This window comes from Arvicanthis niloticus, chromosome 8, assembly GCF_011762505.2.
Source record: "Arvicanthis niloticus isolate mArvNil1 chromosome 8, mArvNil1.pat.X, whole genome shotgun sequence".
Taxonomy (NCBI): Eukaryota; Metazoa; Chordata; class Mammalia; order Rodentia; family Muridae; genus Arvicanthis; species Arvicanthis niloticus.
In genome coordinates this window covers 3,731,211-3,803,299 of record NC_047665.1, presented here as the reverse complement: position 1 = coordinate 3,803,299, position 72,089 = coordinate 3,731,211, and the positions used below count along the sequence as shown (strand labels likewise).

Here is a 72,089-nt window from a genome sequence, read left to right as displayed (position 1 = left end):
AGCAGTGCACAACTGCCTATAACTCAATTCCAGGGAATCTGATGCCCTCTTCTGGCCCCTTTGGGCACTGCACGTGTATGGTGCACATACATGCTGTGAAAACACCCATCCACAGAAAAATAAAAGTAAATAAATCTTTCTTAATTAAAAAAATGTTGCTAGTTTATGCATTAAGTTTTTGAGCATCTTCTTTAGATCATAATAGTATCAGGTGGAAAATAAAAACTGAAAATAAAACTGATAACCACCTAAAGGTAGTTCTACAAGTGGATGGTGGGATTGGCTCAGTAAGCATAGCAGGTGTACAAGCATTAGATGCTGAGTTCATATCTACAGCAGCCAACAAAAGCCTCTTACAGCTGTGCACAGTTCTAATCCCAGTACCCAGGAGACAGACAGAGACTCTCTGATGTCTTTGCCCAGCCAACCTAGCTGAGCTGGTGAAGTCAGGTTCTGTGAGACCTTGCTTCAAAGTACAATACAATACAGCAGACACCCAACATTGACCTCAGGCCTCCACTCGCACAGAGTGAGACACATGTGTAGGCATGCATACATCTAAGCAATACATGAATATACATACACATAAAAATAAACGAGTATTTCTGCACATGCATTAACACGAGTGTAAATGATACCTTTACCTGAGAGTAGAACTTGGGTGTGGGAAATCGATCATGGACTTAGTTGTCACTAACAGACGTAAATACCAAGGGAAATAAGTTGTGCTGTGAAGTCGATGGCCACAGAATAAGAGTTTGAGGAGAGCTTAAGGGATTCTGACTGCAGCACTTTCACAACTGACAGTGGAGCAAGTGTTGTAAAGCTTCTGGTTCCCTCACAAGAGCTGGAGTCTGTGCCTTTGCCTCTCAAAGAAAAAAATACCTTGGGGGGGGGGACATAATAAATTTTATTTGCTAATTAACATCTCTGGTCAGTGTTCTGACACTCTCTTGAAGAAGTTTCAGATGTGGGAAGGGTTGTTTTTAAAGACGTAGTTTATTACTTTAGCAGATCTTGAGAGCCCCAGTGTCCTGACTTTGGTTGAAGAAGTGGCTGTTTTATTTGTGCTGCATTTAGCTTATGTCTTATGGGTGTGGCATTTGCTCTGGTGGGAAGAGTCAGGAACCTCGAATGGACAGGTGAACTGTGGAACCCTGAACATCAGACATCCAAGACTGTCGTTGAGGACAATGTCTAGAGCTCTTAGCTTGGCTCAGAGGCACCTCTGCTCACTGTAGCACAACCACCTGGATATTGCTGTGTTACTGATTACTTGTTTAGAAAATAGTTAATAATCACCCTTTCTCTATTAATCAAAATGCTCGTAAACGTCTTTTCATCTGTTGCTATTCTTTTAGGTGTCCAATATTTGTTTTGCCTTAGGCTTTAAGAATTTTCTTTCTTCTCTGCCCAGAACTATTTACCCATTAGAGGTGTTCGGGACAGGAAGACATTAGGCCATAGATGCATGGTTAAATAAGTTCCAAGGAATCTGGTATGCAGTAGAATGGCTATGGTTAATTACGATACATTGTATTCTTTAAAATAGGTTCCAAGAAATCCAACCACAGCAAAATGGCTACAGTTAATAACAATACATTGTATTCCTTACACTGTAAAAAGAATAATGTCCTGTGGTCTCACCTCAAAACTCGGGATTTTATCAGATGATACACGTGTTAAGTAGTCAAATACAGCTGTACATCTTTAAACATCTTGTTGGACATGATTGACAGCAGTATCATATCCATTACAAAAAACATAAATGATAAAGGAAATGGATGTGAAGGGCTAGTAAAAGCCAAGTAAAGGCCATGTAAAAGCCAAGTGTGGGTGCACAACAGTAACTACATCACTGCAGGTGAAAGAGTCATTATGGGGCAGATATGGGTGAATCCTCAGTGTCGTAGAGCCAGCCAGCTAGACTAGCCAATCAGTGAGCTTCAAGCTCAGTGCTAGACCCAGTCTCATAAACTAAGGTAGAGAGTGACACCTGGCATTGAGCTCTGGCCTCCACATACACATGTGTGCACATGTGCCTGCACACACAAACAAGCAAAACAAGGGTTACCTCTTTGGGGTCACCTCAACAACTCCCGCCATAGTGGGATTCCTGCCCCATCCTCTTTAACATTCCTGTTTTAGTTCTTCTAAAAATGTGCCATCTTGTTTACTTATCTACTTAATCTCCTCTTTTTTCTTCAATTGAGCAAGCTTTCCATGAGAACAGAGACTGCATAGAATTTCCTAAAGCCTACCTGCACGGGACTAGACCCATTCCTGGACACAACAGGCACCGTAACTACAAGTTGTTTGTGAAGGAAAGAAAAATGAAATGACTTCTTTCTGAACTGAGGCCCTTATCCCCAGAACCAAAGAATTCTACTTGATCCGTGGCTCCTGATGAGAGCTCCTGATGCAGCTTCAGCACCAGCCAGGGCCATGTTAGAAATGCAGAGTCTCAGGCCCTTCCCAGACTGGGTGTGGGCCCCAGGACCTGCCATCTCCTCTGGAGTGAGTGAGTGGAGCTTCACTCTTGCCTGGACACACATTGCTGTGTGAAAACCACTGCACATAATACTGTCTTTCAACATTTTAATTAAGAAGCATTTCATCTGTGAAAGGGAGAATGTAAGACCATAGAGCAAACAGCATAATTGAGCTCAAAGGTCTGTTTAGAAAAGTCTTCATTTGGAACTTACTTGTCTGACTCCGCGCTCTTCCCACTTTCTCTAGAGAAGTCACTGTAATGGCTTTGCTGCTCACAGCTCAGCAGCACAGGACTTGTATAAATCTTTATCTCCTAACAAGACAAAAACCTATCCATCAGCCACTTCCAATATTACCTCATTTCCCAAAAGACACTTTAGGTTCCATCTTGATGGGCCCTGCATTATAAATCAAACAAAAATGGCTGCCCTTAAATTGCTCACAGGATGGGAAATTTTAGAGAGGATCCTAATGGGCCGTGGAGAAGACGAAGGCTTCTGGAAAGGTCACTGAGCTGAGCTATGCCAGAGTTCTATTCAGGGAACAGAGAGCATGAAGCACGCTGGGCTGGGCATGCGCAGGCAGGAGCATGGACCCTTCCTGCGCTTCAGCTGAACCAACACCGCACACTTCTCTTTACAAGTCCATCTTAGCCCCTTCTCCCACTCAGGTATTTTGTCCTTCTGCACCTCTCTGAGTCTACATATCATATTTAGGGGCTGTGAACCCCCAAACACGCATGCTTAGAGATTTTTTTCAGCCCTGACTTGAAGCATTCTGAGATGAGTCAATTGTTTTGTCCATAGTGATTTCAGTTCCTGGAAGGCTGAGGTCCAGACAGAACTGTGGTTGCGCTGAGCTCATGAGCAGAGCATTGCAACTTCTCCCACCCCTTTGACGCATGGTTTGGTGTTAGGAGCACCAGTGTGTACGGGAACCAGCACAGGCAGTTGACTATAACGGACACAGAGCCCAGCAGCTAGCTCCACTGTTCCATACTATCACAGCAGTGAAACGCTCGAGAGTCAGCAGCATCCTTCAGTAAGCCCACCCTGAACTTTGTGATCTATGTGTCGAGGCAGGAGGGATAAAATGTGGGGAGTACATGTATGACAGTATCCAATATGACACTTGGACACCCTTGAGATATTATTTTAAAACCATCTCTTTGAGGGCTGGAGAGATGGCTCAGTGGTTAAAGAGCATTTCTGCCATGGCAGGGACCCAGAGTCTGTTCTCAGCACCCATGTGCTGCTTGTGGCCACTTATAACTCCAGTTTCAGGGGATGCATGACCTTTTTTGCCCTACACAGGAATGACATGTGCATGGTGCACACACATGCATGCAGGCAAACACTTATACACATATGAATGAGTGATTGACTATAACAATTCCTTTGACAATTGTTTGATATTGTGTCTTGCTTTTCAGAACTTCAGAATACTTTGTAATTGTGCTAGCAAGTGGAAAAGCTGAAAACAAGAAGAGGAGAAAGGAAGAGGACTGTCTGACAGGGGAGGGGGAGGAAAGAAAGGAAAAACAGAAAGGGGAAAGAATGGAAAGAGAGGAGACTATTGATAATGATTGGAGGGGAGGGGAGGAGGGAGAGGAGGAAGAAGAGAGGGAGGAAAGAAGGAGAAGGAAGAAGAGAAGGAGGAGGGGGACAGGAGGTGATGGATGTTAATGATTGGAGGAGGAGGAAGGGGAGGAAGGAGAGGAGAAGGAGGGAGATGATTAGCAGGAGAGAGAGGAGGAAGAGGAGGGAGAAGATAAAGATGAGGGAGAGGAGGGGAAATAGTAGGAGGAGGAGAAGAAGAGAAGGAGGAGGGGTACAGAAATGAAATGAATCACAAATTTACTTTCCTTTGTCCCTGAACTCTCACAAAACATGGAGTATGAGGGGGTTATGGGCTCTGCAAGAATATTTTGGGTGTTCTCTATTCAAGAATTGCTCAAGTAGTTGGTTATCTATCTCCAAAGCAGTATCTGTACCATCCACTGACCACAGCACAGTCTAGAGCTAAGGGTGCTGGCTGATGCAGTCTGTCTTGATGGCATCAAGGGACACATGGCAGAGTGACTCTCCTCAGTTGTGTTAAGTCAGACAGCTAGCTACTTAGCTACTTTAGTTGTCCATTGTTAGAGAAGAGCTTTGGCTGTCACAAAAGCCAGTGTCCATGGGCGGGGACTGTTCTAGCCTTCTTTCTAACCAAATGACAATAATCTAGTCAGACTTAACAGGACTCTGCTTGGGCCAAATGGATAACATGAAAGAATGTACTCTGATTATTTCCTGGGTGGGCCAGTATCAAGCTGATGTGACCAATATTTACTTAAAAGTCCAATGAGAAGAAACAATAATAAAAATTAATCAAAGGATCAGTGGCCAGGTTTTAAGTGTTTTAAGCTGACTTCTGCCTTCAAAGACGATAAAGAGGAAACTTAGTCAACAGATTCATTTTATTGGCTCTATGTAGAGCCATTTAAATAAAATTTTAATTTGGAGAACATAAGAAAGTAAATGAAGGGTAAGTTTTGAAGAAAAACTGAGGAGTTCCGATGCCAAAGGACAGCAGTTAATGAGGATATTGGGTATTGTAGCCTACTTAATGATCATTTGTTACTTATTAGTAACAAAGTTACCTGAGTTTTTTTTCCTAGGAGCACTTACTGTTTTCTATCTTAAATATCTTGTTAACTGTAGGTATGGCCACATTTGGGTCATCTCTTCAACCAAGCCACAGTTTACACTGAGATGCTCTGTACCAAGTCACATCCCTTTGCTCTTTGTAGTTTTTCTTAATATCTTTCTTCTTATACCAGAAGTATATCTGACATTGTATCATGTAACATAAGCTGGTGTAATAATTAGTCAATAATTCCGTAAGGTCTAAGCATTGGTGAATATGAAATTATAAATATCCTTGAGGTCTCAGAGCTCAAAGACATTTGGACTGTAAAGGACATAGTCAAGAGATGTGCCCAGTGGTATAGCACTGTCGTGCAGTAACCAATCACTTTCTGGTGGCATTTGAGGCCTGGTCCTCAGGAGGAAATTTCATGCCTGATACTGTAAACCTGGTCAAGAGCACATGGCTGGAGAGGTCATGGGACTTAGGACAGAACCTATTGCTATTTTGTAACCTATTGTTATTAGATCTTATTTGTAACCTATTGGTAATAGGTTTATAACCTATTGTTATTCTGCTAAATGGTCATGTTGTCAAACTGTCTTCTAAATATCTATGTGTTAGGTACCACCCAACCGACTTTCCAAAGAACCCTCAAGTTTCTACTTCACCTAACCAGTAGCTATACTACCATACAAGGCTAAAAAAATAAAATGTGATTATGTTTTTGTGTCTCGATTACAGAGGACCTTGGAGGAGGAAGGTGGGCGGTTATGTAGCAAAGGGAATCTGACAGTGGAATCCAGGCTAAGGCCAGTTGGTGAGTGTGGAGCTGCCACATCTATTTAGGGGCTGGTGGAAGGGTCTGAAAAGTGGAGAAGAACAAGGAAATCAGACCCTGAAGAGGAAGTGGGCCCATCCCACCCTTCCTTTCAGGCTAGCAAAACTTCTGACCTGCAGAACTGTTAGATAACAAACGTGTTGTTTTAAACCAGAAAATCCAAGGTCCTTTGTTTTAGTGGGAACAGGAAATGAACCCAACATTCCTTGCAGATCCGAGGTCACTTCAGTATCGTCTGAAGCTTTTGTGGTTTTTTTCTATCTACCCTTTCCCTTCTGCCCACAGACTTCACGTCACAGGCTACGCTTGGTCTGCACAGACTCTGCCCTGCTGCTTAAGACTGGCTGGGTCTGTGTTTTGGTGGTACTTGTGGAAACATCCCACTTGCTGCTCGCCCAAACAGGACCTCATCTTTTGTGACCTCCCAGAGGCTGGCAGTAGGTGCAGTGCAGGGCCCCTGTGGTGTCCACTAGCCTTCTTCCTGCAGGAGCAGCAAAGTATTTCTGTCTGCACTCAGCACAATCATTTCACTAGCTAGATGCGTGGTCAGTGGTAGAAGTGTGTGTGGTGACACCAAGGTGCAAAATATTTAACCCCATTTTGTTGCAATTAACTGAAGTTTATTAATTTTGTTAAAGTTTCATTTTTATTTTATGTGTGAAAATGTTTTTGCCTGCATGTATTACTGCATCCTGTGCATGCAATGCCTGAAGAGGCCAGAAGAGAAAGGCAGATCCCTGGGACTGCAGTTTCAGGCAGAGCTGTCGTATGAGTGCTGGGAACTGAACCCTGGTCCTCTGCTCTTAACCACTGAGCCAACTCTCCAGGCCCTATAGTGAAATCTAAATATCCCATATGTGTCTATTAGTACGCTGAACAGCAAAGATAGGTTTTCACTAAAGTGTGTTGATAACAACCAGTTAAAGCAGCCAGCAGATGTCTATTACCTTAAGTAAAGTCAACTGAGTTTGCTTTAATGATTACCTTCAGATCCCATGTCATCTGTCTCTAAAAATCTAAAGAGACACATCCATAATCCCTCGAGCTATGAGACTCCCGATCACACTGCCTTTACCTTAGGAACTCCTAAAAGGAAGTGCCCTCAATTAAATGTGTGGCTTGTTGTGGCTCTGGGGACATTTTTATGTCTGGGGTATCAAAGAGCCAGGTTTATGTCCTTTGTTTAGTCATCTCCAGCACACCAAGTACTCTGCTTTAGAATGTAGAAATGGCAGGGCATTGCTGATGGCTGTGTCCCCATGCTTGTTCCTCTGATCCAATCTCCCACGGCCTCCTGTGATATAAAAGTCCGTGTAATAGGGGGTACATGGGAAAAGGGCGGGAATTTTATAAGCACCTGAAAGTCACTGGCTGAATTAACTAAGCAAGATGCAGCTGCGTCTTTGCTAGGTGAACACAACCTGAGCGTCGGACTAGACAGCAGGAAGCTGAGTGACAGCGTGTACAAGCTGATGTGTTCCCCATGACAAAAGCCAGATGGCTTATCAAAGATGGCTGTTCTCTGTGCCCACCTGGCTTCCTCAAGACCTTGTCTCTGGATTTGAACCAAAACCACAAAGGGAAAGTGGCATCAAAATGTTAAATCTGCAGAGTGTTCATCTGACACTTCTCCCATAAATAGCTACAGAAATGTATTTAAATGCATTATAATCCACAAGGCTATGCTGCTGGCGCAACCTAGAGTCAGGGTCTGATGATATAGATGGGCTACCTTCCATAGAACGGCCTCTTTCACCTGGACCTTTCTTAAAGATTGTGGGATACTTTGTGTTATGCCGGCTTTTGCTTATAAAATGAGTAATTTAAAAGTACAAGTAAATTTAATAGACATGAATCTATACAATGCCAAGTCCTGTTCAGGTTACCAAACACTTCTGATCATAAGATGAAATATATTCAAGCTCCTGGCTTTTCTACTTTGGAAATTGTCTTAGGGTTTTACTGCTGTGAACAGACACTGTGGCCAAGGAAACTCTTGTAAGGACAGCATTTAACTGGGGCTGGCTTACAGGTTCAGAGGTTCAGTCCATTATCATCAAGGCAGGAACATGGCAGCATCCAGGCAGGCATGGTGCAGGAGGAGCTGAGAGTTCTACATCTTCATCTGAAGGCTGTTAACAGAATTCTGACTTCCACCCAGCTAGGATGAGGGTCTCAAAGCCCACACCCACAGTGACACACCTACTCCAACAAGGCCACACCTTCTAATAGTGCCACTCCCTGGGCTGAACATATACAAACAAACCATCACAGAAATGTTTCTCAGAATTTCAGAATGGGTTCTTAACCTACCAGTCAATGGTCATCTGGCCGATATTGAGAACCATACAATATTCATAACAAGGCTATAATAACTGTTTGGGGGTGAATTCAGTCATTTTCCCCTCAAGGGCAGTAGCTAGGGGAACACTCTCTGACTCTTCTGCTTCAGGCAGCACCTTATCTCATGCTTAGTCTACCTCCCTCCGTGGTCTCAGTCTGGAGCTGCAGATGAAGCCCCAAAGCATTCCATGTTACTCTGACAGAGGCCTCTGCTGAGATTTCAGAAATTTGACTTCAATTAAGACCTCTAATTCAGAACCCTATTAAAAAAGCTGCATTTGAACGGGAAGGAGAGGCTCGCCTCAAGTGGGCAATAAACTTTTAATGGTTTGCATTTCCTGTGTCATTATTTACTTTATCAAACTTGAAACCAGTGCCAAGTAGATCTTGGTGCCTCTCCATGCCAGCTAAGACTCAAAACTTCTCAGTGCTGAGAGGAAGAGGAACTGGACCTAGATGAGGGAGATCAGAGGATGTGAACCCGAAAGGCCACAGATGTGTGAGCCTGCTGAGATCCGGAGGGAGTGGGGCTGCTCGTGGAAGACTCATTTCAGTAGAAGGCAGCAAACACGTGCTATTATGTTTCCAAGAGACATGTGAAGGCGATCCGGGCGAGCCTCTCGGATTCAGCACACATGGCTGTAAGATCTTAAATGCATTGTATGTGTGGGGCTGGGTGGGGGAGAGAAAGGAGAGAAGCATAATTGAGAAAGAGACTGTGAGTCTATTGCCAGGCAAGAGAAAAAACATTTTTTTTTTTTAGATCTTCGTGTTTTTTAAAATATGATTTCTTGTTCAAATTATGCTCCTGCTTTTTTAAAGAGAAGCCAGGAAAATGAAGTTATTGGTACATTCAAATTTTCCTCTCTGCTGTCATTTCAATTTAATTATTGCTCAGACATCTGTAATGGAAAGAATCAGGGGCTTAGAGAGCAGCTTCCAGCTGGGAGCCTTCTAAATTTGTCCCTGGGTGGATGATGAACTTCAACAAATGCTTCTGGTCCTCGGAGAGACGTATGTGTTTCTTCACATTAAAAAAACAGCGGGGGAGGGGACTAGTAACCTCTGTGTAACGGAACTCCTGAGACATAACTTGTGACGAGCATGACGTCAGTGTACAGCATGCTCCCAAATTTAGCTGTATGCTTATTGAACCCACAGTAAGACAATCTTTCTTAGCCCTGACATTTTGACTTATTTCGCCCTGGAATCCAGAATTTCATAGATATTGAACGTTGAGATTGCATATTGAGATTTGAAGAGCAAAGAAATATTATACAGTGTCACAGTGGAGAACTTCACCCTCAGTTAGTGCTCATCTCTCAGGACAGAAGGCGAATGTGACACAGGAGACGTTCATCCAAGTTCTGGTCAGCAGGACTTTGAGACTCTCCTAGAGACTAGAGGGTGGGGAAATGCCACCAACGACTTCCTCAGATGACGCACTCACGTGGTTCTGTGGGGATTTGAAGGGAGCTGAGCACCTACATTTGAGCAAGAGGTAGGAAGGGGGGCTCCAGCCTGATGGTGAGGTGTGTGGGGCACACCCAGCTGGTGGACTTCTCATCTGTCCTCTGGACTCTCACTGAGAATGAAATCAGGGGCTCCCAGGAATGGCCCAACACAGACACGAATCCTCAGCTCCTCCGAGGAAGCCAATTTAGATCTTTTAAAATACACTTTTAAAAACAAACGATCTTTTTTCCAGGAGGTGACAATAAAGCACATATGACCATAGGAACATTTTTCCTTTTCTGGATTTCATTCTACTATTTTCTAGTATTCCAGATTTGAGGAGTTGTCAATGTATACAAAATTATCAAACAACGTGGATGATCTGGTGAAATCAAGCAGGGAATGCTGTCTAAGTGTATGGCTTTGAGTCTCTCATGTGGGTGTCTCAGAGTTCTGTTTTGTGGGGCAAAAGACCTCCTTAACTGCAGGAAATGAAAAAATGTCCCACACACACCCTTTTAGTTGTGAAACTAAATGCTCTCAGCCAGAGCTATGCCAGGCTAGAATCCATATGCCAGTCAAACCCACTAAATGCTCTTCCTGGGGTGCTGGGTTGGCTTGCTGATCACACATTCAATACACTGAGTTTTGGCATTCACCTGTTCATATGGCCACCCCCAGGTTCGGGGTACATGAGAGATGACATGTCACTCTCAGGGAAGGGGAGGGGTGCTTCCAAGATAACATCTTGTGTTATTTGTAGTTGGGTTCCCCTCCTTGAGAAATCTCAGGAGGAAAAAAAAAATGCCCATTCTGTATTTGTGTAATAGCAAAGTCTACCCACAGGGTTCACAACCATAAAACCTGGTGTCTCAGCCTCAAGGCAGTCTACATGGATCCGGGTTCATGCCTCACCACCTCCCTAGTGAGCTCCCACCGAACCCTGGGTAGCTTGAACACCGTTCTTCAGCTGTGAACGGCTCCTCCATCACAGTATGTGGGTACAACCAACACTTGAGAGTTGTTGGCCGTGGCTCTGAGGCCTGCACAGACTTCCAGTTGCACTCTTTTACTTTGTTAGACATTGCCTCAGCCTGGAGGTGTGTCAGCTGTAAATCGGCATCCACACTGCTGTATCCCTCAGCCTATCTAGCCAAGGCCCATGCTGCGGTGGCCTGAGTCTTCTGCCTCGGAGCCACTGGTTGTTGAGTTTTATTCTACACCAGAGGACAACTGTGAGCTGGCTATGAAGTGTCATGCAGAAGAAGACTACTGGGACTAAGGGATCTGGTGGCAAAGGTCAAGTGTGTGCCATCTGTTCCGGAGATGACCCCAAGAAGCACAGAAGGGGAGGCTGTCAGGAGAGCATGAGTTAGCAGGTCTGTGAGTACTGTTGGCAACTGGAGCCTGCTTGATCTCTCAGAGAGCCTCGGAGCTGGGACCACTCTGCTGTACGCCGGACAAGGAGTGAGGGCATTTAACCTCAGTCTCTGCATGCTTGGGTGCTCTGCAGTGCAAGCCTGGCTGCCTGAGTTCTACCCTGGAATCTACTTAAAGGTGGCAGAAGAGAATTGACTCCATAAAATTGTCCTCTGAACTCCACACAAGCACCTCAGCACACATGCATCATAAGCACACAATAAAATAATGATTGTAGTAATAATTTAAGTCAGCTATCTATAGTAGCATGCAATTAGATGGCACTTATTAAATGTGTTCCCTTTGTGAATCTGAGTGAAAAGCCCACAGTTTGCATCTAATAGCGCCAACCCTTAAAGCCAGGTGGATCTGGCCAAATATGGGTGTGACCAGTGAGTTAGCTATATACATTGTGTGAAGTTTATATTTGATCCTGACAAATGAATAGAAAGATCTGGCGTATTGCTTCACAAAGTAGGAGGTTCCTATTTAACAATCCTGTGTCCTGGCAGGGTGAAGATGGGAAAAGACATCAGGATTCTACCACCCAGTTGGCTGTGACAAGTCAGATTCAGTCTGTAGATGTGTGTGACGTGGCTCTGTGTGATATTCACCCATGTGAAATTTTAATCCTGCTTTCTTTCAGCTGGTGTCCTTAAAACTCACAGTCAAAATAAATCAAAATGTGCACGTCAAGGTTCTCTCGGGTTATCTAAATGTCTATCAGCCCTGGCCATGCTTTTTTTTTTTATTTTTATTTTTTTATTTTTTAACTCTGTGTGTGTGTGTGTGTGTGTGTGAGAGAGAGACAGAGAGAGAGAGACAGAGAGACAGAGAGACAGAGAGACAGAGAGACAGAGAGACAGAGAGACAGAGAGACAGAGAGACAGAGCACATGAACACAAACGTCTGAAGGACCAGAAGAGGATGTTACAACCCCTGAAGCTGGACTTAGAGGCAGTCATATGCTAGTGGATGTGGGTGCTGGGAACCAAGCCCTGGTCTTCTGTAAGAGCTCTGTCACTCTCAATGGCTGAACCATCTCTAGCCTCTGAGTTTGCATTTTATTCTTGCTTTGAATATGGTCCACCTTTCCTAGGGTCACAATCTTTCTAGAATACCAATTCCTCACACCGTGGAAGGACAGTCATCATGAATTGGTTTATTTATTGTGTTGCATTTTCATTACCTGACTGGTCTGTGCAGACCTTCTGGGCAGCTAGAAGGGAACAAGACTTGGGCGTTTAGCTTAGCATTTCCCAAGATGACTGAAAACCTGGACGATTCCACACGAAGTCTGGCAAATGCTTCCATATTTTAGTTCACAGTGTTCTGGGGCACATGCAGAAGTCTCTAGGAAGACTCATGGCATGTGCTCTTACCTGGCATTGGGTAGACAACAAGGAACACAGAACTTATGATCTTCAGGGAAGGTAGACAACTCCCACCACTCTGATTGTCAGTCGGGGGAAAAACAGCATGCCGTCTTATGTGTAATGGGGAAGCCGGCTGCATCTGCAGGCTCACTCCTGATTATGCCTCTGCGCACCCCAAACAAAGAGGGATGGGGTAAGAGTCTCAGCTGCTGCTTGCACGGGGCTCTTGGCAACAATGTTAGGAAGATCCAAACTGAAGCATCAGAAGATGGAGGTAATGATGAGACAGAGCAGGAGCAAAGAGGTAAGACGCTCCCAACTGAGAGCTCACACACAACTTCAGTTTGCATCCCAGGAGAGAAGCTGGGAGAGGGCAGAAGATACATGGTTCAACAAGGTTCAGGTGCGTTCCCAAGTAGAGGAAGGAATCAACCCATAAACTCCAAATGCTCCAAGTAGCTCCAAACATGTCAGTACAGCTCCGTGTGGGGCTCTCCATAACTCAGAGGGCAGGGGCTTGGCATGGACAGGGCCCGGGCTCCTTCCCAGCTCAGTAACAGTAACACACGATGGAACATACTAGAACCTGTGACATGGGAGGCTGCACAGTCGAGTTTGAAAACAGTGTGCTAAAGGAAGGAAACCAGTCACAGCGAGGTGTATTCTGTATGATAACCAATGATATGACATTCTGAAAATGGCAACCCCTTGGTGAAAGACAGATTCGAAAACCAGTGGTTACCAAGGCATGGTGTCAGGAAATGGACTAGAAACTAGTGTCAAGGAAATTCCTTGAGTCTGGAACTCTCAGATGTCTATGGTATGGTAAAATTGTACCACAAAACAATACTATAGAAAATGTTTATAATCTAATCATCAAGAGTTAGTCACTGGGGATGGAGAGGTGATTCAGTGGCTGAGAGCACTGACTGCTATTCCAGAGGACCCTAGTTCTGTTCCCAGCATCCACATGGTTGCTCAAGGCATCTGTAACTCCAGTTCCAGGGTCTCTGACTCCCTCTTCTGCCTTACTTAGGCACTGCACAAATATGGTATACAGATATGCATGCAGACAAAAATATCATATCCATAAATAAAATAATAAAATAAAGTCACTACTGGATTGTATCTGCTTTCAGTCTTGTTGTTCGTATGTGTCCTTAACTGCTGACTTTCCTAGAATAACAATGAAGTTATTATAGCTAGGGATAAGGTTTTCCAAATTTGGTTAGGAGGGCATGCAGTAAATCTGCATACAGACCAGGTCTGCCTGCTTCTGCTGCTCCACCCTTCTGAGCAACATAATCACAGAATGAATGTCCTGTTCAGCCAAACAGGACGACCCTGGAGTCAGATAGGCCAGGGATGACCTTCCAATGACGCCAGGGAAACATGCCCCGCCCACCATGCCACCTGTTGGTTTATGGAGGCTCACCCACTTTGCTTCACACCACACCTTTTAATCACAGTAGTCTGCTACATCTCAGCTGAAGGAAAGGAAAACAAGAACAAAAGCGGCTAATTATCCAGGAATTATCCAGGAATAGGTCAAAACACAGAGTTCCATGTAGGCTAAGTGGGGCTGGGAGAAGCCAGCGAACCACCAACACCTTCTCCCGTTTTATGATGGAAGTGATTTCACTACCCTAAAGCTTTGGATGTTGCCTTGCTGCAGAGAGCTCCATCCCGCTAAACTGTCCAGAGGTGACTTGAGACTTTTGGCTCGCTGTACCAACCCAACACTGAAAGGAACTTTTCTCTGAGGGCTCCGCCCCCTTTTCTCCTCCTCTGTCCCCCTCACTCTTCCTCTTCACTCAGAAATGGTTTCGTACCAGAGTTGTCATTCTGCAAAGTGCTCATTTGTCTTCCCTCTTTGGATCATTCAACCAGATCTAGAATATTTACTTCGGCTGCTGTGCGCAGTCGCACCACAGAAACAGCTCGTCTTAGCTAGTAGCATCTTTTTATATAGCCATCATCCCATCTGACCGCCCACACCAGTATGGCACTCACATCCAGGCATGGCTAGGACAATCGCCACTCAAGAGCAATGTCAGACTACTTGACAGCCGAACTATATAGGGCCTGAACCTTGGTAGAGCTGGACTCTAGAAGATCTTGTGGTCCTAACAGGAAAAAAAAACCTGCAGCATCAATACTCTACCCCCAAAGAGCTTTGTCAAACTGACTTGGGGTAAACATGCAAAATAAGTAAGTAAATAAATAAATAAATAAATAGATTCGTTATTTTTTCCCCATAAAAGTTAAAACCCACCTCAAAAGTGGTTCCATATTAACATTTTCTCCACCTTGCCTGGCTGTACCTCAGGCTCTGGAAGACTTTTCCCAGCTCACCACCCCTGGAGCAGCTGCAAGGAGCCAGCTGAAGTGCTCGGGGAGTTTGCACTGGAGATAAGATTGATTTTTCTAACACTAATAATGGCAATAACAATGCAGCAAGCTGTTGGAGCCGGCGTGGCGTCTGCCACACTTGCAGTCTTCCATTCCCTGAATACAATCCCAACCCTGTTCTGAGCTCCTACCAGCCATTTCAGAGTCATGAGGTCATCCCAGCTGCAACTGTAGCCTGGGAAGGAGCTGGCAGCGTCCCTTCCCCCACAGAAGGAAGTGTCCTCTGCTGAAGCTCAGATGCTGCCAGGGGAAAATGTGAGCGAGTGTGTGTGTGTGTGTGTGTGTATGCATGCATGTGTGCGTGTGTGTGCATGTATGCACATGCATGTCAGTATGTGTGTATGTGTGTGCATGTCCAAGTATGTGTGTGCATGTGCAAGTGTGTATGTGTCAGAGAGAGAGAATGACACACACACAGAGAAACAGAGACAGACTGAGAGACAGAGATGCAGTGTTGATGGAGGACAGAAGGAGAGAAACAATGTTCCCATCTGCAGCCGGTCAGCAAGCTGCTTAGAATTCAGCATTGCCCTCTGGGCCCTCCAGCAGGGCCAGGAGACACAAACCATTTTGACTTGGAATGTAGGACACGGATGGCCTCCAACATGCCAACCAAGTGTCAACTCAAGTTCCAGTCAATAAACCCAGGAGGACATGTGGGCAGTTTAATAACTGGAAGCTACAGGTGTGGGGACTGAGAACAAGGCCTGGGTTGGGAGGCCCAGGCTCCTGCCTGGCCTGTGGCAGTGGAAAAAGTAAGTTATGTGCCAACCCCCCAGTCAGCCGCCATGGACCCTGATTTTACAACAGTTTGTGAGGTATTTCGCTATGGCGCCTGGCAGCATTTGTCCATTAGTGCAGACTGAGCAGATGGGAACATGAGCCTCCCAGGCTTCCCAGGCCCTCAGTCTCCAGGTCCAAAGTCAGGTTCTGAAGTCTACAGGGCATCCTTCAGACTGAGCTAGAACAGCACCATGCTTGCTGCTTCACCAGACCCCCATGAGCATCTGAACTCTAGATAAAACCTTTTTGTGAATACCTATGAACTGGTGATTCAGAATTCCAAGAAAATCTATCTAGGGCAGAGAGAGCTACAGACAGGAGGGTACCATTGTATGACAAGCCCTTCGAGCCTGGCCCTGGAGACCTCTCTCTGTGAAGGTAGGATCCTAGTGTGAGGACTGGACAAAGCTAGCTTCCACTCTCACCACCAGGAGCCACGCCCAGCATTGAGGGTCACTCTCATAAATGCACCAAGCAGACCAACATTTTTCTGTCTCAGGTCCAAGAAACATGTATAGAATATGGAATCGAGGGCTGGGATGTCAGCTCTGTGGGTGAGATGCTGCATAAGTGTGAAGACTGGAATTTGCATGGCTAGCACCAACATAAATGCCAGGTAGCACAGTATCCCTACCGTAACCTTACCGCTCAGGAGGTGGAAACTGGAAATGGGGGATCCCCAGAGCATGTCGGCTAGCTAGGTTACTTGGATCAAGTTCTGGGCTAAAGTGACAGGGTCTGACTCAATGTATAAATAAGGAGGACCATGGTGAAAGAGACACCTGATGTTAACCTCTGGCTTCCAGGCACACACATTTGCACACACTCACACCTGCACATGCATCCATCCATAAACACGATGCATATAAGACTCACGTGCACACACAGGAAGAAGAGGATGACATTGAGCTTGTCTGGAAGTAGCTCTGAGGAATACAAGAGTTTTCCTCTTGTTGTTTCTCTTTAATACTGTTCTAGGGACTCCTGGGCATTCGTTCAGAGAGACTGAGAGAAGTGACCAAAACACTGGCTTTAACTTTATAAACCAGAGGATATACATTACACTTGGATGGAACATTCATTTTCTAAAATGTCCTGAACTGCTTTTCCATCCTCTAGAAGGTGACTTTCAGTGCCTCCCCACCACCCGCCCTGTGACGAGTGGAAATACACGCTGGTTTTCCCAGGACACGTGTGCTGGTCCTTCATAGCTTCGGACATCTCAGACAGAATTAGAGAAGGCCCTGTGTGGAGTTCTCACACTTGGACAGACCTCTCTGCTCACTGTGGGTGATAAGCCAACATCAAAGTCATTGTCTTTTGTTGTAATGAAATGAACCTTTGGTCTCTGCTGCATAATACCAGGTTTCACGAAGGTCCCAGTGTGCACTGGGGCAGTAGAAACAGCGGGCTGCTCTGTCTGGAGTCCCCTTCCATCAGAGGGAACCAAATCAGTTTTTTGCCTTATTTAGACAGAGATGTGTTTTATTATGACACTGAGCGTTTGTTAGCGTGTGTGCGCGCGCGCACACACACACACACACACACACACACACACACAGAGGCGAGAGAGACAGAGTGGCTCAGTGTTGAGTCGCTTATCTTGCATTGTTTATATTCCAAAAATAATTTAATTAGCTCAATAAACAAAAGCATTTTTGGGTCCATAACAACGAGAGCCTGGGAGGAAAAAAAAATATCAAACGTCCCAAAGGGCAGAAAAGAAAAATAGAAAAAGTCACATTTTATTCTGGGCCCTTCTTTCTTTGTATTGTCCATTTGTACAGCTCCACACCTGAAAAACAATGGGCAGACGGAAGATGGTGTCCTTCTCACTGTTTTGTACTAACTTAATGAAGCCTCGGAAGCCTTCAAGACAGGTCGGTATTTAGGCTAGCTCCGAATATTACAGCTGTGCCTGTCTTCCCTTCTTTCCCGATTTGTTTAGCAGGAGGGTACACATGCACCACACCAAGCAAGTGGGTGTCAGAAGATGACTCAGGGGGCTGCCATTTCCTTCCATCATCTGGGTTCTGGGAATCAGTCCAGTGTCATCAGATTTGGCAGCAAGCACCTTTCCACACTGAGCTATATTGCTGACCCAGCCTTTTTCAAGGACTCTCCAAAAAGGTAAGATGTCAGAGACACAAATAGATGGCTTGTAACTTACAAAGATGCTTTAAAGTGCATTCATTGATTAATTTTTTAAAGCAGAGAGAATTTAAAACTATAAGGCTAAAGGGGAATTTCAGAGAGTAAAATGAATGGGGGTGTGGTTTGCCTGCTTCTTAGTCAGCCCTGCCACTCCAGCCTGTCTGAACCCCTCACCATTTACCGTGTCTCTGACTTCCTATTACTGTGAACTCTTAATGCCATTAATGGCAAATATCCCGTGTTTTAGCATATAAGTGGATATTAGCATTTGTGCTTTAGACATTGTGGTGGCTTGAATGAGCAAGTCCTCCACAGGCTCACACGTTTGAATACTTGGTCCTCATGTGGTGGAATTCTTTGGGAAGGATGGGAGGTATGGCCTTGTTGGGGGTGGCACATCATGGAAGGTTTTGAGGTTTCGAAAGCCCATGTCCTCCCTAGTTAGCTTTCTCCATCTTCTGCTTTCAGATCCAGATGTGAGCCCTCTTCTGCCATTGTGCCACCATGGACTAATCCTCTGAAACCATATGCCGAACTAAATGTTTTAGTCATGGTGTTTTATCACAGGAATAGCAAAACCCAAGACAGACATGTGTGTTCTATTTACAATACGCACAGATGTTAGGTAGCTTAGTAAAGGACAAAGCAGGAGGAGAAGACCTTCCAAGGAAGAGGAAATACAATACCCTGTTATAAGGGGAGGGAGATGGGAGAACGGGGTAGCTAACAATAAAGGCCTTTGAAAAGCCATATAGAAGCCTATTTCTATAGGAGCGTCTTAAGATAGACACACAGGTAGAAGGGATTTAAACAGAGTTACCATCTAACAGATAAAATAGTATACATCCATTCTCAATTTAATCCAGCTAGCTACCACATGCTGCTAAATAGAACTGCCAATACCATGAAAGGTTTAAATGCTGCTGAGCCATCAGCCAAAAGGTCCCAAAAGTCCCCAAACATCCTAGGCCATTGCCAGTGCTACTCATTACTCTCCACAGCCTGACTGGAAGACCCTATTGCTGAGGACCACCTGTGCTGATGTCATCAAACGTAGAGAAATCAGCTGCTGCCCAACTAGAAGCTTCTGAGGATTGTTCTTTGTGCTCGGAGGTACCTATTGTTCAGGCTTCCAGAGAAGAAAAGCAGTCAACAGGCTCACTCAGGTACAACCCTGTGAACGACAATGGCAACTTGCCTTCAGGATACTGGTGCAACAGCAGTACACGTTATGGGAACAACCAACCAACTTTTAAAAATTGGATTTAAGGCACTTTCCCTGAGTTGAGAAGCAGAACAAAGGCAAGTGTCTGAGGTGGTAGATGACTCCAAGGAAATATTATATGGCAGACACAATAAGGTTGGTGCACATATGAACTTACAGAGATTCTGACAACACAGATAAGACCTGTACAGGTCCAAACCAGACAACAGCCCAGCATGGAAAAGAGGGGAAGGTTCCAGCCCTAACCAAGGAACTTCTTTAGTGAGGTGACATTGGGTATATCAATTGCACCGCAGAGTGGGCTCACTCTCGTTCTGTTTCCTTGAACCGGAAGAGTCTACATATTTCACATAAAATAACTAGATTGTCAACAGTGTAAAGTCAGAACTCTCTCCTGTCAGCTGGCCTGGAGTGCACATCCTCTGTGCACTGTGTACCCAGATTACCAAGATGATGGGCCTGTTCTTGCCTTCAGGAAGCTTCTGTCTGGCAGGGTGAATGGAAAGAACACCAAACAGAGAGAAGAGTGATAAACACACAGGCATACAAATAACATCAAATGGATTTAGTGGGATATGTTTAGGAGTTCAGCTCAGCACAACTAAGTAGCTGATATTGGTTTAAACTTTAGGAGTCTGATCCCGAGTAGTTCACTTTAGGCATATTTAAGCATCACATCACACAATTTTGGTGAAAACTTTCCTGGAGATAATTAACTCAGTGTGAACAATATAACTTAAGTGAATGTCCTTGAGGGTCAAAGTATGCTACATGAAGAATCAAGGTGAGTTCATCAAAACTCTGGAAGGTACATGTGACACCATCCATAACCACACATTCTGTAGGTTGAGAAAACAAGCTCACAGTAAGGGGGAGAATCCAATGTGGTCTTAGCCACACAGACAGGGCAAAGGTCGCCAAACTTATTAATCATATCCACTTCCAGCCTTTTGGGAAGATAAGAGGTTATTCATCCCTTCATTTGAAGGAAAAACCCCATGAGTTTAACATTTCAGGTTTTCCTAGTGTGTCTCTGTGAGCACAAGGACCTCTGTGCCTCCTACATCTATATATTATTATTCATATATATGACCATCCATATATATGTATATATATGTATTCATACATATTTGTATGATCATACATTTGAGAGGGAGTGGAAGGATATGGGAGAAGTTGGAGGCAGAGAGAATGGAGTAGAAATTATATAAATGCAATACTTATGTATAAAATTCAAAAAGTATACAATAATAATAAGATAAACTTTCGATTGACATCAAGCAGGAAATGACAATGTAACAAAACGTAGGGTCAGTCCAAAAGCAGGTTGAGATGATGCAGCTGATAGAACCATCTGATGAGAATTGTGAATTAATATTAAATAGTACTCAAACTTCTACAAAATTATTAATATCTGGAACAAATGAAGACTACACAGAACCACACCAAAGAAGTATAGCATGCTTGGAAGAATCAAATGGAAATTTTATGGCTGAGGAATGTGACGGTAGAGTTTTCAAGGGACAAATAGGCTTCGTTATAGAATCTGGAGGGTGGGCAAAGGGCAGCACAGACCCTAGAAGAGGCAACATGGATGTGCATACAGTAAGATGTTAGCCTCACGTATGACAGGGAGAATGAAACTATGTTTAGACGGAGTCTCACCTGTCAGAATGGCAAAAACCATGAGCTGTGGATTGCATGGCAGTGAGAACATGGATGTACATGGCGGTGAGAACATGGATGTGCATGGCGGTGAGGACATGGATGTGCATGGCGGTGAGGACATGGATGTACATGGCAGTGAGAACATGGATGTGCATGGCAGTGAGAACATGGATGTGCATGGCAGTGAGAACACGGATGTGCATGGCAGTGAGAACACGGATGTACATGGCGGTGAGAACATGGATGTGCATGGCGGTGAGGACATGGATGTACATGGCAGTGAGGACATGGATGTGCATGGCGGTGAGAACATGGATGTGCATGGCAGTGAGGACATGGATTGCATGGCGGTGAGGACATGGATGTGCATGGAGGTGAGAACATGGATGTACATGGCAGTGAGAACATGGATGTGCATGGCGGTGAGGACATGAATGTGCATGGCAGTGAGAACATGGATGTACATGGCGGTGAGGACATGGATGTACATGGCGGTGAGAACACGGATGTGCATGGCAGTGAGAACACGGATGTGCATGGCAGTGAGAACATGGATGTACATGGCGGTGAGAACATGGATGTGCATGGCGGTGAGGACATGGATGTGCATGGCAGTGAGGACATGGATGTGCATGGTGGTGAGGACATGGATTGCATGGCGGTGAGGACATGGATGTGCATGGCAGTGAGGACATGGATGTACATGGCAGTGAGGACATGGATGTACATGGCGGTGAGAACATGGATGTGCATGGCGGTGAGAACATGAATGTGCATGGCGGTGAGGACATGAATGTGCATGGCAGTGAGAACATGGATGTACATGGCGGTGAGGACATAGATGTACATGGCAGTGAGAACATGGATGTGCATGGCGGTGAGGACATGGATGTGCATGGCGGTGAGGACATGGATTGCATGGCAGTGAGGACATGGATGTACATGGCGGTGAGGACATGGATGTACATGGCGGTGAGAACATGGATGTGCACGGCAGTGAGGACATGGATGTGCATGGCAGTGAGGACATGGATGTACATGGCGGTGAGAACATGGATGTGCCTGGCAGTGAGAACATGGATGTGCATGGCAGTGAGGACATGGATGTACATGGCGGTGAGAACATGGATGCGCATGGTGGTGAGGACATGGATTGCATGGCAGTGAAGACATGGATGTGCATGGCAGTGAGGACATGGATGTACATGGCGGTGAGAACATGGATGTGCATGGCGGTGAGGACATGGATGCGCCTGGTGGTGAGAACATGAATGCGCATGGATGTGCATGATGGTGAGAACATGGGGCGTTTCCCCAAAGCTTGGGTCATCTAGAAAAATGTGTTCATGCTTCTGTAATCCACTTGCTATTCAGTTTTGTAAACCTGCTTGTGGCCATTTACCATCTACAAGAGAGGTGACGTGTGTACAGTATTATTCCTGGTGACACTGTTGAAAATCCAGGAAAGATAGAAAGGATGTCATGTCTGCCAATAGGCTACTGGGTAAATGAACTCGTATGCATCCATATAATGGATGGTTAAATGCTAACGCAAGCATAAGAACAAGGTATGCAGCACAGGCTCACGTGGTCTCGTGTAGAAAAGTAAAGAGATTGTGATCTGAACTTGTATCTATTTTTATAAGCATAAAGAATCTGTAAGTACAGGTGACAAGGGAGGGAGGGAATGTGGTGGTCTGCCTGATAAAATACTATGTTTGTTGAGCTACTTGGTGTCTATCAAAAGCAAATAAATAAATAAATAAACCAAAGCCAAACATGTGTATGAGAATACACACACAAACACACACACACACACACACACACACACACACACACACACACACACACTGATGGAGAGAGGGAGGGAGGGAGAGGAAGGAGCGAAGGAGTGCAGCCCTTTGCATTCAATCCCAGGGCCTTATGATAGTGGTCCCTCCAAGTCTGGGTGAGGTAAATCTACCCAGGGTTTCAGTTAACAAGGCTGAGTATTGATCCTATAATATGAAGGGCTTAATGTCAACGGGGGTATTGTTTCTCCTTGGTCTGTGTTACTTAAACTTCCTGGTGATACCCAAGAGGGCATGGCTTGGAGTGACAGCATTTTATTGTGGCTGAGGTTGTGGGAGCTTGGTTGGCCACCCTAACACCCCACCTTGCATACCCTGTTGCTTTCTGCTCATCTCCCTGGGGCTCCTGAATGTTTTAGTTCTTTCTGGTTTGGATTCACCACCAGCCTCATGCCATATGCTGGTGTTCGGTCATGTGCTTTCTGAAGACTACTATGCAGAGTCAGCCAGCATGGCCTTCAGTCCTGACTTCCAGACCCCAAGACTGACCCTGTCCCCCATCAAAAATTCTCACCTTCACCCAGCTTTGAGCACTTGTCACATGGTAAGTGCTCCCTATTTCTGCATCAAGAATCTGATTCTGGTTTTCCTTGGGGCCAAGTGACCCTGACTGCGGTCTGTCTTCAGACTACCTCTGGCTGTAGACACTAGGACTCCTCCAGAGGATCAAGTTGCTTTCCCAAATTCTCGGAGTCAAGAGGCACCGGGTCTTTCCTTCTGTTTGATCTGGGCTACTTTCTCAGGAGGGCACACGTGGAGAGGCGTGTGCAGCTGCTCCCGCCTGTAACTTTGGCTGACACCCAGGACAGCTGCTAAGGGGACATGAATCACCCTCCCTCTTTGTTTCATTGAACCCAGGTGATTCCCCTAATTGACAAACAAAAGCCATTGGAATAAGGCAAAGAGAAGGCTGGCCCATGTGGAGCTCTGCACAAGTCATTTAAAATGAAATCAATCTCGCTCCTTCCCTTCCCCGTCAGTGTTCTGAAATAATATTTGAAGTTCTGTTTGGTCTCTTTGGAGAAATTCCAATGAATCGAGCCATAGTGGAACTATATTTCAAGCCATGATTGTGCTCAGGACTTCTGAAAAGTGATTCTGACTTAAGGGTAGTACAGAATATGGATTTAATAACCTGCCGTGTGACTTCTCCCTTGGGGTTTTTCTTAAGGAAATGACGATAAAATACAGACCCAGCTAGCTGTATTTCCCAAGAATAGGTGTTAGTCCATAGTGGCTTTTTTTCATTTATTTCTTTATTTAATTAAAATTTTAGACTTATTTATTTTACTTTATGTGCATGGGTGTGTTGCCTGCATGTGTGTATGTACAGGCCTGGTGCCCACAAGGTCTGATGGTGTCAGGTCTCCTGGAACTATAGTTATAGATAGCTGTGAACCAATATGTGGGTGCTGGGGGCTGAGTCCTCTGTAAGCACAGCCTGTTCTCTTAACCATGGAGCATCCCCCCAACCCCCCCAACCCCATCACCATCTTTGTTTATTTGTATTAGTCCACAGTGAGATGAGTTTTTAATATTTTAAATGTTGACATTTGAAAGAAAATGTACAAAGGCTTTCTGTTTTGCCATTAACCATATCATTTGTTTGAATAACACTCTCATCATCTGAATGTTAGCTGATAATTAAAGGGGTTGGGAGCTTGCCACTAAGCTCGCTCCCTGTCCCAGGCCCACTGTGCTCATGGAGACCCATGCTGGATACTCCACAGCCTGCGTTTTTCACCACTGGCTGCCAACACTTAGAGAGGACAGCTTGTACACTGCCTCCATAACCGAGCCCACACCTGCTCAGAAAAGGCACCTGCATGGTGTGGATGCACTCTTCCATAGCCTGGCCACCGAATAAAACTAATGTTTACTTTAAAAGTGGTTGGTTATTTGCAAACAATATTTAGTGGGACAACAACCTATAAATTTAGTTTTAAAACAAGCAAACAAACAAACACTCTCTTACTACATGGTGGTTATGGGTGAATTGTAGTCTTTGTCTAAGAACACCTGCTTGTTTGTTTCCACTGTTTCATGTTGTATCCATGTGCACACTTAGTGTGTACAGTCCTTCTCAATCTCCAAAAAGAACCATAAACTTAGTTATGGGATGGCTCAATAGGTAAAGTGCTTGCCCTGACTCCACGAGGACAAGGGTTCAGATCCCCAGCAGTCATTCAAATAGTCTGGCACTATACTCCCAGAACTCAAGAGGCAGAGGCAGAGGAAGGTGGATCTCTGAGTTACAATGTAGCCTGGTCTACAAAGCCAGTTCAAGCTAGCCAGGGGTACACAGTGAGACCTTGTCTCAAAAGAAAAAACAAATGACTTTAATATTTTTGATACAGTTGTTTCAAACTCTAGTTCTAAATTTGTTTTATGGCTTGAAACGCTTTGGCACAGAGGCAACCCTACAGGAGAACATACAGTGCTGGCTCCCAGTGTCCTCACTAGGCCATAGCACCCAGTTTTAAAGTCCTGTGCCTCAATTCGCCAGTCTTTTCCTAAAGCCTGGCTGGCAAACACCCATTTCCAATGTGATTTTCTTACAAACTAATCATAGTTTGCCACTTGAAAAATTTGTTTCTAACACATCAGAGTTAAAAATTTGGTAGTTGTTGCCAAGGTAACCAAGTATATGGCATCGCTCAGTACAGAAGTGTGTCCATTCTATTCCCTTGGACCTCAGATGGCCTGTTACTGCTTCAGCTAACAGAATAATCATAAAAGTAATGCCAGCTGACATCAGACTCCACACAGGAAGCCTTTCGAGCTTCATCTCTGTGTTTGACAGGAATGTCAGGAGAAACACAACAGTTAAGGTCTAAAGAAGGCCGGTTGTCTGCTGCCTGCCAACTGGAGAACAGTGGTGTGAGAAGGCCTGAGAGCTACTGACCAACAGAGCAGATTCTGGGCTGAGTCCACAGGCCAAAACCCTGGAGCACTGAAAGCTGATGACCTGCGTTCCTCTCACCAGGCCCTCTACATGCTGGGAGGTCCCCACTCACACCAGGGGACCCTTTGTGTCCTAGACACGCTCAACAGTAATGCTCAAGCAGATACTGAGTGTCTGCACAACTCCATACCTAAGTCTACCTCACACTGAAGCTTGTCAGCCATTGTTCTTAGGGGGTCACTCAGAGGGGCCAAGGGTGAGGAAGCTTCAAAGGTGCTGTGGAGAGAGAAGAAAAGACGCCTGGCCAGTCGTCCTCATCTAGATCCTAGACGTGGAGAAGAGATTATGAGCCTCCCTCACTGTGGACTGAAGGGGTAGGCGGAACATCCAGGGAAAACTCTGCAGCGTCCTACCTACGCCCAGGCCCCAGGAACGACACTTAGTTACCTTAAGCCCCTGGCTTTGGCAGTGGTTTTATGATGTAATAGTTTTCTGGAAGATAATTCTACTGAAATGTAACATTTGAAAGACTTTTTAAACAAGTTTGGTAAGTTTAGACCTAGGTTTTAATTCAGGAACAGATACAAGTGCTTCTTTATGGCTTTAGCCATGGCAACAATAAACACTCTCAAACAGCATTCCCAGAATGCTCTTTTGCAGACAAAAGTGTCTATTTAAGAAGCACTGCTTTTAACCACTTATAGCTTTAAATGTCTCTTTTTCTAATAGGAACAGATTAAGTACATTTTTCTCCAAAAATACACTTCTAACCATGTCTGTCACCATAGACAACTCATTTTCTTTTTTGCTTTTTTATTGAGAAACAGCTTTAGGAAAAAAACACACAGAGAGAGCCTTGAATCATCTTCTCGTGAATTCTTTAACTGTTTTCACTTTACCATGTTGGCCTTATCTGTCTCACTTAATCTGCACACATAGCATTGTTTATTAACTATCTGTTCCTCCATGTCTAAACAGGGCAATGTTTGATACCAGTACTTAGCACCGAGGAGGACTCTCTCTAACAGACAAGCTTAGTCCAAAATTCACCAGCATTCCAATGATTCCTTTATAGAACAGTAAGAATGAAGTCTCCACTGAGGCAATAATCTAGAGTCACACTTCACTGGCAGGTCTCTTCTGTGCGCTTTTATCTGGGATGGGACAGTAATCTCCTTCTGTCTAGGTGTAACCACACAAAAAAAGCAAAAGCCAAGTTGCTTGAACTTTAAAACATATTAAAGCTAGGGAAGACAGAGGAAGACACGATTGCCATGACAGATAAGGAAGGGGGCGGAGGTCTCATGCTGTCACTGTCATAGGGTGGGTGGCATGGTGTGCAGCAGCCTGGAGCTTATGCAGATGCAGACCATGGGATCGCCCTGGCAAAGGTTCCCTTTCTCTATTGAACTCCTGGAAGGTCCACCATGGTCCATGTCGCCACCAACTGTGGTTTATTCTGCTGCCCCAGACTGCTTTGAAATCTGAGATCCAGGTGGACTTAGGGGACATCCTTGGGTTTTGCTGCCTTGAAAGGTTATGCTGATGTGAGAGGCATGTGTAGCCACTTGAGGCCATGTTGAGACTCATGGTCTGTGCAGCTGAGGGCCATGAATAGGTCAGTTTTTCTAATATGGTCAAGGGCTGTCTTGATGTATGTGACCCCGGCGACCACCGAAGCCCATGTAAATGTCCATGCTCGGGCTGCTGCCTGAAGCTATGTTGATGTCTGTGGGTGTGGGAGAACTGACTCCACCCCTCACTGGGTAGCTGGCCCTGCCCCTCTCTGGGTGCAGCATGACTTACCTCAGTTGATGACTTCTGGCAGGAGTACAGGTGGAAAAAGAGTCACCTATCCATGAGAGGCCACTAGAAATGTGACCATGTTCCAGTGAGCATATGCACAACACAAAAATGGACATTTTTCTTTTCTTTGCTTTTTTTTGGGGGGGAGGGGTGGTACCTGGGGAAAGGAAACATACATGAGGTGAGCACAATTGGGGTTCATGATATGAGATTCTAAAATAATTAAAAAAATATTGCAGAATAGACGTTTAAATGATTATTGTTGAATTTATAAACTGTTTATAAAAATATAACAAGCCAACATCAATTTGAATATTTCTAAGCATCCCTAGAGAGCTTTATCTTTGTGTTTTAATTACTTGTTAGATACCTAATTCTTTATTTTGGTGTCAGTGGGTCTTTTCATGATCTTACTGGTCATTTTAAGACTCTAACCTGTCAACTGAAGTTACCTGCTCACAGCAGTGAAGATAAATCGCTGTCTAATATCTTCCTATCAGGAAGATATTATCAATAGTCACATTTTCTGCTTTATTGTTTTGTTTGTGAAATTTTGTATTTGTGAGGTTTCTTTTTCTTCTGTACACCCTTGGTGCTCATTGCCTGTGGTAGTTCTCATTCATCAAGTCCTCACACGATTTCTTGCACACTGAGACATCGTTCCTCATTTAACACCAGGTCCTTGCGAGTTCACACCTCTTCGTGCCTTGCTTGTGTGCATTCTACCTCCAGCAGCACCGTGTTAATTGTTTGCACAGTTTCAAGGCTCATCACAGCCTTCTGGAAGCTGGGCTTACAAGCAACAGTGTAGCATTTCAGCTCAACAAACAACGTTGTCTCCAACAAAAATGTGGAAAATACCACCAAAGGTTCCAGGAAAAAGATACTCACTTGGGTATGAAAGCTGACACAGGAAAACAATGTCACCTTGTTTGACTCCAGTTGGTAACATGCACATCAGATAACTGAACTCGCCAGCTTTACAAGGGAGAGAAAGCCCACATGGAGCTGCCCTGCTGGCTTAAAAAAAGATGCAGCAGAGAGGCACTGAAGAAGATGACTGGAAGAGATGAGAGAGAGAGAGAGAGAGAGAGAGAGAGAGAGAGAGAGAGAGAGAGAGAGAGAGAACAGAAACAGAGAGAACGAATACTACAGGCAGAGTCCAATCAAAATATGGAGTCCAACAATGATAATACATCTATGTATGAGGAAAAGGCCCAAAGAAATTAACAACGAGAAGGATCAGAGAGGAGGACGCCTGGAACTCAGGAAAGCTGGCGAAAAATCTGTCTTCTCTAGCACAAGGGGAAAACACCCTAAGTCCTGGCATATTGAGAACCCAGGGGTTTCTCAGAGAGCCCAGGGAGAACTTGCCTGAGCCCAGGGAGAAGTCTGCCTCAATCACACACAGTTTGCTCTCAATAGATGAAGATGAAAATTGAGACCCTGCGAGGATCAAACTATTTCGTAGTCATCCAAAGACTTATCTCAAGAATATGTACTACAGGACTGGGGAGGTGGCCCAGCAGGTAAAGGCACTTGCCACCAAGACTGACAGTCTGATCCCCAAGACCTGCAGGTGAAAGGAGAGAATCAGCTCCAGCAAGTTGCTCTCAGATGGCCAGACACCGTCTCTCTTATTCTCTCAATGATGGCCAGCAGAAGGAGAGCTGGTTTTCTTTAATGGTGTGGCCTGTGGTAGGTCCTTGCCAGGGCAGTTCTTGTCGATGGCTTTTAAATAATTGTGTTACAATTTTCCTCTTTCCCAAGCTCCCAAATAATGGAGACTAGACTATTGTATTTATTTAACAGGCTTTACAACACCTGAGCAGTATTACTCTAATTTAATCCCCAACTAAACTGACTACCTCCCACTCAAAAATCCCAGTAATACTTATATTTTAGTCCTGATCTGCCTCTCCGGGACCCAGAAGTGTTTGTTCATGATGTCTCTTGGACTCTCTCACCACATTGAATCCACACTTCCTCTCTCTCTTCTCCTCCCCTGGCTAGAGGAAAGTCCAAAGCTATTCTCTCCCCTACCTAGTCACTAGCTGATCAGCTTCTTTTACAAATCAGAGAATTAATGGGGAGCAATGCTCACACAACATTCAAGCAGGAGATACTTAGAATAAGCATAAAATGTGACATCAGATTGCAACCAGACATAGGGGCAGAGAAATCAGCACTTGAATAACACAAGAATGATCTTCCAGTGCATAATTGCATTATACTAAGAAGCTCTTGCTCCCAAGACTAGCTAGCTGGGCAGCACAGACTAATATTGATGGGGAAGAAGAAGAAGAAGAAGAAGAAGAAGAAGAAGAAGAAGAAGAAGAAGAAGAAGAAGAAGAAGAAGAAGAAGAAGAAGAAGAAGAAGAAGAAGAGGAGGAGGAGGAGGAGGAATAAGAAGAAGAAGAGGAAGAGGAGGAGGAAGAGGAAGAGGAAGAAGAAGAAAAGAAATCCCAAAGGTGGGTGGGAAGTGATGGATTGTGGGAAGAGTGGTTATGGAAGAAGCTGAGAGTGAACGTGTTCAAAGTATATTGTACAAAATTCTCAAAGAATTAATTAAAATATTGTTTTTATAAGATCAATAAAATAGAACATATTTTAAAGACAGGCAGACACAAAGGTCAACCGTGGATTTCTCAACATACTCAGAAGACAAAAGATAGGGACAAACCATTAAAGAGCTAAAGGTAATGCCCATCAATATATATATATATATATATATATATATATATATATATATATTCTAAATGCAAGCAAAATTGGGTCTTTTTCAGAAACACCACAGCTATTCCATGCACACAAAAAATTTTGTGAGAGGTCCTCAGGCACCAAGCAAAATAACACCCTACAGAAACCACGAAAGCAAAGTACAAATAAATTATGTTAATAATTATTTATTGTTTAAGTTGTTTTAAAATACGGCTGACTACTTAAAGGATAATAACAACATAAAGAGAGATTTAGAACATGTGTAAAACATCTAGCAAGCATCAGGAAGGCTGTGAATGGTAGGAAGGTGGTTCACTGTGCTAATCTGACTGATGACACAGAGAGACCAACACCATTGGAAGAATAAATTCAATGTTTCCATTTCCTGGGAGTGGAGGCACTCTTACCCTGAGGCTTCATGGGAAGGAGCCAGTGTCTGTCAGGAAGCAGAAAGAAGCAAGGAGAAGCCTAGGCCAGAGCCTCTGCTTTGACTTGGTACATCAAGGCTAGGAGGTGACACAGGGTGGGTAAACTGAGTCAAACCATGGGGATCTAGCAAACAGTGGTTGCTTCTAGTTGTCTAGTACTTGGTGCTGTATGGTTCTGTTTTCTGTTTCTTCCCTCGAAGTGTCCAGACACTACTGGACACCAGGTACAAGAGGATGGAGCCAAGTCGAGTTCCACAGCCAACTTCTTCCTTTAGAGTGTCCAGGCATTGCTGTACACCAGGGAGGGAGGATAAAGTGAAGTCAAGAATGAATGGGTCAGCTGGATCCTGGTCCAGCAGTGATAACCCAGGGGAGAAAACCTTCTCCAAGGATTTATTGTTACAGTTCTCTCAGATGAGGTACTCATGGTGAATCAAGGTCTCTGAAGCACTGAAGAGGAACAAGCTGGAGGATCCATGCTCCCTGACTTCTGCACTTACACTAGAGCTTCAGTAAGTGAGGTGGCACAGCTCTGCTGCATGGCAGATTAGGACAGCAACAGAACAGAATGGGGGAAATCAGAAATGAGACCCACGCATGTATGGAAGGCTGGTTTTCAACAAAACAAAAGGAAAGTTAGTGAAAAATGTTAGTCTCGAGTAAATATGTCGGGAAGAATTCTCTACCATGTCCAGAAAATGAACGTTGATGTCCACTTTGTACCACACACAAATGTTAACTCTGATCAATTATAAATTTTGTAAAATATGAAAGTGTAAAACATCTAGAAGAAAATCTTGCAAATTTGAATGATATAAACATCTTATACACAGCAACTAAAAGTATATTATGTAAAATAATCTGTCTCTCTGTCTCTGTCTCTGTCTCTGTCTCTCTCTCTCTCTCTCTCTCTCTCTCTCTCTCTCTCTCTCTTTGTGGATATTTTTATTATAAAATCTCCATTTAAACAGTGATGGGGATCTAAGGAAGGTAAGAAAATCAAATAAGATGGGAAATAATATCCAGAGAAGGCCATTGGATGGCCACGTTTTGAACAAGCAGGTGAGCAGCAGGAAGAGAATCAGAGAGAAATAACGTCACAGCAACCTGTAGCAAGGGCGCTGACATAATTGTTTGGCTTTGAATAAGCTGCCTTCATCAATAGCAAAGAAGCAGTAATCCTTTACTGAAAAGAAAATGCACATAGCAGCTAGCTAATGCTTCCCCTACCTAAGTCCACTTAATTCTTACACCATCCTCCTGAGGTAGACATTTGAGTTCTAATTACAGACAAAGAAAACGCGCCTCACAGAAGGAAAAGACATGCTCAAGTAGGGCCAAGCATGGCTGAATGCAAAGCGGTTGATCTAAGACATTCTACTTCTAGGATGGGACTAAGTCCACTTCACACTGACCAGCAATAAACTACAGATCCATCTGCATGCAGCTGAAAGAACACTCATCTCTCTATGAAAGCATCCAAGGGCTGTGGAAGATACTGTTAGATACTAGAACCAAGCTAAAGAAATTGATTCTTTTGGCTTGTTAAAAAAAAAAAAAAAAAAAAAAAAGCAAAACAAAATAGTAAAACTTAAGGTTTTCAACTCCATTTAAATAAGAAAATGGCTTATAATATCATCCATGTGACTTGGTCTCAGAACATGGAAAGTAGGAATAGATAATGAGTTGTGAGCTACTTCTATAAACAGGAGTCTTCCGCAACTGCCTTTTATAAGTTGTCAGCTCTCTGCTTCTCTAAAAACACCAGGGCCAGAAACTTTCCTGTCCAGCCCTTCATTAGTGGGGAAGCATCAGAATGTACTGTTTTTATTTAGCTAGCCTGGGAGCTAGTTTTGTCTTCTCTCAATGCTAACCTCCACCTCTCTGTATCAACCACTTCCCTTTGAACCTGGAGAACAGGAATTTGATAGCGCACAGAATTCAAATCAGCTAAACCAGAGAGCTCCAGACAGAACCAAGAAATTCTGGGAGTTAACCATCATAATTCTTTGATCTCAGTAAGTCCAACCCAGATGTTTGTTTAAAGACTTTGCAGGACCGACTGGACTTTCTAGGAAGCCCAAGTTTGCTTCCTTTTGTTGGAAGATACCTTTGCTTTCCTGAGAGGAGAAATGAAACCAAACCATACAGAGTTGTCTGCAAAAGGCAAGATGAGTTTTAAAAGTTTAGCTTTTGAACTGGCTTTGCCAAGGTTCCTAAATTGAGCGATAGTGGCTGCTCAACGCTCAACATGCTCATATCTTGTTTTTAATTTAAATTTACTATTTATGTTTATAATGTTATGTGGTATTCAAATCTTCTTTTAAAGAAACTAGTTCCATTCTAATAATGTTAAATGTCTTTTAATGTCACTCTTGTTGTGAATGAAGTGTTTCTTTTTCCATAAAACTCACATGTTAAAACTCAGACATGGGCTTTTGAGGTGAGCGATTGCATTTCGATATTCCCAGGACGAGGTCAAGAACAGAGCATGCTACACCTGGAGCACAGCTGGGAGTTTGGTTCACTGTAGTCTTGCAGGTGAGTCAGTGACCAGTGGTTGGAAATGTGTTCACATTAGTCAAATGCCATGGTAAGGCAAAGGCTCTGCTGCTGTAATAATGTACCTTCATGTGTCTCAGACCTGGTCCATTGTCTCTTACCTGGATCCAAAGATAAGGGTCATATTAACTAATTAGAAAAGTGCTTTTGACTAAAAAAATGTTTATTACACCTCCTTTTTTCTACCTAAAGATTAAGTGCACACAGACACACACACACAGGTAGAGATCCTCCAGGGATGGAGGAAGGAGAAACAGACAGACAGACAGACAGATGCAAACACAACACACACACACACACACACACACACACACACACACACACACTCCTAGATTCTACTGAGGAGAAAAATTGTGGTATTTTCTTCCTGCCATAATCCTCTCTTATATCCCTCCACTGTCTCCTTAGACCATTTCTTTCCTTACAGCCCTCCTTCTATGTTCATCACACACACACACACACACACACACACACACACACACACACACACTTCAGTTATCTACCACACATGAAAGAAAATATGTAATATATTTCTAAGTCTGCTTATTTTGTTTTAAAAGAGCCCAGTTTGGGGAAATGGACAGGTGGCTTAGTGGTTAAGAGCACCCACTGTTCTTGAAGAGGACCTGGGTTTAGTTCTCAGCACACACATGGCACTCAGAAGCCACTGTAATGCCAGCTGTAGGGCAATGAGACACCTGTGACAGCAGCCCTCACAAAGATGCACTTAATTGAAATAAATCTTAAAGAAAAGGCCTAATTTTAATGCCCATCGAGGAGTAAGAGGTGTGTGTGTATAAATGTGCACATGCACACATCTAAGTCATAAAAACTGTTTTTCCAATATGAGCAAAAACATACATATACATACGCTCACACTCATACACGTGCACACACATGCTCTCACAGACTTTTACAGAGCATGGATAAGGCTATAGTTCTCAGGGTTTGAAAGCACAGAATCTGATTAAATGCAGAGCCAGAGAACAGCAGCTGTATTCTTAGTGAAGGAAAAGATTAAGATATATCTACATTTGGAGGCGGGGTGGGGGTGGGGAGGGAGACAACTCAAAGTGCCAGCAGAGGTGTTTGGAGGAGCTTGCACGCTTTCAGGGTGACCTAGCTGGAGACATGTTGGGGTTCAGGCCTGGTGAGACCTGAAGGGGCAGCAACAGTGCCACCACAGAGGTTAAAGCATGGAGCGCAAAGAACTAAAGCCAGTTAGGTTGCTGAGTGCTGCAAAGCCTGAGGGAACGTCTCTGAGATGAAGCTTCGGCAAAGAAAGAGGTTACAGTGTTTCTCAGAGCTTGGGAGAGAGGTGACCTTTAAAAGGAGGGCAACTGGGTTGAAACTCATGCATTAAGTCTCTGAAATGCAAAAAAAACTGCAACTTCCTTTGTGCTCTCCTACTAAACTCATCTTTCTCTGGAGACTTCCGGCCAATGTAAACTTGCCAAATTGAAAGTAACTGTCTCTGCTGTTTGTTACAACTCAAGTTCAATTCAAGGTTAAAGCCTCTTAGAACTGCTCTTTCCTCCTGCCTCCTGTCTGCCGGGATAGGACTCTGCATGCTGGCCTCTAGCTCCTCTAGTCCATGTCTCCAGTGCCCAGGGAACAGAGGGTGGGTAGAAGATGTAAGTGGCTCTACCAGATGTGGTCCTGGCAGCTGCTATGCACATGACTCCATGTGGTGTCATGTGTGGCTCCATATATCTTCATGGGTGGGTGCTATGAACAGTTGTTCTGGGCATCCTAACCATTGCTCCCTATTGAGTAAGCCTGCTCAGCTTCTCAGCTTTAGATACGAAGTATCCTCATTGGAAGAAGTTGCTTTCTAGGGGCATTTCCTCTGTGGCTGTGTCTTGCCTCGGGTCCATTTTTGTTTCTCTTGTGTTTTCTGACTTCCATGAGATGAGAACAATCTGTTTACATGCCTGATTGTCATGATGTTTCAGTCCTTCCGAGGAGCCTATGAGCAATAGCACTTACGTGGTTCCTTTAAACATAGTTTTGAAGTTGGGGGATCCAGATATTGGAAACAGGTAGAGTACTTGCCATACAAGCGTGAAGACTGAGTTTTTGATCCCTAGCACCCATCACTGCTGGGTGAGTGAGGTGGCCCATCTTTAATTCCAGAACTCGGAAGTGAGACACAGAGAATCCTTCCTGAAGCAAATTGGATAGTTGGATTAGCAAAAATCAACACGCTTGGTTCAGCTGAGAGACTCTGCCTCACAACATAAAGTAGAGGACAATTGAAGCAGGCACCAGACATCAACCTCTGTCCTTCATATGAACACACACACAAACACATGCATTTACATATATGTATGTGTGTATGTGTACACTTCAAAATATACATGTGTCATGTGCCTGGGAACACACATGTACACGTCTGTATGCCACCCATATATGCATATTTACATAAGTAGTATATAACTAGTTTAATGAAAACCAAAATTAAGTATTTAGATTTCCTGCCCACAGTCAGTAAGAACTTTGTGTACATTATTGCCTCTGTGAAGGTGCTTTCCTTGTCAGTTATTTCAGAGCAGAAGTTGACATCCTCAGTCTTGCCGGTGACCGTTTCTCTTTGGGGTAGGAACATTACATTTTGCGTATCTGTGGCATAGCAGGATGGCAGTGAAGATGACGACATTGATCTTTCTAGGTGAGGAGAGACTTCGTATATTCATGCTAATGACAAACGCATCTCTATAGGGCTTTATACTTCACAGGGTACATGTGAGTTACATTGTTTCATTTTATCTCATATTAAAGAACTCTGGTAACATCAAAGGCGCTTCAGTTAGGAAATGGGCTACTGGCCCAGAGACACCAAAGTCTCGGATCCAGGGTAGAAAGTTTATTTCCTTCTGGCTTAGGGAATAGTCTCCCTTTGATTTTTCTTCCCATGGTGCACTGGTCTTTGGAGCCTGGGACTTGTTCTTATGTTGTGATGTGGGTGGTTGATGAAGGTCCAGTTCTGGCTTGCAAAGGGCCACTTTCTTTGCAACATAGATTGTGGGAAGCGGCTCCGCTCTTGCCATTACAAGGTGGCGCTTGGCATAGGCATTGCTTGAGAGAAAAGACAACTCCATATATGGAGTTATATGTGCTGAGAGGTGTGGTTACCCGATCACCCCACCTCGCATCATTGAGAATGGCCAATCACCAGTGACTTCGTGGCAGTTGCTGATAGGATGAAGGCAATGCTTATAAGGGGCTGCAGGAGCTGGGGAGGAGAGACAAGAGAAGAGAAGAGACAGGAGAAGAAAAGAGAGAGAGAAGAAGCTCGCTGTACAGGGATAGCTGAATAAACCGCTTGAAGAAGAACACTGTTGCTGTTACCTTATTTTTCGGGTTGGACGTGGGTAGCGACAATAGATGATAGAAGAAAGTAAGGGAACAGTTTATGTTGGTTATACTGTGTGTGTGTGTGTGTGTGTGTGTGTGTGTGTGTGTGTGTGTGTATGCCACTGTAGAAAACTATCAATTTCTCAGGAAGTTAAAGATATAATTACAGTGTGATTCAGAGTGTGCATTCAAATAATTTAAAACATGGGGTCTGACAAGTATTTACACGCTCACAGGAGCATTAATCAGACAAAAGAGATGTGTAACCCAAACACTAAAGAATGAACAAAACGTGGTATGTGGATACCATGTAATGTTCTCCAGCAGCCTTGCCTGGCCATGGGTCTCTGATGCTCACTGACACTTCCCTGGCCAAGGCTGAGGATGGCTCCAGTCTGTGTATATAACTATAAATACTTAGGAAGCAGTTTTACATCTCCATTTAGCAAAAGAGAGGCAGTAGCTTCACCCCTAGGGTCTATGGCCTCCCAAGCCACGGGCCTAACCAGGTGTAGAGCACCAGACATGAGCTCTGTCCTACACACCAGGCTTCAGATCCAATTGGCAAAGATGTGGTTGCCTCCACGACTGTTAAGTCGTGTCACTGTTGCACAAGTGGGCACAGGTTGCCTGGCAGGTTGATATTGTAGTGTCCAAGGTCCATAGCTGACTAAGACCATGGATGACTTTTCTCCATCAGTTGCCTGCATAGCACCCTTCCTGCATCATGAAAACTAGCCGATAAGGAGGAGGCTTCTGTTCAGTTCCAGCTTGATTGTTCTGTGTCTTACATACAAAGCATGTGGTGTTTTCAGTAGTAAGGACTTAACATCTAGTTCTTGTGAGTAATGAGGAGTGACGGCCATTTTGGGAGCCTCTGGGCAGCCCTGGTTTACAACTCAGAGGAAGGTAGCCATACCTGTCACTGGAATTTTCATTTAGTAATCTATTGCTTCTAGGCTCAGCATTAGTTGTCCCTATTGCATATTTCCATTCAAATTCTTTTCTTCATTACATTTTTATTTAGCTTACAAAGTATTAGGTTTCAATTATGGCTTTGTTATTAATTCTTGGTTTTGATTTATCCCCCCTCCCCCATGGCCTACTTTCTCCCATCCCTTTTTGAACCTTGTTATTTCCAGAATTTTGCATCTCTGCAAAATTATGTCTGCTATGTTTGCTTCTCTGAAGGCCTCTTCCCCAAATGCCCACTGGTCCCTTTCTAATTTCCAAGTTTCTACAGACAATTTAAGATAAATATATAAATTCAAAACTTCAAAGCTATGGTCTACATCTGAGAAAGAACACAAGGAAATTGACTCTCTCTGGACTGGGTGACCACACTTAATAAAATATTTTACAGCTGCATCAATCTTCCTGCAAATTTTTGAATTTCATTTTTCTTTACACTCGAGTAAATGTCTATTCTGTTTATTTGCCACCTTCTCACTAACCATTAATGAACAGATATCCAGGCTTATTCTATATGTCATCTTATCAAAAAGAAGAGGAGGAGGAGGAATAAGAGGAAGGAGGAGGAGGAGGAGGAGGAGGAGGAGGAGGAGGAGGAGAAGAAGAAGAAGAAGAAGAAGAAGAAGAAGAAGAAGAAGAAGAAGAAGAAGAAGAAGAAGATCCAGCCAGAAAAGTTATTATAAAGAAAACAAAAATCAGTCACTGCTTATGAAGCACAGGAAAGAAGAAATCCATGCGGTGTGTGGGACTGTATATTCGTGCTAGCATTAGTGTTAGATTAGTGGGGAGACCAGCATGGAGGCTCCTTTAAAAGCTAAAAGCAGAGCTACCATATGATCCAGTTGACGGAATCAAAGGCAGCGTACTAGCAGCACCTACATATTCTAGTTCTCCCAGCACTTTCTTCCTCTGCCAGCCATGACACACCAGTCTCCTTGGCACCTTTGTTCTGCTACTCGGTGGAAAAACCTGGGAGGTCCTGCTAGAAACTGACCTTCTCTTTTGATTCTTTATCTTGTATTTTCTTCATTGTTTTCATTGAAAAGATACTTCGTTTTAAACTTTAAAAGTATACAAGTTGCTTTGTTAAACTAAAATTGTACAGGATTATTTAAATCCATGTTACACTCACAGTTACAGTGTGATTTAGAGAAAAATGACAGAAAGCATGTCCAGTATAGTTCAAACCCAGTTTTCCTCCAGGTGTGTTTGATCCTGGGTTGGTAGGGGTCTGAGAGAGAAACCCACAGCCATGGAAAGCAGGATGCGCTTCTCTGGTCCACTCTCATGCCAGGCCACATGGAGAGCAGGTCAGCCTCAATTCATAAAACAGCTGTCAGAAACATCCCAAGGTGTCTGGATCTATCCCCACAGTGAGTGTGTGTGTGTGTGTGTGTGTGTGTGTTTTCTGTAGTTAATACCATAATGAAGCTTGTGGTAAGCAGTATAGACAATAAAAATAAACAGAGCAAAGTCTGCCTGGGCACTCCCACAGTTCTCCAATCTGGTCTCACACTACAGTGAGAGAAATGCATTTATATTTTTATTCCTAACTAAAGATAATCTGTTCTAAATCCATGTCACTGAGCTGGTGGAAAATTCAATTTCAGCAAACATGGAGGGTCCCTCTTATACTCTGTGACTGGTTTTAGAAGTTCGTATCTTCCAGAACATTCCAGGAGGGCTCTCTACTCATGCTGACCTGCCTTTCAGTTTCTTGGCCCAAGTCTCTCTGTGTCTTGAAGTCTATCAAGCTTCAGGGACCAACGTGGGTATAAGAATACAGTACCACTTCCCTTAGGATGCAGGTTCCGCCCATGCCAGCAGGCTCCGCCCATGCCAACAGGCTCCGCCCATGCCAGCATTCCAGTTCAGCCCACACAGGCACTGCACATAAAGTGATCCAGCCTGAAAGCCTTCATAACAATTACTTAAAGATAAATTGTGTGTGATACTTTGTATCTGCTCGGTCCAGGAAGTGGAAGAATTAGAAGGTGTGGCCCTGTTGAAGTAGGTGTGTCACTGTAGGTGTGGGTTATAGGTCTCTCATTCTAGCTACCTGGAAGTCAGTATCTGCTACTGTAGCTGTCAGATGAAGATGTAGAACTCTCAGCTTCTCCTGCATCATGCCTGCCTGGATGCTGTCAAGTTTCTGCCTTGATAATAATGGACTGAACCTCTGAACCTGTAAACCAGCCCCAATTAAATGTTGTCCTTTATAAGACTTGCCTTGGTCATGGTGTCTGTTCACAGCAGTAAAAGCCTAACTAAGACACTTCAGAATTAGCTCCTTTCTTTAGAAAATTAAAATGCCCTCTCTGTCTCCTCATTTCTCGCCACACTTAAGTCACCCTAGGCCCCTTCACTGCATCTGTCACTACCTGATGGGTAGCATCCTTAAGTCTGCACTTCACATCTCTCTTGATGCCCCTATAGTGTGAATACTGAGTTAAGAACTGACACCTCTGCCATTGGATCCATTGTGACATGGCAAACGCCCCCTTCAGCAGAAACCAGGAGCAAACTTGTCTCTCCCATCTCTCCCTTCAAGGCCCTACATAGATGCCTATGTCATGGCATGATACTAGAAGCCTATGGTCATGACACTAGAAGCCTATGGTCATGACACTAGAAGCCTATTGTCATGACACTAGAAGCCTATGATCATGACACTAGAAGCCTATGGTCATGACACTAGAAGCCTATGGTCATGACACTAGAAGCCTATGGTCATGATACTAGAAGCCACCTACTATTCTGGGAACTGGAGGTCCTTTAGGAGCCCAGTCTATCCATGACGACTTATCTCTCCTAATGAAGCTTCTCTTTGGACTCAGAGTCTCGCTCTCCCATGTTAAGTGAAGATGTCATCACCATCCTACTAAAGCCCATCTAAGAAGGTATTTATAGCAGCTTCCCATCTCCAAACCTGAAAAATCTCTATACTTATCAAATGTATGGAAACTCAGTACCTAAGCAGGGTTGCATAACTATTAGAGATTAAGATTATTTCTATAATACTACCTTTAGTCAACAAGTGTTTCCTGCATTCCTAGTATGTTCAGGACAGTGAGATGGACAGAAGGAAGCAATGATAACAAAAACAGAGAAGATGGCCATGGTAGTAACAAACCTAGAGGAAGAACTGATGTGCTCAGGCCATGGCCTCCAGCTGTGGTCACAGCTGGAGTAGTGCTGTCCTATGTGGTCAAGGAAGACGTCTCCAAGATGTAGCATTTGTGCTGAGATCTGAGAAAGAAACGAGATTTGCTATGTCAAAAGGGATAAGGAAGGGTGTTCTCATCCGCTGGTACTGACTGTGTAAAGGCTCAGCACAGGAGTGCAGGTCACTTGAAGAGCAGAAGTGGAAGATTAGACAAATGTAGTCGAGGACAATGCTAGAGAGAGGCAGGTCCCTACCTCTCTCTAGTTAGACAGGGCTTGTATGTCCATCAATAAAATTTGTTATCACAGAAGCCCCTCTACTTATAATCAATACATCATAAGATGAGACCTTTCTAAGCTGAAATACCTTTATACTCCACCCCCCAAGCACCACAGCTTGGCTGTGCCTCACTCCCACAGGCTCAGATCAATGATCTATAGCTGGGAATCATGAGAGCCACTGTTCAGATATCACTGAATTGATGTGACATTTTCATCATCATAAAACTCAAAATCACAAACTGCACTATGGTAAAATTAGTATGGTAAAATTAGCTCTATACCCACAGTGTGGCTGAGTGTCTTAGAACAGTCCTCCAGGATGTATGCTGTCTCTTTCCTTCATTCCCTACTCTCTCCTGGATGTCATGTGGGAGACATACAACAGAGAGGGTGTTGGGTACATGGGGCTCTCCTGACTCCTTCCTCTAACTTAAGGAATGTGGTCACTCCTCTACTGAGTACTGTGGGCAAGGCTACACTGTCACTCTGAGGGCCTGGCATTCTGCACTATGTTGTTCCCCCGCCAAAAGAAAACCCTGTAGAACTCTTGAGTGTCTTGACAAACGCCCACATATCCTCCCTGTGCTTTGCATCCTTTATGTCCCTTGTCACTGTTGCTTAGGACGACTGTTCCATTTTCCTCTCTGTTGTTGTGACAATAACTACTATAGCCAAAAATATTCTGGGAGAGGGCTCCTTTTACTTGCAGATTACATTCCTTCACTTAGGAAAGCCAGGGCAGAAACTGGAGGCAGGAACTAAATCAGGCCACGGAGGAGCTCTGCTTACTGGCTTGTTCCCCGTGGCTTGCTTGGCTTGATTTCTTATACAACCCAAGCTCCCCTTCCCTGGGGAGGCACTGCCCATGGTAGTCTGGATCCCCCATCAATTAATCAAAAACATACCCCATAGACTTTCTCAAAGGCCAGTCTGATAGAGGCAAGTCCTCAGTGAGATGGTCTCTTCCTAGGTGACTCTAGTTTGTGGCAAGCTGACCAAAACCAGTAAGAATCAATTTCTGGGCTTGGCAGTGGTGGCACACGCCTTTAATCCTAGCACTTGGGAGGCAGAGGCAGGCAGATTTCTGAGTTTGAGGCCAGCCTGGTCTACAGAGTGAGTTCCAGGACAGCCAGGGCTACACAGAAAAACCCTGTCTTGAAAAAAAAAACAAAACAACCAATCAATCAAACAAACAAACAAACAAAAAGAATCAGTTTCTGGGAAAGTTCTGCAAGGGTGCTATGAATGTGTGTGTGTGTGTGTTTGTATATGTGCACATTTGTGTTTGTGTGTATGTGCACATGCATGCATGCATGTGTTTGGGGGGACGCCTATATTATGTGTGTGCATGTGCATGTATGTAGGTTCCTCAAGTGTTTAATTGTAGCCAGTTTTGGACTTTTAGGTGTAAATGGTACCAGCGAGTATATAAATGTATATAAGCACATAAATTATAAAATAAGTGTCCAGATGCAAAAAAATAAAACATATTTGTATATGTTTGTTCCTCTCTGATATATAAATAAATTATTGTCATTTAGGGTTGTCTTCTGTAATCTACCAATAATATAAAAGAAAAACCTTAGTCACAGAGTCAATTCAAACCCCAAGAGAAGCTGCCTGGGGACCCGCTTCAGGCACTGCTCAGCCATGGCAGTGTGCACTTGGAAATCAGAGGCGTAGGCAAGGCCAGGGCCAGCCTTAGTTTTATTTTTACTGAGTTTTCTTGATTGCAGTCTGATCCTTTATGTCCTTCCAACATAGAGTGATTTTTTTAAAGGAGAATTTAATTCACTATGAGTCTGAAATCCTCTGGAATGCTAGAAGCCAGCGGTACCACAGCAGCAATAATGAAAAACACACATTCCATGTGCCAATTTGTGGTCGGGGCCAGCATTCCATCCCTACTCTCCCGTGGCTGCTAGCTCTCCACTACACTCCTTCTCAGCCCTTCTGACACTGGTTAAAGACATCAGGGCCTGCAGCTCATGCAGCTAAACACGCAGCTAAACAGTCTAGTCCATAGAGCAGGCTCAAATGCAAAAGCTTTCAACTCAGAAAGCACACCGTCATCACTACCCCAACCCCACATCACAACTCCCACCATTCCCAATTCCAACCCATGACCACCTCTCCCAGTCTCACCACCACCTCAACCTCATCACTATACTCTCAAACCCATCCCTCCTCCTCAAACACGACTATCTCAATTCCACCCACCTCCCCTGACCCCCTCCCAGCCCCACCATTATTCCCATGAGCAGTAAATGCAAAGAAACCTCCATGGATTTTCTATGACTGCCCATTAATACAGATATGCACTTATTTGAAAACATCACACATATGCACATAGATATATCCCATACATATTCAAGACAAAGAGCAAGCACCTCCCAGAAGAAATCCTGTGCTCTGGGGTGAGACTGACTCAGTCACTCAGTCACATGTTTTATCACCAGCCTGGAGCTTCCAATAACAAAAGCAATCATGTGTGAATCTACAGAAAACACAGATTTCACACTGGAAGGGGACTCTGCAATGAAGACTTGCTGCAGGTAAGCATACTTTATCTATACAGCCTTGTTTTGAAATTATATGGAATTTTAGTTTAAAAGGAAAGCACATACTAGAGTGGTCAAGCTTTGTGAGAAAGTAGCATTCGGAATGAAATTTAATTTAACTGTAAAAGCAAAATCCAAGTTTAACTTAGATCCTCCAACTACACAGTCCTTCCTCGTGTGATAACAGGATTTCCTGGTCACTATTATTCTATCCTGAAGACTCTATCCTTAGGTAGAATGCCTAACTGTTTTGTTTGGAGTTGTTTAAATATTACTCAGGATAATCCCAAGATGTAGCAAAAACTGATGACAGAGCCAAGTTAAATTTTATTCATGTGTATTTATTGAGCATAAACTATATACTGTGCTCTCACAGCTGTTATCAGTAATGTGCAGGTAAGAGAGGTGCAGAATAGGCAAAGGTCTTCAGGATTCACTTTGGGGAGTAATTTATACACATCCTCTCCACCTAGAGGGGGAGGACTGATGGACATCAAGCTGAAGATGCAGACTAAACAGACACTGGCTATGTCCTTAAGACTGGTGAATCAGCATCTAAGAAAACGACAGATACACCAGAAAGTCACAAAAGCTATCAGGAGGAGACGTGAGCCTTCATCTACACTTGATAAAACAGGGACGAAGTTAAGGGTTTACAGGACCCGAATTCTGGAATGAGAAGCATTTATTGAGCAGAATAACTTCATGTGTAAACTCTGCATTGTCAAACTATAATTTTCTGTGATTTCCAAAGCTTAACTCATAAAAACCATATATATGTATATGTTGTGTGTGTGTGTGTGTGTGTGTGTGTGTGTGTGTGTACCTTTGAAAGATCCACCAAGTTCAGTAGGAAGTCTGTAGTGTTTGAAGCTAGCTCAGCAGTGTAGTCCCTCTTCTTAGTGGAACAGGAACGTTGTTTCTCCCTTCCAAGGAAGCCATTTTTAACTCAACTACCGTGATAAGGCTGAAATGATTTGACAGGGTCGAGGTCCTAAGCAACAGTCACCTGCAGTCACACAAGCATCCATCTTCCCTGAACATCAGTCACTCCCTGCCAAGGTCCATTTGTCAATGTTCCCAGATGACCTTGCAAGCACACAAAATCCTGTCATGTGTCTTTTTCTTTTACACAGACTTCAGGAAGAAGGGAGTTCTAATCTCACTGCTTTCCAGTGACCTGCCAATGGGCTTAACTTCTTGGTTCATCATTTTCCTTTTTGTGCTGAAGAATGATATCCCCAGGCACACATGTGTATACACACACACACACACACACACACACACACACACACACACAGTAAGAGAGAAAAAGAGAGAGGGGGAAAGGAGGGAGAGAGACACTAATACATACATATAGACACACACACAGAGGGGGGAGGTAGGGAGAGAGAGACATACACACAAATGCACACACATAGACACAGGGGAGAAGAAGGAAGAGGAGGAGGAGGAGAAGAGGAGGAGGAGGAGAAGAAGAGGAAGGAAGAAGAAGCAGAAGAAGGTCATCGTGAGGAAGAAGGAGAGGAGACAATATTCTGACATTTGGGGTGCCAGGGAGGAGAGCCATGTAGGCAGGAGAAGTTGCTCACACTTATGAGTTCGCCTCAGGACCCACAATGAAGGCCAGGACATTCACACTAAGTCTGATTGCCTTTCCTTTTAACAAAAGAAATAGAGACAAATAATACACAAACTATTGGTATTAAATCTACTCTGAGGTATAAGGTAAATTAACGAGGGAACATTTCCTCATGAAAGTGTGTACAGGGGAAAGGGCTTCAACTGTGGGAGAAAATTCAGGTGACGGAGAAGGCAGTGGCTTGATTTGCTCCCAAACAGCCCTGACATGAGAAAGTAGTTTATTTAGGAATCCATCCCAGGAAGAACCAAGACAGGAAAGAACCGTGGACCTAGGGAAAAAAGGAAGGAAGAAGGAAGGAAGGAAGGAAGGAAGGAGGAAGGAAGAAGGAAGGAAGAAGGAAGGAAGAAGGAAGGAAGAAGGAAGGAAGGAGGAAGGAAGGAAGGAAGGAAGGAAGGAAGAAGGAAGAAAGGAGGAAGGAAGGAAGGAAGTCAGTCAGCACAGACTCATTCATTAGCTGAACACACCGTTGTGGGTCCTCCCTGGGAGGAAGCTGGGGGAGGGGCTGTGTGGGACATCCTGCCCAAGGGGTGAACTGCTGGGATTTCTAACCACCATGCCCAGGCTGTTGGCTGAGAGACATTCCTACATTTTAGTTCCCCAGGATTTAAGGTCTACTTATGCCCACGAACTGAGAAATCCTTCAGGAAAAGTCCCATAGGCATCCTGCAGTGAGGTCGGTGGCCATGAGAAGGGGGAAGGGGGGTCAGCCACATCTCCTTGAGAAAAGATCACCCCAGTGTGACTTGGTCTGGATTTACTGCTTGTGAGACCAGGCCTTCAGAAAGCCCTTGCTGTTTTCCCAAAAGGGAAAACCAAAGCCTTAAAAAGCAAAGGCGTCTACTCTAATTTAATTACTAGTAATTATGTTTTGTTCTCTTGCTGTGAAACTGGGGGTAGAGAAGGGATTTCTGCATCCATCTTACAATCTGGCTCCCTGCATTCTCCATGTGCCAGGCTTAGGGACAGGCAGGTCTATGTACTTTGACATGAAGGAACATAGGTTTCTTGACAAACTCCTGGCAACTCATCTGTAAAGATGAAAGACAATTGATTAACTCTACTGAGTTTGGGATCATCTAGGAGACACACCTCTTGCCTTGTCTACAAAGGTTTTCCAGAGAGGGAAAGTCACCCTGAATGTGGGTGGCCCCATCCCATGGCTTGGGGTCCCAGACTGAACAAAACTAGAAGTCAGCTTAGTACCAGCGTCCATCTTTGTCTCTGCTTCCTGCATGGGATCAGCTGCCTTCCTCATGCCCCTGCATCCCCTGCTGGAGCATGTCTCAAGCCACCACCTTCCCCACCACTCTCAAATTGTGAGTCAAACCAACCCTGTCTTCCTTCGATCATTTTTCATCAGAAATGAGGTCACAACCATAACAAAAGGAAAGTAATACAGATAGATACCTTCTTGGAATAGAGTCAGGGACACTGCTAACCCTGGTTTTGAGCTCACCCAACAGTCAAAAGCGTATACTGATCCTGAAGACTCACGTGGCATCTCTTTTCCTACCAGGCAGGTCTTAAAGGCTTTAATCTCCCATCTTTCTCCCTCTCCTCTACTTCCTCCCTGTCTTAGTTTCTATCTTTCTGGTTTCCCTCCAAAATTCTGGTTAGTTGAATAGTCCTTAAACTTATTTTTGTGCCTAGGAAGCCTACCTCAAGATGCCACTAGCTGGGTTCTGTGAAGTGAAGGGAAAGCACTCTGGGCTCTGGTTAGGAGTTTTGGGGGTGAACCCTAATGTGCTAATGAGCCACTGTATTTTGGACTGGCTCACCCAACTGGAAGAAGCCGAGTACGGTCACAGGAAGTTCCAAGAAGGGGTCGACTTTACGGGAATTGGAATCAGATCCAAACATTCTGTGGTTCGGCCATTTCAGCTTCTACTTACACATTAGAGTGTGGTTCTATCTCTGGTCCAGCCTGGAGCCACTGTGACTTGCACAAGAAATCCACAGCAAGCTACCAATTATTGCCTTTGCAAAACCCAAAGGTCACACAGGAGCTGAATTCCGATGATGGCTTTTCTGCTCTCAAGGAATGGGAGAAAACATGTAGACTGCCTGTATTCCCACCAAGCATCTCCCTAAGGCTGGAGACTGCCACCCGAGGCCCCTGTCCCTTGAGGGGCACACACTCCAGCTCCTCTCATTCTGAACTGACCGTGCCCTAATTATGATGTAGCAATGCACTGGCTGAGCCTGCAGAGCAGGTGAGCTCATGGAGGGGTCACTCAAATGGCTCGGAAGTATTCAAACACTTAAACACTGTGTGTGTGTGTGTGTGTGTGTGTGTGTGTGTGTGTGTGTATTTCCACTCTGTAGCCCATGCCACCATTTCAGCAAAGCTTGGAAAGCTGAGTCTTTCCGGTCAGTGAAATGGGAAAGGTAGTGTTTCCAGTTCCCAGCATTTCTTACACTCTCAGGACCATGAAAGCTTCCCAGAGCTCTCGTTCATGTGTATAATACCTGCCAATGCTGCATTAGAGTTGAATCTAAGAACTCCTTCTTGTTTTACTGACATAACAGTAAGCCTATGACATGTTAACATTAAATTAGGCTTTTCTGAGTAATAAGTAAATTTTTCAAAAACAAAATGTTCATCGATGAGGCTGGTATTGCTCTTCATTTTTGCAAATCCCCTCTGTTTGGCATCCCGTGCATTATAAAGTACCCAGTTTCTCATCTCTGGCTCTGTGATCCCTCTGGAAGACTGCAGTCATCTCTTCCCAGGTGACGGGAAAGCAGCAATACAAGGTGGACAGATGTGGACAGATGTGTGGCGAGAGGGAGCAAAGGGGAGCTCATTGCTCTTCCAAGGAACTGCTGTGAGATCAGAGAATGGCAGAATGAACCGGGCAGAGCGACCACAGTTCCACGACCTTTACCCTTCAGATTTACAGCGTTCAAGTTTGAAAACTGGGTGGGAACTTAGCTGTCACATGAGAAATCCTTATGTGACTCTTAGAAAAAAAAATTGGACTCGAGGACACATGACAGATGGCTAAGCCCAGCCAACACCTGGAGGTGCAGACCAAGCACTGATGTTGAGGAGCAAGAAGGGAATCAGAATGCTTCTCCACCCCTGCCACGCTCCAGAGACTCAAACTGTGGTTTAAGGATGATAAATAATTATGCTAATTAACAGGTTGGAGGAAAAATGTGATGTTATTCTCACGGAATGCTCTGGAAAGCTGGAAACACTTAACTGCAAAAACTATATGTGGTGAAACGCTCCATAATTTATTTAAGAAACCCACATCTAGTTTGCTGGCTCAAAGCAGGGGTTAATGGCCTTTTGAGGGCAGCCAGGGGTGGAAAGGGTCCCGACATAGGCAGCCAAGCCTTCATGGCAGAAACATGGTTGCTCTTATAGCTCAAGCGTTTACGTTGGCATCTCCCCAGGCTGAAACATACAAGAAATTGTTTAGTTTCCCTGCCTCTTTCTTCTGCTCCTAATGTGGTTTGAAAATTCCTTACTCAACGTTGTATGCCCACAGATGGGAAAGAGTTAATGGAACAGTCAGGTGATTATGAAATAATCATTTGTTCCAAAGCCCCAAAATGATGCAGCAAACAGGATGGTAAGGGATAGACATGTGTGTCCACATCACAAATGCAAGATCATTTATTATTGATTTGACACATGGCTGGCAAGCATTTGTTTACCTTGCATAAAGCCCAGATACCGTAGTTATAACTTTTACCTAGGTGAGCCATTGGTAGTCCCACCCCTCCAGGAGTAAGCAGTTCTAGAGAGAGACTGGCACCACATCCAAAAGTCAGTGTGACAGGTGTTGTCAGAAAGCAGAGTGATGTGCTACAAGAGGCTCAGAGAAGGAAGCACCCTGTAAGTTTGTAGCATCATGACGTTACAGTCTCAAGCAGTAGGTGTAAGTTTGTAGCACTAGATGAAGGAGTCCTGTCAACAGTGGCATTTCCTTTGGGGCATTAAAACAAGAGACTAGGTTTCAACATATAAAAGTAAAGAAAGCAAGGAAGCAAGGTCAGAGTGTGGACCCCTGACTCAAACATGCAAGGCAGATAAGGACTGTCAAGAGCTAGTCAGAGGAGAGCCATTCCTGAAAATGCTCACTAGAATGTTTGTCTGGCTGCATCAGTGGGTGTGGTAACGTGGACCCAAATAATGAGAACCAAGATAAGGACTAGAAAGGCAACCTCGTTATGGCCCAGGAAGTCCTTCCAGGGCTGCTGCTTATTGCCTGTTACCTTTGATATGACTGAAGACCAATTAGATACCAGGGACAAGATAGGGGGAGGTCCCATCATCAGAGATCAAAAGGATGTGTTTGATATTCAATAGCTACTAGGCAGATATATCCAGCAGGTAGCTAAATATAAAAGTCTACGATTCAGAGTCGACAAAAGGCAGAGCATCATTGCACAGACGAGAGATTCAGAGTCGACAAAAGGCAGAGCATCACTGCACAGACGAGAGCGGCAGTTTCTTTGTGCTCACCGTGGCCTTGTCCTCGGACCTCCACAGGCAGAGCATAGAGAGATGCGGGTTAGATCATGGTAGCTCCTGCCACACTAAAGCCTCCCAGTGGCTCCCAGGAGTTGTGGTGTTGAATATCAAGCCCTGGCATGGCCTAAGAGTCACTGAAAGTTCCCTGTGGTTGGGTCTTCTCTTACCTCTTACATAGCACACTCTTCCTGCACACCAGCAAACTGGCCACTGTGGTTCCTCTTTCCAACTCCCGGACCTGTCAAGTCTTTGTCTAAGACTCTTGCTCTGTGAGAATCTCTCCTAATATCTAGTACACACACACACACACACACACAGCTACTGTAGCTCAGTGGTATCTCTAAATGTTCTCCAGTTGGAAATCAAGCTTTCTCATCAAATCTCTTTGTTGTCTTAGGTTTTCCCTGTTCAGACTCACCAACTGTAGCAGCTACTATGATTCCTACTATCTTCTTATGCCCGCCCATCATTCCCAAGATGGCTTCCCATCACAACTCTAGAGGCAGTAGGGCCTGGGAGAATGAGCCAATGACTGGGCAGTGCGATAACCAACTTTATTCAGAGGCTGAGTCAATTTATATTCCAAGGGCTAAAAGGGACACATGAGTGGAGTTCTCATGAACACAAGCTGCATACAATCGCAGAGACAAGCCATACATAGCAAAAACATGGTTTTTTTTTTTTCATAAAGGCACATACAGGATAGTTTAAACATTTAATTGAATAACCGCAGCAAGCAATAATGAGTCATTTGAAGTAAGTTCGCACCTATCCACTACACCTGGGAGGAGCACAAAAAACACATTCTAAGAACAATTGCACATCTCAGAGAAACTAGGGTCACAAGTCCCATCTTTTTCCTGGAGTGTTCTCATAGGCACTCAGAAATCTCTCCACACAGCTCCATTCATGAACCATATTCTGACAGTTTCCTGCATATGACAAGGCTCTCATAACAGCTGTTGAATGGATATTGTAACAGCCCAGCACAGTGACTCACACCTACAATCCCAGTGAGGCAGGGGGACTACCTTGAGCTTGGGTACACAGAGAGTTCCAGCCTGGACTCCAGAGTAAGAGAATCCTAGTAATCAATCAAAGAAATGAATATAAAAGGTTGCTATGGGAGTGGTCTTACATGCATCACCCTGTGCTCTCTTCCTAGCACAGCTATAGGCAAAGGAACTTGAACACTGAGCACCTGGTTTGTCACGTGGCAACCATGTGTGACTGGACTCTATCCAATGCATCGCAGTCTATGCTTGGAAACAGAATGAAGGCCACACATGCCAAAGAGGGAGACAGCTTCCACATCAGGCAAAGAGGGTCAGTGAAAACTGAAGATGGAGACACTGCACTGACTTGAGAGGTTCTAGGTCACCTCTTCAGAGCAGTAGAGAATAGTAAGGAAGCACAGCAAGAGACAGTGTGTGTGAGCGTGTGTGCGCATGAGTGTTAGCATGTGTGTATATTCGTGTGAGTGTGAGCAAATATGTCTGTGAGTGTGTGCATGTATCATGGATGTGTGTGTGCATGCGTGTTCATGTATACTGGGCCCATAAAAACTTTGGGGAATCAAAAGGGAATTCCAAGGTGATTAGGAAAAGGGATCCAGGTTGTCCAAGAAGAGGCTGTAAACGAGTATTTGGAAACCAAGATCATTATCAACTTAGGGTAGAATCCTTCCCAGAATAAACATAAAGACAAACAGAAACCTTCTAAACCAAGGGAACTAGAACACCATTGCAACAGCACTTATGATAATATAAATAAAAATGTAAGAAGTAATATCTTTATTATCAACTAAAGTTAGAATTGTGGGTGTTATCTTCACTTATCAAATTGGGAGATTTTAATTTATGTGTGTGTGAGTGTTTGTTTTGTATGTATGTCTGCACCATTTTTATGTGACACCCTAGGGGGCCAGAAAAAGATATTGGATCCCCTAGTTGTGAGCCACCATGTATGTGCTGAGAATTGAGGCTGGGTCCTTTAGAAAAGCAGCCTATGGTCTTAACCTTGAAGCCATTTCTCTATCCCAAACTTGAAATATATATATTTTTTAAGATGCTTCTTGAAGCATTACTGATTATCTTTGGGTATATGAGATGACTGAGCAAAGTTCAGAGTTTCTGGGTTATGTACAGGAATATTTGGGGGGTTTTGAGGTGAAGAATGAACACTGTGGTTGTTTCAAAGGCAGCCAGCCAACTGATCCCCACCACCAACTCATTCTCCCATAGCAGCTCTGGTCAAATCATCTGTGGTACAAAGTGCAGTTGCATAGTGTGGGGTATGAGAGCATGCCATGATCTGGGCATGGGGACAGCCAAAAACATCTTCCCAGATTTAAAAGAAAGAGAAACAAAGAATATTTTCTGTACAAATAGTAGTTATGGGTAGTGGACATTAATATTTTTAAAAGTCACTAGTGGAAGCTTTTAATTTTAAAAGTGTTTTTACAATTTAGCTGTAATTTGCTGACAATGCTTTCTAGTTATTCATGCTTCCAGAGGAGCAGCAGAGAGCAGAGAGGGAAAAGACTCTCCCTGTCCAGCAGAATGAGGAGGAACTGGGCTGGGCCGTGAGCTCAAGGCTGCAGATCCCTCTGCTCTCCTAGTGGGTGAAGCAAAGATAAGTGTGGGTTAGCCCATATACTGACAGCCCAGGCTTGGACAGCTTTCTCTCCATCCTGAACACATCCAGGCTGTGCATGCAGCAGGGAAGACAGCCCAAGGCAGGGGAACTGGAGATCCTGTAAAGCAAACACAGAAGGCTCAAGAAATGAATGGAGTCACACATGTGACATCACTGCTTCCCAAGACAAGAGGCGGCTATAGTGAAGGACTTTCAGGTGATGGTTTCAGAAGAGATGAAACCTGCACAGCCCTGCTCGGGGGTGGGGAATGTTGGGAAAAGCTTCAACTTCTCTTCCCTTCATCTAATTTACAATAACAAAAGAGGCTTCCGTTTGTCATCAGACCATTTTAATCTGCTTTGCTCTAAGTTCTGGCAGTGACAGTCAAGGCAATTCATTTACTCCCTTCTGTGCTCCTGCCTTCATTCCGGAGCGACATCTTTGTAGCCGCCCGCGGCCACAAGTCAACTGGGTTCACCTGAAAGGGGGGCTGGGAATGAAAGGCGAGAAGAGATGAGGCCAAGACAAAGTTCTCTGATCAAGGCCCCAAGCTTTAATGTTCAGCTCTCAATTTAAAGGGGAAGACCCAACCCACAACCCCTCCTGGTTTCAGATGGGTGGGATAATCCATAGTCCGTTCCAGGTCACGGCCGGAGATGTCTCAAGGCAAGCCCAGGGGCAGTTCTGCTTGTGTTCTGGGCAGCCAAGGTGGGTAACTCCACCTAGATCCTGTCACTTGACCTTGTTGTGGTAAACAAGGTCTCTCAGGCTTGCTCATGGTGGGGGGAAGGTACACATCTTGGTCTTAATTTTCCTTTTATTTGCACTTTTATTGTATATATTCATTACACATGGCACCTCGTTAATGTGCTTATACAAGCATATGCCGAGTGCAGGAGCCTGCTTCTTGCCTCTCTGATACAACACTGAGCAAAAATAAGTTAGTGAGGGAAGGGTTGATCTTGATTGCAGGTCATACGTAGTCAGTCCATCGTGCAGAGAAGCCAAGGCAGGGACTGAAGCAGAGACTGTGAGGAGTGCTGCCTGCTGTCTTGATCCAGCCGCTTGTTCTACTTTATCACTCATTGCAAGCTCACCTGTTAAGGACAGCACCAGCCATAGTGGGCTGGGTTCTCCTAAAGCAATTATCATCAAGAAAATGCCACCCAGACGAATCTGATGGAAGCAATTCCTCAACTGTGTGTAGGAGGTGGGGTGGGGGTGAGGTTTGATGGTAAGGTCCTGTTTCCCCAATTGGTCCTTGATCGATCAATAAAGATACCAGCAACCAATGACTGAGGATGGGGCGGGACACTTAGCGTTGTCCGGGAGGACACAGGAAGAATCAGGAGAACTGAGGAAGCAGGAGGCAGTAGTGGAAGAGAAAGAGCCAACCAGTCATGTGAGTTTTTTGTTGGAGAAGCCAATGGCCTCTCTATCCAATTATGTCTGGGGTGGCAGGGGAGATTTAAGAGTGCCCAGCCGTTGAGTTAACAAAGACATTTTAAGATTAACTGGATTGTGTGTGTGTGTTGTTTTTCATCCATGGATCCAAGGGAATCTGGGTGGGGGCTGGTACTCCGGGAGCTTAAAAACTATACACTGCAGTTGAGACTCTTCTCAACTCTTATCATCTTGGTAGGTTGATGCCAAGATTAAAAAAAGAAAAAAAAAACCCAGCTCTGACACTGGGGGTTTTATTTTTTAATAGCTGCAGTTGCCAACAGGCCATCAAAGGATGGATTCTGACTTAGTTTGTCGAGGTAGAAGATGCTGATGATAGAAAGTTAATAAGAAAAGTGTACTATAATCCCTCCTTTGCACACCATGACACCAGTTTTCAAAAGCCTGTGGCAAATGCACACATTAAGATTGGAAAGGAAAGATAAAAATAGAAGACATGCATTTAACCATTAGCAGTGGTGATAGCTGAAAATGTGTAAAATTATACATGACATTATCAGTAAAGAGGTATTGGCTCCATTTTGTGCTGTATGCTTGATTTTTGAGATAGCCAGAAGAGAGTCAGGGGAAAAGGAAAGACAGGCCAATGAACACATGTCCTGGCCCAGTCCTGACCTCAGCAGGAAATAAAAATGGCTGAAGACAATTTTCATGTTCTGGTAGGTAGCCCCAGAGAACAGAGTTCTAATATCCCAAGTGCTAGGCAATCACATGTATTCCTAATGTCTACCTGACAAGTCAGTCACAGACCTGTTTTATTGGAGTTTTATGGGAACATGTCCCCAATTCCAAACGGTATCTGTGGAACCAAATTCTGAAGTCATGGCAAAGTCACCTTAATGGAAAGACTAACATAGTTAAAGGTTAGCTAATGACAGATAGAAACCCAGTTGAGATGAAAAGGACACAGAAGAGGAAGGAAAATATTTACACTTATTCATTTATTTAAGGGGCCAGGATACAGCTCTGTTGTAGAAAGCTTGCTTAGCATATGTGAAGCCCTGGGTTCAATCTACAACAACAACAACAAAAACCACAAGGCCACAAACTATTGGTTCAAGTTGCACAAAATATAAACTATTCTATATCAACTGTATTTATAACAGACCTGACAAGATGAAACAGAATAAAAATCCATGAATAACTTCAGAATCCATCTACAGCCGGTCCTGGTGGTCCATGCCTTTAATACCATCAAAGGCAGATGAACCTCTGTGAGGTCCAGATCAGCCTCACCTACATAGTGAGCTCCAGGACAAGAAAACAACAAGAACAATAACAAAATAAAATAAAGCCCTTTGATGATGTTAAAAATCTACATTTTGAGAACGCTGTATGAGGTCAGTTCTAACCTGATGAAAATCTATGCCGACACTGGGAAATATATAAGTTAACACCCATGAAAGGTTGTATCCAATGGGCAGGGTCTGACCAATTTAATAACTAAAGTGTCATTTCTAGTGGCCCCCTTTTTTTAGTGGTTTTTTGTTGTTGTTGTTTTTAACTTTCTGATTTCCTATACTTGGTATTTTTAGTCATCTGGACATTTTAACAGCCTTTAACATTTATTTTTTATTTTCTAAAAATGAAGGAATAAAACACATAGTCCATCAAGAAACATACTTAGATGTCTACCTCCCGAAGACATCCATCAATCAGGTGATGTTTGCCATTCCTCCCTCATCCAAACCTCTGACTAGGAGAACAGAGCTGAGCAAACCAGCCTAGATCTCGGACAGAGAAGTTCCTGGGTCTTCAGCAGGAGCCATCTCACCTCCAGGTGCTGTCCCCTGTGGGTGTCTCCCTTTGTTGGTGTGTGCAGTGGCTTTGACTATACTCCCTAACTTGAGTGGAAAGCCAAGCAGTTTTTTCTGCAGAATCAAAGTCACTCAGATAAGCCTGTTGAACCAGCTCAAGTTGAAACTGTCTTCTGCTCTCCCAGTGTGTCTGACACAGGGGCAAGCTGGGTAATGTCTTGTCTGGCATGCAGGCTAGTGAGGTAGGTTTCTCCAGGGGCTTGGAATTCGTGGACTCAGCAAGCAGCTAGTAACTGGCTCTCCAATGGCAGTCTCAGCGGGAGGGCCAGCTGTGTCCCATTCTGCTCTGTTCAATCTTTCCCTTCCTTATGGGCATTGAGGAAATTCTCACCGCCTGTGCCAACACAGGCCCTAAGTTAGACATATTTTAAAAATCAGGCATAGCTAGTTAAATTATGAGAAAATTGCACTGCTAATAAAATAGTGTGGAATTCATTTCCCTGAACACGATTCCAAGTTCATCTGAAGCAAACCCCAACAACTCATTAGTAGGTTTAATAAGGAATACAATGAACTATTCCCCCATCATGTAGTTTTTAAAAAGTAGCCCCAAATCCTTTAACTTACATTTGAGAAACAATGAAGGGTGATATAGCTCAGTTGGTAGAGTGGTTGCCTAGCATACACAACACCCTGGGTTCTATCCCAGCACTGCCCCTGGTGCCTCATGCTCGCAATCCTTGAGAGCAAGAGAGTTGAAGGTCACCCTCAGGTACATAGAGAATTTAAGGTTAGTTTAGGCTTTGTGACACCTGCCTGAAAAAATAAAGGTAGGAAGATGGATGAAAGATAGATGATGGATTGATTGACTGATTGATTGATTATAGATAAATAATTCAAACTATTTGAATATTGCTCTGACACCTATTGTTGTCAAGGTCTGTAAAGCAGGCAATGGTTTGACTAACAGCTTGATGTTGGGAAGGGTTTGAAGGATTCTCAGCCTCTTTCAGAAACAATGTTTTCAGAGAACCTCCTTAGAAAGGCATGGTTCTAAGCAACAGAGAAAACAGCTTCATGTCCTCTGCAGAACTGAATTTGAACCCGAAACCTGTAAAATAGTGAAAGCAAGACCAACAATCTTTGGACAGGCTTTAACTGCACAGTATTTTGGGTTGTTTCAAGTCCTTGTAAAAGAAAATGGACCCAAAACAAAACTTCCATTCTGTGCCTGGTATAACCAGCACAGGTCTCTCAGACAGGAAATGCTCTAGACAAACACATTTCAATTGTTCTCTTCTTTTCAGTTTCCTATGGTGACTCAGTGTGGCCATCTTGTCCAAGGCTTGTCCCAAGTTGCTCTCTGTCTCCTTGGTTTTAGCCAATAGGAGGTACCATAACCAGTAACGGGTAGGATGGAGCTGAGGCAGAAAACTTCCTCCTTCTCTTCTTGTTGGAGTAGTCTAGAGATGCAGCTATAGTCAGGCACAAGCAGTCCAGCAGGAAGAAAGGGAAGACGTCTTGGCCTAATCCTTCCTCCACTCTGTGACTGCCTCTTCCTGTTACCAACTCCTCAGCTCTCACCATCTCTTGCCTGTGTCCTTAGCCTTGTGTGACTTCCTGTAGACAGCACTTTATCATTGTCCCTTTCCTTGAGCCATCCAGGGAAGCTTTTTTTTTCTTGCTTCCACAACATTGTTACAAAATTCTAATTGTTCTACCAGCAGAACCATGCCATTGGGAGCAGCAAAGATTAGAGAAAAGCTTTGACAACATTGTTTCAAAAATTCTAATCGTTCAGTAGAGCTATGTGGCTGGATCAGAGAAAGCCCTTCACATCTCTTTCCCCATAACAACAGCATGTTGAAGTAACATTTGCTGCCTGGATGGTAGGTTCTCAGGTAGAAAGCAATGACTTTAGGAATCTGCTGGCTCAGCCTTTCTGTGGTTCCAGTAATGTCGTTAACAGTTTCCCAATTAGTAATATTCCGTTTTGATGTTTAAGTACTGACAAAATCATCTGTGTGCACGTTCTAGGGACTTCAGTGTTTCATGCCATCCTTCTGGTCTATGAGAGAGATTTCACTCCTCATTTTGTGAGCCCAAATAATTAACGTGAAACATTCAGTGTCACACTCCTTAGGCCTGTGGCAGAACTGTGTCCATTGACACATTGTGGTTGTCTTCCTGCCACAGTGTAATCTAGCTCTCCAGGAGCCCTGTAAGTTACCAGGAGATGTATCTGTAGTACAATCCTAAATCACCAGGCTTCCTTGGTGAGCAGGAGGTACTTCAGAACTAGATGAAGGGCCAGCAAGATGGCTCAGTGGGTAAAGGAACTGGCTACATAAGCTTAGAGTCCGCATAATGACTCCACAATGCTGTTCTCGGACCTCAACTCACATGCCCCCTGACATGTGCAACGCCAAGATATATACACACATGCACACACACCACCACCACCAATAATAATAAGAATAAATAATATAGCAATTATAATTAAATATACTGTTAACAATATAATTACTAATTATATTGTTATAAATTATGTAATTATAAAATAATATAATCATAAATATATAGTATGTAATATGTTATATCATAATATATAATAAATTATATAATTATAAAATGATTGTAATTAATAATAATAATATAGAAATTTTTAAAGAATTAGGTGAAACCCAAATGCTGGACACCTTGTCACCAGCTGAATCAGAAGAAGCAGTGAGGGGCAGCATCACCAATGTGCCAACATTCCTGTCACTCATACAATGTGCCATCAGTGGGCAGGGTCTTCAGTGAACTATTATCAACTCTTGCTCCACATAGGTGAAGGGACCTCCTACTTAAACCTGTCATATCGAGGTCTCATGTCTTGATATGTGGATTGTTGTGTTTAAACCTCTGCATTTTTTCTTTGCTATTAAAGTTGAGATGCTATTAAAGGCTGGAGAGATGGTTCAGAGGTTAAGAGCACTGACTGCTCTACCAGAGGTCCTGAGTTCAATTCCCAGCAACCACATGGTAGCTCAGAACCATCTGTAACGGGACCTGATGCCCTCTTCTGGTGTGTCTGAAGAGAGCAATGTTGAATACATAAAATTTTTAAAAAGCTAAAAAAAATAAAGTTGGGGTGGCTTTACATGAATTTTTAAAAATATCTGAGCAGACGGATTTCATTATCTATTCATTTTATCCCAAGGAGGTGAGAGGCTGTTCTCTGTGGAAGGCTCAAAACTCCCTGGCAGGAAGAAAGGTTGCTGTCCTGCCTGCCCTAGGCCTACAGAGGAGCTACAGGAAACACATTGCTAAAGGACAGGAGTATTGGGTCCTCATTGCTGAGCCAGGTCTTCTCCATAGGAGTGAAAACATCCCAGATAAACTGAACATGCCAATCCTAAAGACACTGTCCACCTAGAATCCCTTAAGAAAGAACGAGTCACATTGCTTCGCCCAAACCCCTGCTCTAGGCCTCGGGGGGTTTCTCCATCTCCTGGGGTGGCATGGCAACCTCGGGACATTCCTCTTCCTCCCGTCTATGTCCTTCTGCCTGACAGATTGTAGGACGTGGAACAGATCTGTCACTGAGGGCACATACCTGTGATCATATTAACACATGAGCAGCTTCAGACAAATGAGACAGCCCAAGTGTCTTCATCTACCCCTGAGCTGCAGGCCTGCACCCTTGCCCTCCTCCTCCAGGACAATGCTGAGGACAGGAAGGTAGAGGAGGTTAGGAGATTATAAGAACCCTCAAGGCCTCCATGTAGAGTGTCAGTGGCTTCGTGATGTGTCAGGCTCATGGGATTGCCTTTTTATTTATTGTTAGAATGTAACCAAAAGCAATATGAAATTCAAAAATCTCAAAAAATTCTATTGTGTTGGGTCATCTTCTGCTGGGGATGTGATTTGCCATTCAATGTGGTTTGTATACCTAGTAAGACTCCATAAGAACAGCTAATTTTTTTCCTTTGTGAGAAGTTGTCATTTGGCGATAACTTCTGGGTTAAGGATCAGAGAACATAGCCACTCCCCCTCTCGACACTGAGATCCCATCTGGGTTAAACCAGTGCAGACGCTGTGCGTGCTGCCTTAGTCTCTGTGAGATCATGTGTGAGTCAGTCCTGCTGCATCCAGATGATGTTGTTTCCTTGGTGTCTTCATCCCCTCTGGCTCTTTCAATCTTTCTGTCTCTTTTCCCATGTATTCCCTTATCTTTGAGGGATCAGGGAGGGAATTGGTGGGACATCCTATTGAGAGCTGAGAGTTCCAAGTTCTTTCACTCTCTGCACGTTCTCCAGTTGTGGGTCTCTGCATTTGTTCCCATCTGCCACAGGAAGAAGCTTCTCTGGAGATGGCTGGGTGAGACACTGATCTGTGAGTACGGCAGAATGTCACTAAGAGTCATTATATTGCTGTGGTCTTTAGCAGAACAATGGTATCAAGTTTTCCCTTAGGCCCGTGGCCTATCTAGTCTCAGGTTCTTGGCCACCTGAGTAATATCAGCTGTGGGTTCCATCCCATGAATTAGCTTTAAATCCAATTGGATTGGTGGTTGGTCACTCTCACAACCTTTGCACCACTGGTGCATCATGGGATATGGCGCAGGTTGCCTATCAATTGTAGAACGCAGGGTTCAGGTTTGTCTCTAGGTTAGTGACTGCCTCCTCCTCTGGTAGTGAAGTGCAGAGGACCTTACAGGACCATGAACACTCGTCTCTAGGGATGAAGGAAGGCACCAGCTTTCTGTCTCTGGTCTCCACTATTGGGGTAGTGATGGACATGGTGGTAATCTATCTTGGGGATTTTATGCAGCAGTTTTTGAAGGTAAACAGTCTGCTGACAGAAATATCGGAAGACAGCTTGCTAATTAACAACATCCATGACAATCAGGAATTTCAGGGGTTTGTTTGTTTGTTTTTTAACTATTTCATAAAATACCCCAGGGAAGAGTTTGGACCTACTTTCCACGCATGTGTGGTTGTGTTAATTTTGGGTAGACACCAAGAAATGATACTATAGACTCAGAAGGCATGCACACCTTTAAAAAGTTTGGCAAAGTACCCTGTATAAGAAGCAGTGGAGAGCTTGATCCTAACCATCGGCTTAACTTACAGAGTCATTTTATCTCACATGACGTCACCAACATTCACATTACTTAATGCTGAAATACTCTCTACTCTAGTAAAGCATAAAAGTTTGTTTTGTTTTAATTTGCATTTGGTTGATGGTGAAACCATCCATTTTAAGATATCTTTACTGTCCCTTCCATCTGTACTCTGTAGATTCCCAGTCTACAGGCTGGGCCTCCTTCTCACGAGGCTCTGGTCAGTCAATCGGCACCCTTCATGTACTCAATTCTTCTACTACTACACATTAAAAATGAGTTTCCCTGTCTAATCATAGTGACTTATATGATCTGTTGGATCTTTGACCAAAACGACTTTCCTTTGTTTCCTTTAAATTTTCTTTACACATATATTCAGATAATAAGCGTGCTTACATAATTACTGTCATTCAGGAGTGACTTTAATTCAGTCTTTTTCTTTCTCTTATTTGGCTCAATCTCTCCATCTCTTGGTCTCTGTCTTTCTCTTTCTCTTTTTCTCTTTCTCTTTCTCTTGCTCTTGCTCTTTCTCTTTCTCTTTCTCTTCCCTCTCCCTCACCCTTGCTTTTTCTTCTCTTCTCCAGTTTCTGGCCTGTATTGCCCCTCATGCTCTAACACTCCAGAAATTATGGAAAATGAAATAACATATATGGAAAGTTTTTTTTTTTTTTTAAATGGAAGCCAACAAGATGATTCCATGGATTAAGGCACTCACTGACAAGCCTGAGGATCTGAGTTTGATCCCTGGATATATGTGGTAAAAGGATAGAACTGAATCAAGAGTTGTCCTGCACACACATACCACACACACACACACAAACACAAGTACACACACGTACACGTGCATATGCACACACATGCACACATACACATGTGCACATACATGAGCACACAAACATATACACATGCACACAAACATGCACACATGCACACAAGCATGCATGTGCATGCACACAAGCACACACACATACATGCATACACATAAACATGCACACATGCACACGTACATACTAAATAATGAATAACTGAAAATTGTATATAAAGATATAGCAAATACTAAAGTTGTAACCTAAAAGAAAACTCTTATGAATATGTTACTACTGAGCAAAATGTTAGTCCTTTATGAGGATGGAGATGACCACCACATCATGATCAGTCAGTTCAGTAATAAAGTATTTTAAATTTGTAGGCACCTAATGACAGAACCTCAAAACACACAGAGCACGTGCCACCAGGTTAGATGACAAAATTGTTGTCTCTAGAATTGTTTGTTCCTCTGCCTTCCTGGTACCACAAGTTTAATTACCAGAACAGCATCTCAAGGGCAGGTCCCAGGTTCAGGAGAAGAAACAACTGAGCAGAAATATTCATCAGATAGAACACATCCATCTGCTTTTCTTGAGAGACAGAGTTGTTCTAAAGGACCAGAGGGCATCAAGGGCATCCACTTAACTTAGAAAGGCAAAACATGCAGGAAACAAGAAAACAGCCAAGGAAAATTCCTGAATTTTTTTTCTGGGTTTAGCAGAGTGTATTTTGTGTTTTAATTACAAAGTGTGGCATTTTAACACTTGGTCAGGAAATCATTCTTAATGGGGACCTTCCTGGCCACAGCCAGCAAACCTTCCCTCCCCTCCAGGAGACTTGGCACATGGAAGCAGAACCATCCACCAGAGGGCTGTGGTCCTCAGGAAATAAAATGGCCCTGGAGTGAGTCTCTGCTTGAGTGGCCTCAGCTGCCAAAGGCTGAAATGCTTCACAAGGCTTGCTGGAAAGCACTTAAATTCACAGTATGGAAACCAACCGGTGTGAGAAACCATCCTTTGTAGCCGGGCGGTATGCGGCTTGTGGGAGGACAGGAGGCTCAGTTTCCATTTCTTTCCTTCCCACATCACAGGCATGAAAACTAGGACTAAACATTCAGTCAGTGGGTCTCCAGCCGCTTCCATTATGATACACAGTGTTGGAGAGAGTGACTGCCAAAGGTCACCACACCAGCACGTCACCAAGGGAAGGAGTCTGAGCTCTGAAAACCACAGGAAGCCAGGTTTACTTGCAAGGGTTGCTACTATGAAGCAGTCGTGTACCAAAGAATAAATATCAAAATCAAAGTTTTATATGTATTAATGCCTAGATCTTATAATCTGAAGGTCATTATAACTTTTATTATAATGTTATTTCTCTGACATTATGAGTAACTGAAGTTTTATAAGCCATATATATTTACATATATATACACACATATATACATATATATATATATATATATATATATATATATATATATATATATTTAAAGAGGAAACTCAGAAACGCAGTAAAAGGCGGGGAAAGGACATCAAAAAGTAGGCGATCACCTAAGCACAGCTTGGTGAATTTCATCCCACAGAGCCTTAGTGTGACACATAATATGCCTATTGAAAACAAAAGTCACTCGGACTTTTAGAAGTGCATGCAAACACCCATTCTGGAGAGTTCCAGTCTTCTTTAAGAACTCATTCATTGATTGATTTTCATTCAGGCACTGCAAGACAGTTCCTGGTGAGAATCTCAGCATAAATAACGCAAATAAACAAGAGACAGACACCCCTCGAAAATGAGCACCTTAGGGGTAAGAGACATTGTAACAATGTAAATGAACATGGTAGAGGTTAGGATCGCTTGGTTGGCTCTTGAACTCAGTTGCCCCTAAGCAGCAGCGCTGGGACTGACAGTCCTCTGGAATCTGGAGAACCTGTCGGGCTTCTCAGAATAATTACGTGCTCAAATTGTGAGAAACTGGATGTTTTAGGACTTTTCTCTTGAGTTTGATTATCATTTCCTCCTCCTCCTCCTCCTCCTCCTCCTCCTCCTCCTCCTCCTCCTCCTCCTCCTCCTCCTCCTCCTCCTCCTCCTCCTCCTCCTCCTCCTCCTCCTCCTTCCCCACTGCTTGTCCTCCTCCCTTCTCTTTCTGCCTCTCCCTTCAGTCGTTATGCAGCCCAGGCACCTGGGCACACTTAACACGTATTTTGCCTCAGCCCTACTCTCTTCTCTTGATTGTTGAGCTTCTATTTCTAGGCAGAAGCAATTTAAAAATCCTTGGGTTTTGGCTGCTTACCTAGATCTGGACCTCCAACCTAGATCTAGAAACGGTACTTGTGTTTCATTTGAGAAGTATGTTCTTAGCATCAATTATAAAATCAAAATATGGATTAGACTCTGAAAAACATAGTGTCTTGAACTAACAAATATTTAGCCAAGGAATAATAATATTTTCCATAAAACTTAACAAGCACATTTACTTTATCATCTACATTTGTTTCTGTCTTCAAAGGGATTTTATACACACACACACACACACACACATACACACACATACACACACACACATGCACGCACGCACACGCACACTTTAAAATAATAAAAATAAGTTCTTTTAAATTTTCTAGGGTATAAGGGGGTCACATGTGAGAAAAGTTTAAGAAACTTCACTCTGTCAGAAGATTTGGTAAAAATTCTTTTCCAGTCTGTAGGCTGCTGTTGTCCTGTTGACAGTGTCCTTTGCCTTATGGAAGCTTTGCAGTTTCATGAGGTCACAACATTATCAATTGTTGGTCTTAGAGCCTGAGCCATTGGTGTTCTGTTCAGGAAATTGTCTCCTGTACCAAAGCGTTCAAGAGTATTCCCCACTTTCTCTTCTATGAGAGTTAATGTATCTGATTTTATGTTGAGGTCCTTGATCCACTTGGACTTCAGTTTTGTGCAGGGTGATAAATATAGATCCATTGCTTTCTTCTACATGCAGACATCCAGTTAGACCAGCACCATTTGTTGAAGATGCTTTCTTTTTTTTACTGTATGGTTTTGGCTTCTTTGTCAAAAATCAAGTGTCCATAGGTGTGTGGGTTTATCTTTGGATCTGTGATTCGATTCCATTCTCAGTGTGTCTCTTTCTGTACCAATACCATGCAGTTTTTATTACCATTGCACTGTAGTACAGCTTGAGGTCAGGGATGGTGATTCCTGCCAAAGTTCTTTTATTGTTCAGGATTGTTTGGGCTTTCCTGGGTTTTTTATTTTTTTTTTTTTATATAAAGTTGAGAGTTGCTCTTTCAAGGTCTAAAAATTTGTGTGGGAATGGGGATTGGATAGAATCTGTAGATTGCTTTTAGTAAGATGGCCATTTTACCAACAACCCAAATAACCCAGTTTAAAAATGGAGCTCAGAACTAAACAGAATTCTCAACAGAGGAATCTCAAATGGCCAAGACGCACTTAAAGAAATGTTCAAAGTCCTTAGTCGTCAAGGAAATGCAATAAAATGAAAACCCTGGTATTCCATCCTACAACTGTCGTAATGGCTAAGATAAAAAAAAAAAAAAAAAAAAAAAAAAAAAAAAACCTCAGGTGACAGCTGGTGAGGATGTGGAGCAAGGGGAACACTTCTTCATTGCTATCGGGAGTGCAAACTTGTATAACCACTTTGGAAATCAATTTGGAGGTTTCTCAAAAAACTAGGAATACTTGTACCACAAGTCCCAGTTATACCACTCCTGGCTATATACCCAAAAGATGATCCACCATCCCACAAAGACACTTGTTCCTCTAGCTGGGCTGCCTTGTTTGGCCTCAGTGGAAGAGGAAGCCCTAACCTCACAGAGACTTGAAGTGCCAGGGTTGAAGGATCTCCAGGGGGAGGAGCACCCAATCAGAGGAGAAGGGAAGGGGAGATGAGGGAAGGATTTGGGGAGGGAGTGATCTGGAGAGGCCAGTGAATGTGATGTAAAGTGAATGTTATGGTTTGTATATGCTCTGCCCAGGGAGTGGCATTATTAGATGGTATGACCCTGTTGGAGTAGGTGTGGCCTTGTTAGAGTGGGTGTGTCATTGTGGGTGTGGGCTTTAAGACCCTCATCCTAGCCGCCTGGAAGTCAGTATTCTGCTAGCAGCCTTCAAATGAAGATGTAGAACTCTCAGCTCCTCCTACACCATGCCTGCCTGGATGCTGCCTTGTTTCTACCTTGATGATAATGGACTGAACCTGTAAGCCAGCCCCAGTTAAATGTCCTTGTAAGACTTACCTTGGTCATGGTGTCTGTTCACAGCAGTAAAACCCTAGGACAGTGAATAAATTAAAAAGTTAAATTAAATTTAATTTTAAAAAAGAAAGAAAGAAATTCCATTCTGTGTTTTTCACATGCTTCAACTTTTAAAGCAGAGAACAATGCCTCTGGGAAAACATAAATTTCACTTGTTATTTTCCAAAGATAGCACAAAACCAAGGACATTTTCAGAGAAATTTGGTTCCCTAATGTGGTAACCAAGAACCCACTTCTATTGCGCAATGTACAAAAAAAGTCAGTGACTTGAGAATAAGTTTTCAAGTCGAGGAAAAGGATTTATTTGGAAGAAGCTATGAACCATGGTAGCCAGAGGCTGTACCCACTCCCCAGGCTGAGTCTTGGAAGCCCAACGTTGTGTAGGAATCTGTGGGAGACATATCCAGAAGGCAGGTGGAATTATGGGTGCTCTGTCTGCTGTTCTGGGACTGTTGATATCTACGGCCCATTGGAGCCATAGATTCTGTACATCAGAAGAAACTGACATGTTAGTAAGTCCCAAGAATACTGTTGAATGTTGAGATATACAAAGAGCCCTTCCTGAGAGAACTATGGAAGGCCACAACTGGCCTGCTTCCTTCAGAGAAGAAAGGAGAGCTGGAGCAAAGTGATTTTTCTAGGAGGGCAAAGTGTCCTAACATCCTCTACTCATTGAGAAACTTTGGCAACACCTACAACATCTCGTTTGATATGTGGCCTCCAAAATTAATGATTGTTAAATCAACTGGTAAGTCAGAGCTACCTCACTTTACCCCTACCCTGTTCTGCTACTATTCCCTCCATTCTACTACACCGTTGCCAACATCCTAGTCAGACTCTGCCTCTCAACCGACTGCTCCTCTCTCAGAAGCATTCTAGTACTTTTTCTAAAATGATCCTCAAGAAGCTTCCATTCTATATAGCCACTGGATGAAAAATGATCAAGTGCCTCCCAGTTTCTCCCATTTTCAGTCAATACCCAAACTTCTCTTCCAAGCTGCTTTCCAGCTAATTCCCACAAATCCTTCCTTCCAAGTGCTAGGCAGGTCTCAAGCACTGGCTGTTCCACATGATTCATCATTCCCTTTCCTTGGTTCATCTCTCTTCTTTCAATGTTACCTGTCAAAGCCTGTCTGTCCCTCTGCCACAGTTCCATCCATAATCTACCTGTATTGCAGCAATGGCATTGGAACCTCCTTCTTTGGGATTCTGGCATCAACTGAAGATCAGCTAAGACATCCAGCCTCATGGATCAAATAACTGCCACATATTCTTGGCTCTTCTGTTCATGGGACACCATTGTTGGATTAGGTGAACCACAGCCTGTAAGTCATTTCAGTAAATCTCCTTTATATACAGATATATAGAAATAGAGAGATAGAGAGCTTGGGTATATATATGTATATGTATATGTATATGTATATGTATATGTATATGTATATGTATATGTATATGTATGGAGAAAGAGAGATTAATTCTATAAAATCTGTTACTCTAGAGAATCCTGACTAATATGGGCAAGTAGGTGAGAACTAAGCCAAGAATTGTCTAAACTTAAAAATGACAAAACTGGACTTAAAGTATATTCAGTAGGGCGAGGTCTGTCTAGTTTGCTTGAGGGCCTGAGCATTGGAAAGAATGATAGGGAAGGAGTCTAAGCATGCCCAGACACCCCACTCCTGTGAGAGAATCCAGCTCCGGTCCTAGACATTTTAAAGTGTCAGTTTTACTATCTCAGTTTTAAAGCATTAATAATCTCCTCCTTCCTGTGACATTCTCCAGATGGGGGGAGGGGAGGCTTCTCCTACTCCCAAAGTCCCTCAGAAGTCTCCTTCAGTAATGGATCCCAGCTTTATGCATGTTAGTGTTACTTTACAGCCCTGCTTCTGCTTCAGTTGTCATGGAGACGAGACCCATTTGGCACGGTCTTTCATCCTCTGGGGCACCTGTCCTGAGGTGGGGCCAGGCCCAGTGTTAGTGCCAAGAAGCTCACTGCTTCCATCCATGGAGATAGTGTCTTCTGGGGAGGAAAGTGATTATGGCCCCATGATTGGGGTTGGAAAGGCACTGAACGTAAGAGCTTCACTGGCTTGAGCTTGAGGCTTGATAAATATATCTACTGTGGCTTCTGATTTCCACCTGAGAAGTCTGTGATCTAGTGAGATGTCAATCATGTAAAACCCTGGAATACTGAGGAAAATGTTGTTGAATTTGTTTTAACCAATCCCTTCTTACCATAAATCACTGCACTTTGGGGAAAGAGATGAGCGACAGTTAGCCTTGGTCAATAGTGTCTGCTTCCGTTGCTGAAACCCAAAGCCCTGGACAACAGAACTCTCTCTGGTGGGTCCTTTACACACATCAATTGCTTTTGAGGACTGGGGCAGGATCTCAGTTAGTAGACTGTTTGCCCAGTATGCATGAAGCTCAGAATTCAGTCCTTAGCATGTCCCAGCACAAACCTAGCATGATGCCATATCTTGTAATCACACAAAGAAAAAGGAAGGTGTTCAAAATCAGAGGCCAACCTGGGGTGCAGGACTGCCTCAGTACACACACACACACACACACACACATACACACACACATACACACACACAGTACACACAGTACACACACACATACACACACCCAGACACACACCCAGACACACACATACACACACATACACACACATACACACACACACACAGTACACACACACATACACACATACACATACACAGTACACACAGTACACACACACACATACACACATACACACACACACACGCACACATACACACGTACACACACACATACACATACACACACAGACACACATACAGTACACACACACACAGACACACACAGAACACACACACAGACACACACACAGACACACACACACAGTACACACAGTACACACAGTACACACATACACACACACACATACACACACACATACACACACACAGTACACATAGACACACACACACATACACACAGACACACACACAGACACACACACACAGTACACACAGTACACACACACACACATACACACACACAGACACACACACACACAGTACACACAGTACACACACACAGACAGACACAGACAGACACACACACACATACACACATACACACACACAGACACACACACAGACACACACACATATACACACACAGTACACACAATACACACACATACACACACATACACACACGTACACACACACACAGTACACACACATACACACACATACACACGCACATACACAGATACACACACACACATACACACACATACACACACACATACACAGATACACACACACACACACACACACACACAGAAAAAGCTCATTTGAACATACCGACATGACTAAGGTCCAACTGCCTGTGGCATAGGGTATCACAGGACTGACTGCTAGTGTGAAAAGAATGTCACCATTACAAACTAAGTGACTCGGAAAGAGCCAAGTGGATAAAATGAGGTAATAATAAGAGACCACAAGGGATGAGGTCGAGGTGGAAAAGCCTCATGGTTATCATGGAGGACATTTACTGCTGGGTCTGAGACCTCTGACAGAAGGAGATAAACCAGGAGCCAGGGGAAGTGAGGTGAACCTTGTCCTCAGCTCTCCTCCTCCCTCAGCTCTGCCTCTGCTCCCAGCAGCCATAGGCTGACAGGTGACACCTCTTCCACCACAGCATAATACTCCCTGAAAAGTAAAATTATATATTCATATTTGTGTATATAAGTCAATACATTCATATTCATGTGTGTGTATAAATAAATACATGTTTTCTTTTCTCTTTGCAAGGCAGGGGTGTACATTTCAGGTTCATTTTCAAGTTGTCAGAGCTGGCAAGAAAATTTTAGCCATGACACTCTGAAACCTAGTATGGTTCTTCCTTTTCAGTCAACCTGATGTTTCAAATGTCTATACAACAATGAGAAATACAGCCTGACTCATATGACACACACACTCTCCTAAAGGTAAGGTTCTCCTACATCTCTTGTCATTCACCTTTGTCACCTAGGACACTATCACAGGTCTTGTCTCGACTGAGTCTGGGCCATTGACTTTCCTTCAGATACAAAAGTTAAGAAAGGTCCCTAAACACTTGGGTCAGGTCCCGGCTATCACATTCTGTCTTCTTTACAGAGATGGAAATTCCATGTCTTCACTGTGGCTTCTGGTTTTCTGTCTGATGATGTTGACTACTATGAAATATTATCACACAGACATCACCGCTATCATCCTCGGCCTCCAGGAAGGAAAGCGTGCAGGTGTTTGTGCCACAAGTGCTCGAGTTTGCAAGGTGGTTTATAATTCTAACAAATGCAACATCCAACCTGTCTCCATGAGTGTCTTGACAACATGGCATTTCCTGGACATCTTTCTTAAGGCATAAGAACAGTGGCCGCCTCTTGTGTTCCGGGAGGGGTTGCAGAAAATCCCCTGACTTTGCCTATGTATATTTATTAGAAGAGCTGGATTAAAAAATAATAATTTCGTAGGCTGACTTCTGCCTACGCAGACCCACATGTGAGGACTCTGCCGTGAAGTTCTGGGCATCACTTTCTTCATTGCTACAACTGAGCATGAGCTATTTGCCTATTCTCTAAGTCACCTCATATGCCAAGGAGAAAGTCCCAGAGGAAGCAGGGGTGATGGACCTCAGAAACTTTCCATTAGGTGAAAGAAGCCAGATTTAAAACACACACACAGGCCAAGATTCCTCTCCCATAAAATGTCCAGAACAGTGTGTCTGCTTAAATCTGTACAGAGACCAGGAGTTTGCTGAAAATTGGCCCAAGGAATGCTGGGGGATGAGGACGGTTCAGAACCAGATTGTGGTGGCTGAACAGCTCTGTATATTTAGTAAGCATAGCTGAGCTTTTATTCCATATATAATTATAGAAGATACTGTGTTCAGAAAAAAAATCAGAGAATTGGCTCCTAAGTGCCCACATACATGCAACAAAATAAATAAAGAAAAGAATTTGCTTAGTTTTATGTTTCAGTAAGAGCTGTGAGTGAGCATACTGTCATGCCGTGCTCAAACTGAACAATGGACTCTTTCAAAGCCTGCAGGCTTCACATTGCTCAGATTTGCAAATAAGGTCCAAGTAATTTTATTGTAACTGCCCATTTTAAACGCTGTTCAGGAATGGCATGCTCTCAATCACTCAGTGCAATCGTTTTAACTTTTTACTCCAAAATAATCTTAAGCTTAGAAGGCTTACAGTGGTGCACGCACCTGTCTTTCTAGCACCAGGAAGGTTGGGGCAGGAGATTGAGACTCTGTCTCAAAAAGATTTCAAAGAGGATAGGGGAAGGGGCATCAGCAGAAGGAGAAAGAGGAGAAGAGAAGAGAAGGGAAGGGGAAGGGAAAGGAAGGGAAGGGAAGAGGGAAGAGGGAAGAGGGAAGAGGGAAGAGGGAAGAGGGAAGAGGGAAGAGGGAAGAGGGAAGAGGGAAGAGGGAAGAGGGAAGAGGGAAGAAGAGGGAAGAGGGAAGAAGAGGGAAGAGGGAAGAAGAGGGAAGAGGGAAGAGGGAAGAGGGAAGAGGGAAGAGGGAAGAGGGAAGAGGGAAGAGGGAAGAGGGAAGAGGGAAGAGGGAAGAGGAGAGGAGAGCACATGTCACTAACTAGAGTCTTAACTACATTTATCCCGCTGTCTTTTTCTTCATGTACTTATGTGTATATGTGTCTGTCTGTTTGTCTGTATGTGTGTGCAGTGTCTCCAAATGCCAGAAGAGGGCACCGGAGGCCCTGAATTGGAGTTACATATGGTTGTGAGCTGCCATGTCGTTGCTTGGAACCTGGGTCCTCTACAAGAGCAGGCAGGGTTCTAAACTGCTGGGCCGTCTCTCCAGCTCCCTTCCTTTTTCTTCCTATCTCATGTATATTTTTAACCCCTTTTCTCATATAACACATGTGTATGTATTAGAAAAATAAAATAATCTAGTCCCATGTGAAAGTCCCCATACCCTTACTCCTTAAAGAAAATCATTATTAACAGTCTTTTAAATATTCTCCATATATTTTAGGAGAAACAAATGAAAGAACATGCTTTGAAAATCACAGGGTGTATATGAGATACTATCAAAAGCAAAACCAAACAAGGCAAAACCCGGTCAATTTCAGTCCCCTCACCATCATCTTTGTCTCTCACTCCTACTGGAGTCTGCTTTGGGAGGCATCCATTGTCAGTGCTACCGTGAAGGCTTATATTCTTTTCAAACCCACTTTTAATAAGAGTTCTGAAATGTTTCAACCCACCCTTTCTCGCCCACCATCCAAAGGTAGGGGAGAAAAGACGGTAAATAGAACAGGGGATGTGGACCTGTTTAGAAGTCATTCCTTGGGACGATTCCAGTCTCTGTCGGGATACCAACAGTTCAGTTCAGTAATGTCAGGATAGCAAACATGCATCATTAGTAGTGGCAAGATCTAGCAGAAACTGCCAGGCCTCAGCCAAATCAGCAGGAGTCAGTGGGTCCA

At 43.8% G+C, this 72,089-nt stretch overlaps 1 long non-coding RNA gene across 1 annotated transcript; it reads left to right on the top strand.

Annotated features, from left to right (window-relative positions):
* The first annotated feature begins 43,302 nt into the window (after positions 1-43,302).
* Positions 43,303-70,944, top strand: LOC117713335 (uncharacterized). Its single transcript, XR_004607449.2, has 4 exons — positions 43,303-43,403; positions 66,769-66,915; positions 69,502-69,578; positions 69,748-70,944. It is a non-coding gene; the product is annotated as an uncharacterized LOC117713335 (long non-coding RNA).
* The last annotated feature ends 1,145 nt before the right edge of the window (positions 70,945-72,089 follow it).